Here is a 72,089-nt window from a genome sequence, read left to right as displayed (position 1 = left end):
ATCTTAGATCCATCTTAATTCTGGGTCTACCAAGTGCTCAGAGGGATAAATAGATTTCATCCCCTAAGAGTGGTAGATGTGGAGTTAAGATGGATATAGGTTGGTTTTTATGATAATGAAGATATTAAATAGACTTAGGAAATTATATTGTAAAAACATCTTAAGGTGAATGGTTAAAGCATAGACATTGGACAAGTATATTTGTATACTTCTATTTTAAATTGAAACAAATCCAGGGCTAAAAGGAATGGATTGATTGCATTAGTCATCCTTCTATAACTTTCCAACATATGCTGGAGTAAACATATTGTAATTTGGGTAGTTTTTCTAACTGCAAACAGGAACATACTTGTGTATTGGCAGGGTGGTTATGAGGTCCCTAGAAGTGACGAATTTGAATTTTTCTTGGTTTTATATATAGTATTGGGTTTTTTCTCATGCTTTCTGTGAATGACACGGGTGAATTTTATCCTACACCCACTAGGTTATCGATATGTAATTTCAGTATTTTTTATTTCAAAAGATATTTTAAAGAAATGCAATGATTTCATTTGTGTATTCAATAAAGACAATATTCTAATGGAATTCTGCATTTGTGGTTTACCTATATAGATTCCATGGAGAAGTGTTAGTGGTGTGACATCAATTGTCCTCAAGCAGAGGCTTTAGTTTTACTCTTTTTAGAAGCAAATACTTTCTTCCAACATTTTTGAGTTCCATGAAAAATTTGAATGTCCTAATAGTATTCAATTATGGGTTCAAGAGAGACATAGTATTCAATTATGGGTTAAAGAGATCCACACTGAATGATCTATCGGCCTTATCTTCACTTAGTTTAAGACTATTCAGTTGGAGAGCCTGCATGTGCCCCCACATCAAGAGCATAGTAAAGTCATGTAGAACTTAGAGAAGCTATCTTTAAGCTTTTAGTGAAGAATGGAAAAATGTCTGGGTTCAATAACAACCAGTCGAGCATTAAGCTTCCAATAATGCTAGATTTTAACCTGGAGCACTTTTGTGATTTGGAGGAGATGCCCCCTCGTATTTGTGACACATCTTCAATTGTGAATTGGACTATTACTAACTGTCATTTCCTTTGAAAGTTACTTGATGACTTGGGGAACCTCAACTCTTTAAGAATGTTAAGGAAGGAAAGAAAGTACATTATGCTAAGTTCTCTTATGCTTTTCAAGTTTTTCTTGGATATCTACAACGTTTCAGGTAGGAAAGTACATTCTGTTAATGAAAATTTGTCTTGATAGAAAGGCCCAATTTCAAATTCTAATGCTTTCAAAAAACATTGTATAACTGTAATGTTTCTAAAAGGAAAGCATATTTTTTCAATTTAAGAATCATGATCCCATATTCCAACTTATTTTTCAGTAACCCATTAGGCTTTGTAGCTTTGAATAAATCCATGTCTTTTGATAAGATCCTCTTCCAAATTAGAACACAGTTTCCTTTTGGCAATAACCACACACAATGTCTTGATTTTGTTATTGAGAAAATAGAGGTTGTGAAACAAGATTGTGCCATACAAGGACTTGATTCATTGATTATGTATCAATTATGGCTCTTGATGTAACAATGTCTTGATTTTGTTGCTTGAAAATAGAGGTTACGCTTTACTATTTCACAGAATTTCTTACAATCTTTCCATAAGTATTGATCTGTAATCTCAATCACTAAGGGATGACAGTAATGACAAAGGTAATATTCCATGGTTTGAAGTTACTCTCTTACTAAATATTTAAATATATCACCACAATTTAACTGTTAGTTAAAGGAATTGTATTTGATTTGTAAACAATTCATTGCTTGATTTATAGATTTTGATTTTTTCCCTTTTTTATTTTTTTCTCAGATTTGGTATGAGATATCTTCCAATATTTGGGTTCCCTAGTTTCCCCACCATAGCTATGAGGTTCAGATGCTATCATTAAATATTCTGAAAACGTTACAACTTTTATAGTAAGTGTACTTTGAAACATTGTTGTTGCTTTTCCATGGTGTTAATGCAAATAAGCACTACAACTAGTGCCATTATTTAGATTAAGTGCCGAAATCTAGGTGGTCTTGTAATGATGGAGTGATTGTTTTCTAGCTACTAAGGCAATATGCATTTTTATCTCTTATGTTGTCTTGAGATATTCAAATTCAGAATAAGAATTGAGGTCTCGTTTCCACTGTAGATTGCCGTCAATTTCTTGAACATAATATATAGTAGAATATATTTTACTAATCAACTGTGGATGTGATCCCTCGCAGGAAAGGAAATTCAAAGTGACTTTGATTTCACATTGATTTGTCAAAACATCCACACAGGAAAGGAGATTCAAAGTGACATTGATTTCACACTGATTTGTCAAAATGGAGGCAAGAGAAAAGGAAACTTTGTATCCAACAATGCTCTTAATTTCATATGTACATGCACAGACATATTAGTAGAAAATATTGAAGGGTTGCCTAAGTAATATTTTCCATTCCACTACATTTTTTACAGCTTCTAAATAAATAACTCGGAACAATTCATTACACTACTTGTTATTCTTTATTAATCAGTGGTTAAGATTTTGATATTGAACTGGCTAAGATTTTTCTTTCTTCTGTGAAATTTTGTGTTCTATAATGCTTCTTTTCCATTCACTATGTATAGCATATAAAGTGTGTCTAATGGAGTAGGAAGATTGGAAAGTCTTGTGATCCTTGAACTATGTTACAAGGCAGAAACACAACGGGGCAGGGTAGGTGCATCCCCATAAAGGGGTCACAAATACCAAAGTTGGTATTGGCTAGTGCCTTGAGCTAGAAAATTTCCTTTACCCTTGTATTAATAGTGAATCCAGAGAGGATTCTAATATTATCTTTATAAGATTTATATTAGTTAAGATTGATGAATGAAATTCATGACACATGAGCTAGGATGTCCTTGCAAGGTGGTTGTTGATTATTGGAAGCTATGATGGCCATTATGTCAGGCTAGGTGGTCACACTCCCTTGATCGTGAGCACGATTGTGATCAAGATGGAAGACTTCATATTCTGGATTGATTGTTTAGCAGTGATAATTAGTGGGCTCATTCACAAAAGCTTCTATTTCACTAATCCTTTTTATAGAGTTGTCAGATTCAATTTCCAAAGGTTTTAATTACACTATAGAGTTGACTTCTAAGAGAGTTGTGATTCATAGTGTCAAGTATAGTAGCTATGACACTTGAATGAAGACAAGCATAGTAGATGTATCAGACTCTATTATAATCTTACCTGCATATTATAAGGGACTTGGTTGGCTTTTTTATAATTTTATAAACAAGTTCTATTTCATGGAAATGTGAAAAAAACAGTGATATTGCCACCATGTAGCTCTTGTCATATATGGTTTTATACTTTTTCAAAAAATTCTCTAAGAGTTCACAATGCTAAGATTCACTAGGACCTTACAAAGTTTTATTATTTAGTGAAAGACTCACCAAGATCTTACAAGATTTTATAATTGAGTAAAATATTCACCATGCCTGGTGAGAGATTCGCCAAAAAATTATATATACATATTATATTATTGATAAAATCACCTTCCATTTTTCCTATATACCATGGAGATTCGCCCATTTATTATACATATAAATTTAGGGGGGGTTCTTAAAATTTTCCCTGAGAAACACTTGTAACTTCAAACATCATAGCTCATATGGTATACGCTACTTAGATGTATCTAACCTGTGTATGTACGCTCTTTTATCATAGTCAACCAGTGTATACATCTGTAAATATTCATTCATAATTTGCAGCTATTCCAAACTTGAGTTATACCCAGATCATAACATTTACAGAACATTACATGCGTCAATATACAGATCTAGACTAAACAAGATCAAACCATATAGAGATGATTCATTCCAAGCCATTAGATCCTGATCTATCCTTAGATCTTGTTCTCCATCAACCGTTGAGATTCCTCCTTAGCTTAGATCAAGCAATGCATCATGAACCCATAACCTGCATACTGGATCTCATACTTCATCAGATATTCAAGACTTTCTCAATGCCTTTGCCTAATGATCTTCTTCTCCTTTTATAGTCTTAGGCCTTACTCAATACCACAATAAAAAACCATTGAGAACCAATACTAGGGACCCAATACCTGGGATCAACACTTCAGACGCAATACCAAGGACCAAAACCATAGGTCTAAATATCGCGGACCCAAAAATAAGCTTTCCCACATGTACGCACGTTTCTGTGCATGAAAGTCCGTGCATACACATATGCGACTTTTGATCAACAATCCCGCGTGTATACGCATCTTTGTATATAGTAAACCTGCGTGTATAACTTACATCTATACCCTACTTGGTATATAGCGAACCTGCATATATACATGACTTGGTACATAGTGAACCTGCGTATAACCTGCATATGTACGCGACTTGGTATATAGTGAACCTGCGTATATACTCTTTGTTGGACAGGTAAATCCCCTCTGCGGACAGAGGCGATCCCACTAGTCTAAAGCAGAACTAGCCACAATCAAACCACGCTGCCACGCAAGTTCCTAGTTATGCATCAAAGGTGGATTAAAAAGACCAACCTGGAGTCCAACGCTATGTTTGAGGTAGAGCTGATATTCCCGCTCCCTCGCTCCAGCAGATTATAAACAAACACCTGCACATGCAAAGGGAGAGACAGATACCAACATAAAATCTACCAAAGCATAACTATATTTCAGTCAGAAAGGAAATAAATCAACACCATAATAGACACTGAGATTGGAACTATAATAGCAGTCGCTCATTAATTAATAATAAACAGGAAAAGTTACAACCATGGTTCTGGCGTTGAACCTCTCCTGGCTGGGCGAGTAACTATATGTGTCTTGCACTGCATCTCCTCTCCGGCAGCATAACCTCTCTAGCTCTCATTAGCATTCCTCCAAGAACTCAAGAACTCAACATCTAACACTCCATAACTCTGACTCTTAGCACTAGCGACTAGCTTGTCAAATGCATAAGGACAAGCTTATATAGATGAAGAAGGGAGGAGGATACGACGAACCGGGACACCTTTTGTGGATTAACATCTTTTCCCCGAAAGCCACTAAAGATGGAGATAGGATAGAGCTCGGCATAAGACTGATTTTTTATCTTCAAAAAGCTCCATGTAATGAAGGAAACAACAGTCGGACGTGCATTAAGGCAAAAAGCATGACCAAACTTGGTTGGCGCGACTGCTGCTCCAAGACAGAGCGCCAATGGTCGCGCCCTCTTTTGAGGATCTCCATGATTGGCACGGGTAAGATACTGTGGACTTGCGCCAATGGAAAAGGAGCACTTTTCAGGGGTAATCTGTAGGAGGTGTCTTCAGGGAACATGAAGTACATACTCAAGGGAACATAATGCAAGTGTTCTTAGACTTTGTCACTTCTTATAACTCCCGGGATGAGTCCTCCAAAGTACGACAAGAGGAGTAACAGGGATGGTGACAAATTACTGTGTAACAGATGCCCCCTAAAGCATGAAGTCCGAGAGGTGGAGAGGGGTGAAATGCTTTACAAGAACACACATAAGAACACATATAGTTACCGCCGCCGAGGATCTGTATTAAGAGACATGACTGATAGTTCAATTACATGATGCATGTGGCATGGTCGCAGCCATCCATAAGAGAGTACATAAATAATCTAGATCCATAGTATGGACGCAGCCATCTAGTTAGGATCAATGAATTGACTCAGGTATGGTCGCAGCCATCCAGTGAATGAGTCAAGTATCAAGAATCACGCCTGGATTACAACAGACACAATCCAGGGTCTTGCGCTCCATCTCGACCCGAACAAGAGTACAAGTTCAAGCATGTGAATATATGAGCTGATGTCGAACATGCATGAACATCATCTGATTACTAGTCAATAGTGGAAACTGTTAACAGACGCGAGAGGTACCACCAATAATGACGATGGCCCTCAAGGTACTATAGGTACAATCTACAGCGTGTGAATAAATGATCTGAAGTCGAACACCCGTAGAGTCATTCGATCAGAGGCCAATGATGAAAACCTCACGTCGAACACGAAGAACCTGCCATTGAGGCATGCAGGCTCCAAGGCACCGGAAGGGAGTCTCTAGATCAACTTCCTGGATAATGAGTTAAAGTCGACAGGGAGTGACCTTGATCGAAGGTGGGCCATAATGTTTCCCACATCATCAACACGAGACAGAGAGACAATATTGTGAATCAAGATTGTACAAACTATCAGAGGGATGTTGTTCCTTTGCAGAGGTCAACTTCTCTTGAACATATCGGCGGCACATTAACGGAATTGGCAGTATTTGACATCAATGTATCAAAGGTCATGATGACGAGGCAATGAGTGAATGAGAGGTCAAATCAGGTACCCATGTCCATGGAAGCAAGTGAAAGATGTGAGATGAGATATCCCCACCCTGGACATGAAAACAGAACAGTGCCATGTTCAAGAGCGACATACTGCCGTCATGGTAATAATGATGGGTCAAAAATTTTCTTTTCCCCCCCCGCCATTTCTGGCGAGTACCCCAATTATTTTTAACAAGCTTGATGGGGATAGCATGTGCTTGTGGTGTGACAAAATCCGATGTCATCAAGTTTTAACGAGTCTGACAAAGGAAGAACTCGGCGTCTTTTCATGTTTAGAGAGTTTGAAAAGACAGCAGAAAAGAAAACTCCAGGGGTGTCCTTTTTCATAAAGTTGTGTCTCTCGGGCCCGAAAAAGTATAAAATAATACCCGAAAGAACCGCCCGATCATTACGATCGAGGAGTACTTTTCATAATTAGTGATTTCGACCTGAAAAAGTAAAAAAGCGGTCAAAGCCACGTCGTTTCGGAACCATTAACGAGTTTGAAACGAAAAAAACCCGGTAATCTTTTTATGTTTTAACGGTCGACAAAAAGAACTTAAAACGACCGCCCCTTATTAACATTTAACGAGTCAAGAGGAGCGACTTGGCAATCTTTTCCTCTTTAAATGGTCAGAAAAGAGCTGAAAGCGGACCTCCATTTTTATTCTCTTTAACGAGTCAAAAAGGAAAAAATACTCGGCAATCTTTTCATCTTTTACGAGTCAGAAAAGAGCTTAAAAGGAGACTCGTCCTGGAGGAACGAGTGGTATAAAGGGTAGCAACTGGTTCCGGCAATGGTGGAACTGCTCAAAACATGTAATGGTCAGGAGGCTGGCTATTAAAACCACTCATCACTGCGGTTCCTCAGGAAAGGAGAAACAACCAAGTGAAAGCATATGATCGGCCAAAGAGATGGTGGCGATGGAATGAAACAACCAAGGCTCATCTAGCAGAATTTAGCAGATAAAAGGCAATCACGGGATGTAAATTAGGTATGGGTTCATTTTTACACAAGCTTGAACTATGGAGAACTCTGCTTGGATTCAATTTCATTTTTACGCAAGCTTGAAACGAAAAACTATGCTTATTAAATTTTTTGCATGCCCCCAGCATGATAATGAAAATCGAGGTACATGCCCCCCAAGCTTCATGGCATTCACGGAGTGGATGGAATGAAGGTTCACTCTCAAGATCTGTGAAAGACTCGACTTGTATTTTACGAGATCTTAATCAAAAGACTCGATTTGGAAAGGAGGAGATGTTTCATTTTTTAATGAGGTTGACACAGTAAAAGAACTATCCTCATAACCCTTATTTCATTTTTTAATGAGCTTGACACAAGATCAGGAACTATGCTCGGCTAGACCTAGTTTCATTTTTTAAGGAGCTTGACATAGGAAAACGAACTATGCTCCGCCACCTAATTTCATTTTTTAAGGAGCTTGACACAGGAAAACGAACTGTGCTCCGTGCAGACCTAGTTTCATTTTTTAAGGAGCTTGACATAGGAAAGGAACTATGCTCCGCCACCTAATTTCATTTTTTAAGGAGCTTGACACAGGAAAACGAACTGTGCTCCGCCCAAACTTCATCATAATGAACAGGAAGTCGGGGCTTCCAAGAGTGCCACTCCCGGTGGAAGGACAACATCTCAGAAGTCAAGACCCAATGCCCCCAGGACACTATGCACGACGGTGGCATCGCTGGATATAGGCACGGGATAGGTGGCCACGTAGTTGATCTGTGGTGGGGCAGATGCAACTGGTGGATAAACACCAGGAGGGGATGACGACTGCGCAGGGGGGACCCGTGGACTAACGAACGATAATTGATCGATAGTCATAATTCTTCCATTGTGTGGAAAGCAAACCACATGGAAAAGTGAAGAAATAAGGGCCCCCATGGCATAAACATAGTCACGACCAAGGAGAAGATTGAAATATAAAGCACCTTGGGTCACCGATACGTCTATATAGACGGTCTTGCCTCCCAAAGTAATAGGGAACTTTGGAAGGATCCCTAATGGTTGGCTAGTCCCTCCGTCAAAAGCAGTCAGATTCGATGCTACGGGCACAAGCTGTGGGGAACCCAAAGCTTGCCAAGTAGTGGCAGACATAAGACTAACAGATGCACCCTCATCCAAAACAGTGCCAGGTATTGCCTTGTTATAGGCGTGTACCGTGACCCAAAAAGGCACATGAGATGGGAGGCGGAAGGTAGTCAAACGTCTCCAGTCGAAGGAAGCGAATGAACTACTTGGTGGGGGAATCGTATGATTGCCCCCCTGCTCGGGGGAGAGCGCAGTAGGACTTTCAGATGTAGGGGTATTTCCAGATGTAGGAGAATTTGAGGAGACGAGAAGAACATGAGTTTGATGCTCTTCCGAAATAGAGTGGTCGGCGGGTGGTGAACTCGAGTCGACGCTCTTTCCGACCAATGGTTGGTCTGGAACAGGCTTGGCAGAGCCAGATTCAGGAAGAGGAGGCTGGACAAGAGAGGAATCTTGGTTGATTTCTTTGTCAACAGGGGAACGTTCTGCAATTGCAGAAAGACGTTGATAACCAGTAGGAAGTTGGGTTGAGGGAGCTGTAAGACTTTCCAATACAATAGAGGCTCTATCCATGAATGGACAAAGGTGAAGGGGATGATTTCCTTCACAAAGTTTACAAGGGATTCGAATCTTCTCTTTTCCCTTACCATTTCCAGGTGATAAGGTAACATTGCCATGATCTCCAGAGGACGATGCAGGGCGGTCCGGATCATGAGACCATACTTCTAACACCCTGGGAATGCCAGGACAATCGCGGAGAAGGTGGTCTTCCTTGCACAACTTACAAGGAAATTTGACCTTCCGCGGAGGAGCACAAGGTGGCTCGACTTGGGTTATACTTTTAACCTCTGGTTTAGGAGTCTTCTTCTTCTTTGTCTTCTTCTTCTTCTTCTTAGCCACCTGGTTACTGGAATCCAGAGGTTCACCAGGCGAAGTAGAAGATGAGGATGCAGCAGTAGGCGAAGAAGGGGAAGGGTCCACCTTGGAATCAGCAAGACGTTGTTCGGGTGGAGGAGGTGGTGGTGGACCCGAACTGAACGGGGGAGCCCTAGAGGGTATCTCAGGCTCCTTCCCGGTAGATGGTGGGTAATCTTTTGTTCGAGTACTGATATTGATGGGTATCATTCCAGCCATAAATACTTGAGAACCAACGGAAGAGGGAGGCTGAGATGGGTCAGCGACCATCTGAGGTTTTTGAGTTTGCTGTGAGGGAAAGGGTTCTTTAAGCACCGCAGGAGTTCCGGGAGTGCCTTTCAACAAACGACTAACTTCGGACTGCCTGGGGAAGTCCTTTGTATAGTGATCCTTATCACAGATAAGACAAGGATACTTGGGTTTGCGTTTAGTGCCATCCTCGGGTTGAGGTTTTGGGGCTTCCTGTTTGGGTTGATCTGGCTTATTCTTCGGTTTCCCTTTCTTCTTTGCGTTCGAGGCTTTGTTTGCCGTGGTGGTTTGGACGACATTGACCTCGGAAGTAACATTCGAAGTGGGTATTACCTGGGAGGTGGGTTCATTCGGAGCAGAAGTTATCACACTCGAGACCATCGAGTTTGAAAACAACCATACGGGCAAACCTATGGTTAACCCAGGCAAAGACAAAGTTGCGATATACTGAACACCGACATTTCCAACAGCAGGAAATGGACTAGGGTTTCCATCAGGGGGAACACCTTGGCCGGTGGGCACAGGGAAGGATGCCATTGAACGAGAAAGAATCCTACTCAAGCTAACGCAAACAAAATCTAATTGGGTAGATGTTATCGTGGCCAATAAATTTTAAGACACTGAACTTGACCTTTTCATATTTTAAGAGTTGAGAAAAGGACAAAAGATGACTCTAGTCTCCTTAGAATATTTAATGAGCACGAAGTGACAAGACGCTCACAGGCACCTTTTCTTTTAGGGAGTCCGAAAAGGATCAAAAGTGACTACTCTGGAGGCTCTAGGCAAGAAGGTTTACCAAACAATCCGTAAAACTGCTTATACACCTTGGCAATCAAATGAAAACCAAGGACTTCCCGTACTGCAGTCAATCTTTCCGAATGCTGTGTTCAGTGCATTACGGCTTGTAAGGTGGCAGACTCAGCTTCCTATGGATAAAGGATGATAGCCTAGTGGGGTCTCCCGATAGCCTAGTGGGAGCTTAGTCCGTATTGGCACCTATCGTTTCACCGTGGAGGAATCACCCAACCACTCGACGATAAACTACTAGGTTTAAAGACGCCAGAACACGTCTTCTAACCTAGACCTCTAGAGTATTTGCGTTATGTTCCAATGCGTTGTTATGTTCATTGAGTTTATTTTAAAGTTTATCTTCAATTATGTTTCAGTTTTTTGGTCCTACCATATGTGGTCTCTCCAAACTTCCTAAATGCAATCTATATGCCAAAAGTATATCATTTCATTCGATGAATTCTACCTACAGAAGAGTAGAGATATATTTTTTCACACGAACAAAATGATCATCAAGCAAGTAACAAAGATCCTAATGCAGCAAATAACAAGAAATAACAGCTTGTTCCTTTTCTTTTTAAAAGCGACAAATAACAATAGATGCTAACGAATATAATGCAAAAAAGCTCGTTTGTTTTTTGATTTTTAAGATAGCATAATGCATGTAAACAAACCTGAAGAGATATCCACAAGTACAAACACAACCACTCAAAGGATATAGAACCAATTCAGAAACATGAAGATGAACTATCAAAGCAAAGGAAAACACAAAGACGTTCAATGAACCAAATGAAGTCAAGCAAGAACCAAGCAAGCTAGAAGTGAATCACTAGATGAGTGCGGAAAACAATCAAGAAGCTGACTGGCTGATCAAACCACTACGTCCCACAGAAGGCTCGACATGCACAGCCACTAGGTACTCTAGGGCTGGAATACAAAATCGATAGAAATAAGCAAACAACTGAAGGATGAAAGTAACAACCAGTCACACAGAGGTCCAACACACTTCCAGAAGTAGGCAAAAGATATGGAAAACAAAAAATTTGAGTTTAAGGAGCTTTGAGCTATCAAACTGGAAAAATTCACAGAGATGGCGCGACTGTGAAACTGCAACTCGCGCTAACAATGAATTGGCGCGGGTGTCTATGGAGCAACATGCGCCAACTGGCGCGACTGTCGGATCAAAAAACGCACCAGCCGCGTTTACTAACTCAAAAAGAAAATATAACTTCCCAGGGTCTGACTGATAGTGCCTAGAAGAACCAAACAGCAGATAGCAATTTCAGAACTGACTCAGAAAGTTCATTAACTCAGGCAAGCGAGAGAAAAACAATCATGCAAGACAAACTCAATAGCTTATCCCCAGTGGAGTCGCCAAATTGTTGGACAGGTAAATCCCCTCTGCGGACAGAGGCGATCCCACTAGTCTAAAGTAGAACTAGCCACAATCAAACCACGCTGCCACGCAAGTTCCTAGTTATGCATCAAAGGTGGATTAAAAAGACCAACCTGGAGTCCAACGCTATGTTTGAGGTAGAGCTAATATTCCCGCTCCCTCGCTCCAGCAGATTATAAACGAACACCTGCACATGCAAAGGGAGAGACAGATACCAACATAAAATCTACCAAAGCATAACTATATTTCAGTAAAAAAGGAAATAAATCAACACCATAATAGACAATGAGATTGGAACTATAATAGCAGTCGCTCATTAATTAATAATAAACAGGAAAAGTTACAACCATGGTTCTGACGTTGAACCTCTCCTGGCTGGGCGAGTAACTATATGTGTCTTGCACTGCATCTCCTCTCTGGCAGCATAACCTCTCTAACTCTCATTAGCATTCCTCCAAGAACTCAAGAACTCAACATCTAACACTCCATAACTCTGACTCTTAGCACTAGCGACTAGCTTGTCAAATGCATAAGGACAAGCTTATATAGATGAAGAAGGGAGGAGGATACGACGAACCGGGACACCTTTTGTGGATTAACATCTTTTCCCCGAAAGCCACTAAAGATGGAGATAGGATAGAGCTCGGCATAAGACTGATTTTTTATCTTCAAAAAGCTCCATGTAATGAAGGAAACAACAGTCGGACGTGCATTAAGGCAAAAAGCATGACCAAACTTGGTTGGCGCGACTGCTGCTCTAAGACAGAGCGCCAATGGTCGCGCCCTCTTTTGAGGATCTCCATGATTGGCGCGGGTAAGATACTGTGGACTTGCGCCAATGGAAAAGGAGCACTTTTCAGGGGTAATCTGTAGGAGGTGTCTTCAGGGAACATGAAGTACATACTCAAGGGAACATAATGCAAGTGTTCTTAGACTTTGTCACTTCTTATAACTCCCGGGATGAGTCCTCCAAAGTACGACAAGAGGAGTAACAGGGATGGTGACAAATTACTGTGTAGCACTCTTCTTTCTTCATTCTTTGTAGTATGATCATCAACTCTTTGCTACTGACCTGCTGCACTATGATCTGTCATCTGAGTGAGTTGCCATCAAGGACAACACTTGTATCACAATGCCAACAATCTTGCCCTTTGGACTTGATGGCAAAGCTAACTTGTCGTACTGAGAACTGTCATCTGATTCCTTTGAGCTGTCCTGCATCCCATGTATTCTGTCACATCTGATATCTCTTATGTAGATTCATCTAGTTATATATAAGTGAGTTGTTCTTCTACGAGTGGGTTGCCATCAAGTATAACACATGCATCATAATGCCAACAATCTCCCCCTTTGGACTTGATGGCAACAACACCAAATCACTCTCCCCCTTTGACATCAAGGGCAAAGGGTGGACCAAGATATTCTCTTTCCTTGATAAACATTGCTCTGTCGATACTCCCCCTGAGTACCTGCTAAAATCTCTGAATGAGCTGCCCCTTTGTATATGCCAAGTCGTACCAATATATCAATGCTCCCTCTGAGTACATGCTGAAATCTCTGCTCTGCTGAAGAGTGCTGTTCATGCTCCCCCTAACTGTAAGTAAGGTCTGCGAAAAGATGTTCTACAAGAAGAACATGACTCTATCATAAATGACCTTCCTATCACCAAAGACTCATACATACATCCATCTCCCAACCAAGTGGGGATATACCAATATTGACTCATCCACCCAACCAAGTGGGGATACACCAGATACCAATTGTTTATACATGACTGAAATATTACATCATCTTTCCCATGCATAGTGGGGGTACAATTTACATCATATGACCAAAAGGGATTCATCAAATGGCTACAATAGATAGAGACAAACTATTACATCATGAGTCTTGATATGACCTTTACATGACATTTATAACAGAGACCAAACATCTAAATAAGACCATGATAGTCATCAGCAACTATCATACACAATGTAAGATCTGCTCCATAAGCATCTGTCAACAACATCTAGACCAGCAACTTGTATATGTCTATTAGTGTATAAGTCATCAGCCTATCATCATATAGGTAAGAACTTATCATCATCATGTCTCCAACAATGCAACTTTGAGTAATCATTCATGTATCTAGCACTATGTATCTTGAGCTCAAGATCATTTGTCAAGACTTCTTGATATCATCAACAACAACAATCCTCATCCACATGAGTGCCAAGAACTATAGGAATCCTGCATCATAACTGTATTATATGATCTTTATGCATATGATGACAGTAGCATATGAGTGACTCATCATCAAGTAATGAAGATGTGTATTCAAGCTTTGTACTTCTCCTTATCCTTATGAAGATCACCATGTAAGCACCATATATGCATCATCAGAGAATCAACCACAAATCTGATTTGAACATCAACTATGTAACCCTAAAGAATCATATGAGATTTTGTCATGGATAACTCATAACCATATCATCGCAAGATATATCATTTAGCCATATAAGCATCATTACCAAGGACTACTAACCATAATGCCAACAATGCATTATTAAAAGCATATGCTTCCCCTGAACCTGTGCCATCTATTCAATATCAGATCTGATCATGCATATATCAGCAAGAAGTATCAAGGCATCATCATCATTAATTTAGGATCAAAACACTTTAAAACATCTTACAAGTGTCAAGACATTTCCACACATCATTAGCAGATTGTAACCATTATCAAACAGAGCAAATAATGGACTGAATCATATCAGACCCTTTTTCTAAGCCTGTCCCTACTGCTTTTCCTCAAACTAACATATACACGACTGTGCAGTAACGAACTCGCGTATATATGCGACTTCCCTTTATGAAACTTGCGTATGAGATTTAGGATACTGAAATTTTACACTTTCAGCTCCCTCTGAGTCTATTATGTTTGTACATTGTGCTGTGCCACATTTTCCTAACTGTACTTCCTTCTTCTTCCATATCTTCAAGTGTGATGATGTTTTCTCCTTTCGGTATGGTGCCCGTACTTTTTTCTTGCATTCCTTAGCTATATGTCCAAGCTTGTTACATGCATAACATCTCATATATTTCATATTCCTTCTGTAGCAATCAACAGCTCTGTGACCAAACATATTGCAAGAAAAACAATATCCCTTAAAGTACCTGGAACATGATGATCTTTTTGTGTGATGGTCTTGAACCATTCTTCTTCTACATCTAGCTGCAACATGTCCAAGATTATGACATACATAACATTCAACATTATTCATCGGAGGAGTAAAAGATTTTCTTTGAAGAATTTCTTTCCTTGGCTGTTGATGGGGTTGTCCTCTCATCTCCTTGTTGATTATTTTAGATTTTACATTAGAGTTCCTTGCCTCTCCTTGTGAGCTAGATTCATCTTCAACAGATTCATAAAAACCAAGGCTAGTTTTGATAGCAGGAGACCTTTGACTACTAAGAATATCATCCAAGATCTTAGTACTATGTTGAAATCGTAAGAGCTTATCCTTTTCTTCTAAGTTATCTTTAAGAATATTTACCTCAACCTGATGTGGCTCCTCCTTTTCATGATATTGCTTCTTCATGTTTTCTTCAACTTTTCTTCCTTCTTCCAACTGATGTCTTAGTTCAAGAACTTCGTTTTCTTGTTTTTCATGAGCTTGGAGTAGTTCTTTATTCTTCTTATTTGATTCTTCAAGATCTTCTTTCAGTGAGAGGATCATAGCTTCAAGACTTTCATAGTAACTGGATCTATCTCTGAGTTTCTTGATTGTTGTGCTCCTTTCATTGACTTCATTTCTTAATGATGTTACTTTATCTTGCAACTTTTGACATTGATCTTCCTTGTCCTTAAATAACTTCCTTAACTTGTTTCTTTCCTCTAGTTGATCTTTTAGTTTGGTAGCTTCTTCTTTGAAGGCACATTCCCTTTTGTTCAATAGATCTTGTTGATCTCTAATTTTGTCTGTAAGCCTTTTAAATTTTGCCTATATTTGATATCTTTCTTTCTCACCCATAAGATAAAATTCAGTTGTTTTTCCATCACTTTCATCATCTTCAAATGGATGGATAAATGTATCACCAAAGTATAACAAATTCATACCTGCTAGTTCTTTTGCTTGTTCATCTTCATTCTGAAGTGATTCTGAATCTAAGGTGCTTCTTCCACATATTCCCCAATTGATTCTCCCACTGTCATAGCTCTTCTAAGATATCTTCTTCTTCTTAGGTGCTTTCTTCTTAAGCTTCTTTCCCATTGATCTATGGATCTCCTTCAAGCGATCAAGCATCTACAAAAGGACCTGCTCTGATTCCAATTGTTGGAAATAATACTGAGAGGGGGGGGGGGTGAATCAGTATTATTAAATCAATATAACGTTTTCATTTCCATATTAAGATTCATATACGCTACTTCAGTTAAGGCAAACCACATGTATACGCAATTGTGTGTAATGCAACAAGCGTATATCTAGTAAACTTATGATTCAGTGAGTTGATCCTTAATGAGTGCATCAGAATGTTATTAACCATACGAACAGTAAACAGGAGTAGTAAAATAGAATAGATCATCTCACACAAGAAGCACACATGAACACCATGATGTAAGGTGGAAACCCAATGTGGGTGAAAACCACCTGTTGCAAGTCATCTCAATCTTCTTTTTAATAAGAAACTTCTTTTACAATGGTTCTGTACTGGTGCAATCTTATACTAGTACGCAGGCTTCTACGTACAAAAGGCTACAACCTTCTCTCATTCTCCAGACTCTCCTGGAAGGGAGCTACAACCCCCTTAGCTCTTGTGCTAGCCGATCCATTTACTAGTACATAGGTGCCAGCCTACTGAAATGCTCCAACCTTTACTCGTTTTCCAGCTGCAACTAGAAGGGAGCTATCACCCCCTTAGCTCTTGTACTAGCTAATGTACTAGTACGTAGGTGTCGACCTATAGAAGGCTACAACCTTCTCTTTCTTCCTCTAGGTACCTCGTTTCATAAATTTTCAGACTGGATACCCATGGACCACAACATCATAATCTGAAGGCCACTTTTCATCTAATTTTCATACTGGACCCATCAATATCATTGAAGCACACAATAAATCAACACTAGCATCATCAATCTTTGAATCACCCAATACTGAATCACTGAAACCCTGTCAACAAAATGTAGTCATCGGAACATATAGCAGAACACTGAACAACATTAAGAACCAACTATATCATCAAAAATCATGCATTAGAGTGCATACGCTACTTGGAAGTGCTGAACCAGCGTGTATACACAACTTCACCAAGGCGAACCAGCGTATATGTCATTAATTACTTACTTATAACTTCGCTCCACTTCCTGACTTCAGACATACCCATATCATTACATATACAAAGATAATATGTATGTTAGCAACCAAATCTAGTTCATCAAATCACATAAAGATAAGTCATTCTGATCCTGATCCATTATAGATCTCATCGATTAATACTGAAGCTAAACATAATCAACCAATCTGAATATGTAGAATAGTGACACCAGTAAACAGTCATCAGAACTCATCAACAACTAGAAACACCTGTAACTTCAAACATCATAGCTCATATGGTATACGCTACTTAGATGTATCTAACCTGTGTATGTACGCTCTTTTATCATAGTCAACCAGCGTATACATCTGTAAATATTCATTCATGATTTGCAGCTATTCCAAACTTGAGTTATACCCAGATCATAACATTTATAGAACATTACATGCGTCAGTATACAGATCTAGACTAAACAAGATCAAACTGTATAGAGATGATTCATTCCAAGCCATTAGATCTCGATCTATCCTTAGATCTTGTTCTCCATCAACCGTTGAGATTCCTCCTTAGCTTAGATCAAGCAATGCATCATGAACCCATAACCTGCATACTGGATCTCATACTTCATCAGATATTCAAGACTTTCTCAATGCCTTTGCCTAATGATCTTCTTCTCCTTTTATAGTCTTAGGCCTTACTCAATACCATGGTCCAAAACCATTGAGAACCAATACTAGGGACCCAATACCTGGGTTCAACACTTCGGACGCAATACCAAGGACCAAAACCATAGGTCTAAATACCACGGACCCAAAAAAATCTTTCCCACATGTACGTGCTTTTCCGTGCATGAAAGTGCGTGCATACACATACGCGACTTTTGATCAGCAATCTTGCGTGTATATGCGTCTTTGTATATAGTGAACCTGTGTGTATAACCTGCATGTATACCCTACTTAGTATATAGCAAACCTACGTATATACATGACCTGGTACATAGTGAACGTGCGTATAACCTACATATGTACGTGACTTGGTATATAGTGAACCTGCGTATATACTCTTCTTTCTTCATTCTTTGTAGTCTGATCATCAACTCTTTGCTACTAACCTGCTGCACTATGATCTGTCATCTGAGTGAGTTGCCATCATGGACAACACTTGTATCATAATGCCAACAAGGTGACCACCAAATTCCCTAGAATGGGATTCATTAAGAAGTTATTCTACTTCAACAATGTTAAGACAACGTCAAAGAAATGAGTTAGCACCACGATGATATAAAGTATCGTCGAGCACTAAGTAGTGCTTAGCATGGTGGAGGATGCGACGACGACCATCTTACAATAGATTTGAGTGGAAACACTGTGTTTGGAGGTAGACAAGGATGTCTCCATACCATGGATCAATGGATTTGACCAAAAAAATAGATTCATATGGCATTGGGTTATGGGATACTACATTCGGATTGACTCTAGAAAAATATGATCATAACTTTTTGAAGACAAAGGATTTTTTTGCCATGGAAGTGATGAAGACCAAATCAAATTGTTGGAGGATCACAATCCACTTGGAATAATTTCCTCCAATAATTTGATGAGACAAAATGTGTCTCATGGGATTCTCCAGGTCAATGATGGTGTTTTAGCGCAATAGGATGTAATGTCAGAAGCAATTGTAAACAAAGACTACTAGCAAAGATAATTTCTACACATGTGAATACCATACTTTAGGCCCGACAAGAAATTTTGGGAGGTAGTAAACCACATGGTCACTGTGATTGTCATGTGTTTGAACCAAAACCATTCTTATGGAGGATGGCAAGATAGATAGGTATAATAGAAATCTGTGCATATAGTCTGGAGGACTCAGAAGGGGGGCTAAGGTTAGCATCTTTTTCAAGGCATCGAACAATCATTATGCTTGATCATCCCACAAGAAGGGTACTCCTTTCTTTAGTAAGCGCATCAATCCTTTCATTAAATCGGAATAGTTGATGATGAATCAACATAAGAAGTTTTCCTTCCATTGCAAACTTTAGAGTTGAATAGTGGATTTTGGTGTAGAAAATTGAGTAATTTCTTGAACCTTATTGGGATCAAACCGTATCAGATGTTTTGAGAAAATATATCGAGGTAGATGCCTAGACTCGAGAAATAATACACACTTATGTGGACTCAAATAGATTTTATAGAACCTACACCTAAGAAAAATAGCTCATAGATGAGTTAGGTGTTGGGCTTGTTTCTTGGAATGAGAGGGAAGGTCATATAAGTAAGCTCGAACAATGTGTCTGATACTGTGAATGGCATAGTCCATATCCATTTGAAATATTGCACCTTCATTCTTGAGATCGAAGGGGAGATTACAATATGTGAAGGTGCCCCAAGGATAGATGAAGGAAAATTTATGTTGGTCGGCTGGTTAGATTGTGATCTAGTTATATCTCGAGAAGCCATCCATGAAGGAAAATGATTCACAATAGCCATAATCATCGATAATTTAGTCAATGAATGGAGTAGGATAGTTGTATTTTAGACAAGAGAAGTTCAAATAATAGTATTCAATGCATACGTGGATGGTACCATGTTTTTTATCTATTGGAACTAAATTAGATATCCATTTTGTTAAGGGAATGAGATAGATGAAACCAACATGCAATAGATTTTCAACTTCAGCTTTGATGGTAGTTGTTTTGCAAGGGTGGACAAGTCGAATCCTTTACCGAATATGGTTTGCATTATCAAATATATTGATCTCATTCTCGAAAATAGATGGGTCTATGACAGACATTTCCTTGTAAGTCCAAGAAGAGATATCATGGAATGGTGAAGCTCGCAATTTCCTTAGGGCTGCAGTCAACTCAAATTTGAATACTTTCCACGATGCCTATTTTGACCAAGATATTGATGAGTAAAGTTTTGGAAAGGTTACCCAAGTTACCCTCTGAATCTAAAGTTTGGATAGTCGCATAATAGGAAGGCACAATCTCAGGTTGGTAAAAAGGCAGGATTTGTAAAGAGGTCATGTTCAAGTCAGATACTGAAGCATGATGGTAAAAATTATCCCACGGTTACTCATCTATAGACATGATTTCCTAGATAGCCTCATCAGAAATGAAGACTTCAATGAGGAGATGAATAGTGGAGGGGTGATGGTAGAGGAAGTGGTACCATCAGTCATGACCAAAGCAGTAAGAGAGTCAGATGCAGATTTAAAAACTTGATAAGCAATTTCAACTGGTGGTAATGGCATTTGTTCTCCATATGAATCAATGGAAAAAGGGGCCACGAGGACCCAAGGATTGGTAGGGTCATTAAAAATGATAGAAACCATTGAGATAATCTATGGAACCTCAGGTAGAGGGAAAGGAAAACATCCTAAAGCGAGGAACCCTTGAGAAGACTAGTACCAATACTGACATAGGAGTTAGGTATGCCACCCACTAAGGGCACATTGTTGCTAGGTAACATGGTATAATCTGGGGTATATAAGGATATCTTATCCACTCTGACTATTTTCTCATCCAAAGGAAAGAGGACGAGTTTGAAGACTAAAGAAACAATGACATTCATGGCATAAGTCTGACAGCATCCTAAGAGATGATTGTAGTCAAGATGGTGTTCTATGAATTTGATATCCACCATCACAGTTTTCCCACACAGAGTGATGGAGTAGCTAGAATGATATCCTTTGGGGATGAAAGTATGACCATCAAAAGCTTTAAGGGAATTCGATGGTGGTGAGAGATTGGGAGAACTCAAGACGAGCCAACAAGAAGCAAACATTACGCAAGTCGAAGCACCTTCGTCCATGACAATGTAATGAATGCCTTTGCATTTTTCCATGACCTACACTTGAAATGCAAGTTGATTGGAGAAGAAAGGGTTACCATTTTTCGTCTTGAATATTGCTAGATTGGAATCCTAAGGATCAATTCCATCAATGGCCAAAAGAAACTCTTTCTATTATGCTGGGTAGGATAGTAATACTTTGAGAGAAGACATAGTAGATGGTGCTTGCACTAGATCTTCGACAATGTTGTAGTTTTTGGCAACACATGTAGAGGTATTATGTGTCGTTCATTAATGTGTCCCGTTATGGGAGCAAATCACAAGTTTAGTGACAGGCCTTTCGATATGAAAATCACTAGGCAATGGTGAAGTAGAGCTCTAGGCAACATCTGAAGCATTAGCGACCAGATTTCCATAGTTCTTGGTTCGCATTTGTAAATCAATCATTTCAAAAGTTTGAATGGTTGATGATTGTTCTCTATAAGGAGGTGGATGTGAACCACCATTTCCCCCTTGCGAAGGTTTCAGTGGGTTCGATATAAGATGTTGATGTTGTTGAGGAGGAAAAGGGTTATTAAAGACCGTAGGGGTCTATCTAGTGTCCTTTTGTGCAAGAAGGTTTGTGCACTCTTAAAGATGTGGACATTTCTAGGTCATATGGTCCTCAACACATATCTATGAAGGGAAATTGACAATTTTTTCTTTTCCTTTTATTGGGATGGGGTCCCTTGGGTCAGCTTTGGGGTTAAAAACCCAAGTTTTGATGTAAATTTTGGTAAGATATGTAAGTCCCCCGATTTGTGGATATGGAGCGCGTAGATGGTTAGGAGTCAAACGAGTTTTAGCCCCTTGCTTATGTGAAATTCGGGTGGGTTTTGAGATCCATCCTTGGTCCACGGACCATGGGATTGTATGTAAAAATCTATAAATAGGCGTGTCTTAGAGAGTCTAAGGCATGTCTATGTCTAAGAAAGGTAATAGAGCAAGTAAGGAGCAACTACATAGAAGGAGAAACGCTTCACAGCTGAGTGTGCGGAGGCCTAAGGTAGAGTCTGTAGCTAAGTGCGCAGACAGCTGGAGTTGAGTACGCAAGGTAGCTTTGAGCCTGTAACACCATATTGAAGATCAATAAAGAAGATTTTTGAAGAATTCTTATGTTTATCTGTTTACTTTTGTCTATTACGATTGCGATATATGCTGTGAATGAATAATGTATTGATGAAATATTGATCTAATGATGCATCACTTTATGGAATAAGTCTTAATAACTATATGCATTGCATGTTAAGTACTTTCACGAAGATTATGATACAATCTATTATGTTTATTAAATACTTAAGTAGATCTGTGCGAGTTCAGATCTAGGGTTATTTTCTAATGCACGTAAGTGGATAAATCAATTGTTAAAGGTCTGCAAAAGCCAATCGTAGACCTTCGCGAAGGTCTAGAAGATGTTTAAAGGAAATTGTAGTATTGAGCCCTAAGGGGCTCATAAACCTGTGTGAGGCCAGATATAGGGCATTAAAAGTCATCACACTGATCTTTGGATGCGGAAATTTGGTTCCAATATACCCCCATATTGCTTCGGGTGAGACTTTAGGTTGCGCTACGCGAGTTGATGCTGAAAGGGCCAGTAGTGTAGGGTTTTTTTTGGAACATTTAACTGTGAACATGGGTCAGGAACCCCTAAGCCAACAAATGGTTCTGTTGCGGGGACCGGGATCTGCTTGAAGGAGATGTGTGATGCCGCATCACCAGAATCCGACCAAGGAGTAAATTGAGAAGTGGTTGGATAGGAAGATTCACAAATTCGTGATGCAAGAGAACATGAATCCGTGCCTATCAAAGGAGCAGTGGTTGGACATATATTTGTATACAGAAATACACAAAATTTTCTTATGCACCTTCTCGATCGAATTATACGAGTATATAACTAATTTGGCAGATGACCAAGGGAGGTGGGATATTTATGGTCCAATAGTGTGGACTCTAGAATTGATACAATGATTAGCAGCCTCTGAAGACAATATTTCGCATGCTATCGATGACCGGATCGATCGAATTATAGGAGGATTTGTTATAGAGTTCACAGTTGATACCTCAGTCAGCTACAACGAAGCAGAGCGATGCTTCTTCAAGGGACTGCGAGGTATGTATATGAGATCTCTAAATACCTCGATTAAGATGCTCTTGTGTGAAAAATAGGTTATGCCATTGCCTTGATGTTTGGAGCTACGCAAAGTGGAAACTCTTCAGAGATCGAGAGAAAGAAGGTCTTGAATATAGCCTGTTGTTTCGACCTCCTTCCAGCGACGGTGAGGAAACAATAAAAGCCTCATCGCGGAGTGCTATCCAACTGATAAGGCAGGGTTTTCTGTGGATACATCATCCACCCACTCCACCTCCACCTCCACCTCCACCTCCATAGCATACACTTTCGTCCACACCTCTGCCACCACCACTGCCATTCAACATGCCGAACACAATGATGTTACCAATTTTCAAGGGTATAGGGAGTGAAGATACAAATCAGTTATAGTTTGTTGCGAATGTTTTGTGGACCACGCAATAGATTACTAATGAAAAAATGAAGAAGGCACAGTTAGTTACTACGTTGTAGGATCATACGCTGACATGGTATATTAAGTATTATTCTAACCATCATGTGGCAACACTAGTAGAGACTAAGGTTGCTTTTAACAAATAATTTAGTAAACCTAAGTCTGACTCGCAGTCAGTATTAGGGTTTAAAGAGATCACAATGAGGGTTGATGAAACACATTGGGAGTTAGATCAAAGGTTGAAGTGTGTGATTCGTGAAGTTAATATGTAGCTCACAAATGGTCAGCACCGTGAATGGTTTATATCCCCACTTCTACCCCACCTGAGGATTGCTCTATCGTAGCAGAAGATTGGAACTAAGGAAAAAGCCTCGGAAATCATTATGAGGTTGCATATGATGCCTATGCATGATGTGACCTTGGGGGTACAAAAAATTCACTCCTAGATGCAGAACCTCTGCTTGGAATTCGAGAGATTGAAGAAAGAGAAGGAGACTAAGCCAGACATGTGCAAGGAAGATTGGTGCCTGAAATGTAAAAGCCAACGGCATGATAAAGACCACTATCCCGTATTTTTGAACTATATCATAGGAGTGGGACCAATTTCCCTAAGGAAAGAATCTCCAATAGGACCAAGTATGGGGTCTGCGCTATGGTGCGCTGTTTGTCAGGTGGCTAGAAAACAGGTAACGAATAATTGTCATTTGCTTCAAAAGTTTGTTCAGATACCACAATAGTTCTTCTACAACTTCTTCAAATTAGTGGGCCACGATGGTGCCACTATCGAAGCTATGAACTAATGATGGAAAGAATGCCCACATACTAGATGCAAGCGGAAACTCGGCCTCCAGATCAAGGTGCAGGAGGAGTGTGTGGGGGTTATCCAGGACGAGGGCAGGGATAAGGAGGAGGAGGACCTAGTAGAGGTTGCAGACAAGTTATTTTCTATAACTGTGGAACACTAGGGCACTACACGTAGAGTGTGAGAATCAAACATGCCCATCATGTTAATACTGTAGCCAATTTGACCACACTATTGAAGAATGCCCTATGTTGATAACTAAGATGCAGGAGAAGAAGGTGCAACCTTAACAACCTATGCAGAAATTACAAATGATGAGAGTTGAGCCCCATGAAGAAGATCCAAATGTGAATACCATGTTGAGAAGTAGGATAACAATTGGGGATGATAAGGGAAAACAACCTGAAGAGGATGGATGGGTTCGTAAGGCCCCAGAGAAGGAAGTTGGTTTTGATTTGGAGCATGCGAAGGAAACGTTTATGGAGGCCAAGAAAAGCTTTGCTAAGGCATCCACCTCAAGAAGCCAGAACAAAGTACTAGAAACTAGTGCGACTAGAGAGGTTGATCCCTCTATGGTTAGTATGTTCTTGGAGACCTGCATGAAACTATTGTGCGATAGCAAAGCTATGAAATGCCTGCAGGAGATGAGGCTCACTGCACAGATAAGGGAATATGATATGGACCAAGTCATTCTAGATCTGAGGTCAGATGCTAATATTTTTCCTAAATAGACATGGGAGAGAATGGGGAGACATACACTATAGTGGTCTCCGATCCAGCTCAGAATGGAAAACCAGCAGAAGATCATCCCTATGGGACGAGTACATGGAGTAACAGTGGATATAGAAGGGGCGAGCACCCTGGCTAATTTTGAAGTAAAAAATATCTTTGATGACAGTAATCTATACCCCACCCTCCTTAGGATTAACTGGGCCATTTACATGAATGGGGTGATCAACTTGAAGAAGCAGAAAATTTCATTTGATAGGAAATCGCTTCGAGTTGTAGTATGTTTAGAACCTGCCGAAGGACTGCGCTATACTGAACTGGTCTGCGACTATGAAGAAAGTGAAGATGATTTAGACTAGATATACAAAATAAAAATGCGAGATCAAGAGTTGATTAACATAATGGCAGATGGAAGGATTTCATGGGATCGGGAAAGTTCTTGTACCTCGAATTTAGATGAAGAGTTGAAGCACTTGTAGAAGAGGTTGCATGAAGTATCTACGCTGCGCTACAACATGATGACTAAATCACTACAGTGCGTTTCATTGGAGGTAAGAAATTTACCTTATTATGATGGTTTAACTCATGTGGATAAGTTTTTGGATGCATTTGAGCATGAATTCCCTAAGCATCATCGCTTCCCAACGCTAGATCTGGCACTATGCGCTACGTCTGCATGATGGTGGGGTACACATAAGGATAAATTTGAAGGATGGCAGGATTATAGAAGAATGATGAGATTGCATTTTGGTCAACCTACCCTTCGATTGACTGAGAAATATGATGGGAAGGATGATCCGCATGATCGCCTTGCAAAGTGGACTAAAGCGTATGGAACAGAGACATAGCCAGAGTGGGTACAATGTTTCTGCCATACTTTGGAAACCATCCCCATGAACTAGTATTTCGAGAGACAACTCCGCCATGGCACCGCGGAATGGGATATATTGAGGGAAGGATTCTTAATTACCTTCAACTTCGAAGATGGGTTTGACAGAATTGATGAAGCCCTGTAGGTGGTTAAGGTAGTAATCTTCAGAATACCACAGGAACCTCTGGAATGGGTCCAACCAGACTGGAGCACCTAGCTGTGCCTAGAACTAGAATGTTATAATGTGACAGCTGAAGGGAAGGATGATGATCCAAGAAATATTAATATTCCAAAAGCCGGAGGAAATCATGAAGTCAAGGGCCCACAGATAGAGAACCCAGACATCACCGCACTATTGAAAACCAAGCAAGTGAGCATCGGGACTGAAGCAGAACCAAAGTTTTAAAAAATTGGGGATTATTCAGATGACGCGACCATGGATAAGGTCTTGAGTTACTCCACGAATATTAGGCTTTGTTCCCCACTCAGTTTTCAGACTTGAAGGGTATAATAAGAGACTTGAGGTTATGAAAATCACTTTGAAGCCTGACGTGAAGCTCGTTAAGTAGAGGCCGTATTGCTTGAATCTTAAGTATAGGGAAAATGTTTTCTTGGAGTTGGACAAGATGCTAGCAGCAGGCATGATAGAACGAGTGGAGGAGTCTGATTGTGTGAGCCCCATGGTGGTTCAGGAGAAGAAACATAAAGATGAAATTAGGATTTGTGTAGATCTGAGGAAGCTCAATGATTCCTATGTCCATGACCCATTCCCAACGCCATTTACAGAAGAAGTACTAGACAATGTGGGAGGGCAAGATGCCTACTCATTCACTGATGGGTTTTCGGGTTACCATCAGATGAAGATCACGACAGAGGATAGGAGAAAAACAACCTGCGCAACATAATGGGTTTGTTTTCAATACATTGTGGTGCCATTTGGGCTCAAGAATGTGCTTGCGATATTTTCTGGCGTGGTCAACGTGACGTTTAAGGAGTTTATTCATAAGTCATTGGAAGTGCACTTTGATGACTGGATAGTATTGGGTTAGTGAAGTGCCATATATCAATCTTATGCCTGATGTTGGATACATGTCGTAGGTACCAGATCGTGTTGAAGCTAAAGACGTGTTTATTATGTGTCCCCTTTGGGATTTTGCTAGGCCACATGGTATGCAAGAAAGGATTGATGGTGGACCTTGCAAAGATTGCATTGATAGTAAATTTGGAGGCCCCAAGGAGCATTAAGTAGTTGCGCATGACGTTGGGACATACATGATATTACAGGAAGTTCTTCAAGGCTTATGCCCATATTACCACACCTATGGAGAAACTGTTGAAGAAGGATGCTACATTATGTTGGGATGAAACATGTCAACACAGTTTAGATCTATTGAAAGAGAAGATAGCCACCGCATCGATCTTGGTCTTCCTAGATTGGAAGAAAGAATTCCATGTACATGTTGATGACTCGTGTATTGCTTTGGGAGTAGTGCTGACACAGGGCGATGAAGGAGAGATGGATGACCCTATAGCCTTCGCAAGCAGAAAATTATCGAAGGCCGAGAAGAATTACTCAATGACAGAGTGCGAAGGGTTGGCCATGGTGTACGCATTGCAGAAGTTAAGACACTATTTGTTGGGCGGACACTTCAATATGTACGTATATCATTCTGCCTTGAAATACCTAGTCTATAAGCCTATGTTGGGGGGGGGGGGGGGGGAGATTTGTAGATGACTGCTGCTATTTCAGGAATATGACTTTGAGGTGATTGTGAAGTCAGGGAGGCTGAATGTAGGACCTGACCATTTGTCGCAGATCTAAATAGGAGAGGAACATACTAATTTGGAGGAAGGGTTTTCAAATGCACAACTCTTCACAGTGCAGGTAACAGATAATAATTTTGCAGATATTATTCATTTCTTGACTATGGGGATGGCTTCAGAAGGGTACACTAGTTAGCAAAAGAAGAAGCTAGTAGTATGTGCGATGAAATTTTCAGTGATTGCAGGACATTTGTATAAGATGGGTGTGGATGAGATATTGCGAAGATATGTGCTAGATTTTGAGAGGACTAGAATTCTCGCTGAATCCCATGGAGGGGCTGTGGGAGGAAATTATGCAGGAAAGGTGACTGCGCATAAGATTTTGCGAATTGGTCTATGGTGGCCCACGCTCCATAAATATTCCAAAGCATATTGTAGGGGATGTGATGCATGTCAAAGAATTGGCAGACCATCGCAGAGGGGCGAGTTGCCACTGAATCCTCAAGTATCATTATAGCCATTTGAAAAACGGGTGATTGATTTCATTAGGCCAATTCAGTCCCTAGTGAAGAAGACTGGTGCGTGCTGCATCATCATCAAGATGTAATATCTAACCATATGGGTAGAGGCACAACTAGTTAAGGATTGTACAGGGGCTACAATAGTTAAGTTCTTGTTTGAGTATGTGTTAACCAAATTTGTCTTCCCGAAGGTATTTATGAGTGATCGAGGTACACACTTCCAAAATGAGAAAATCAACGCGTTGACTAAGGAGTTCCAAGTCTATCATCAAAACAACAGACCGTATCATCCTCTGGTTAAAGAGACAGTTGAGGCTTTTAATAAGATTTTGGAGAATGCGCTGACAAAGATTTGTGAGGCGCAACAGAATGAGTAGGATGTGCGCATACTTGCAGTGCTATGGGATTACAGGACTACTTGTAAAAAGATGACAGGGAAGACATGTTTTATATTGGTCTATGGTGTAGAAGCTATGATGCCAATGGAATATATTGTGCCTATTCTGCACATAACAACTCTCACAGGGATGACATATCATGAAGCTGTGGAGGAACGGCTCGCACAGCTGATGCAGCTTGAAGAGGACCAATTCTTGTATGGATTCCATCAACAACTACAAAAGGAACATGAAAAAGCATAGCATGATTGACACATCAAGTTGCGCACGCTCAAGCTAAATGATCTGCTATTGTTAAATGATAGTATGTTCACTAAGTTTCTGGGGAAATTTCAGATGCACTAGCTTGGGACATATGTTATCATAGAGATTATAGATGGATGTGAAGTTCAGCTCGCAAAGCTGAATGGAGATCCTTTTCTGGGAAGAGTGAATGGAAGCTAACTGAAGCTTTATATAGGGGATCTTGCGCAATTATTATATGGCGATAGGACAGTCTTAGTGCTGACTGCAAGGGAGCACGGGACTATAAAATACATTGCTAGGTTCAGAGGACTACACAGTAGGTGGGCTGCACTGAAAATGGTGAAGTTGCAGTATATGGATTTGTGCATAGAGAGCTGCGCCATGAAGGGAGATGCCACACAACACAATAGGAAAGTGACCATTGGAGTCACTCTTCATGACGTGACAACTAGAATATGGTTAAGAGGAGTGAGCTGGTGGCATTTAAGGCCAAAATATTTGAAGATCTGCCACCAAAACAACATTAATGATCAAAATTTGGGGGAACGATCGGATTTGAATTCAAAAACTCCTATAAATTAGGTGTTTCAGTCCAACAGAGAACACTTTGAACCCTTAAAGTTTCTATTGAGCTATGTTATTTGTTGCCTATGAACCACTCATATTTGGAGGATTTGGTTGTGAGCCCTGCATTTGCCAAGTTGTTTGAGTTGAATCAGGAAATCATTCTTGAGAAAATGTTAGGACCAAGCTCTGCAGAGATCGTGAGTACTGGTGGGGATGTCGCATTTGAAGGAGCTGCTCCAGAGTAGTGAGAATGGAAGCTCCATCTCCCGTGCCTACGTCACTGAGGTTGCCTTGGCTAAAGCCTACCCCTACTACAGATACACAGAAAATGAAGAAGAATAAACAGAAGAAGCTGGTGCCAGTACTCGAATCTGCTAGAAAACACTTTGTAGCTCAAAAAAAGAAAGAAAGACAAGTAGCCTGAGAAGGTCATCGATTTGGAGGCAGAGGAAGGTTAGGGCATGAAGGGCATAGATGCTGAGGGAATGGAGCGCATTACAAAGTTTCCTAACTATATCCCTCTGCAGAAGGGGAAGGCAAAGCTCACTAAGGACCCAGACTCATACAAATTCTCTATCTCTATGCTCCTGCTACCTGAGTAGGTTCCCTTCAAAGGTCTGTGGCTTGCAGATATCCCCTTACTGAAGATGGAAGATTGGGACCTTGCAGATCATGATAGGTTCCCTAATTTAGCAACAACTAACTATATGAAGTGCATCTACTACGTAGACTAGTGTGTTAGAGTGCCAGAGATAGTGAATGGATCTATGAAGTGGAGAATTTAGGATCGCTGAACATGTTGTGGTTGCCCCATTATCATTGCACTCTTATCAACATAGCCTGTGTGCACCAGATACTTAGTATGATCCACGATGGGTGCTTATGGCTAGGAGGGCCCATACCCATCACTGATATGTTCATCCACAGGATTACGCACCTGCTATATGAGGGATTGAATCTGGCTAAGGAGTTTGGTGGAAAGGCAAGATAAAAGGATTTCACAGAAAGGATGAGCATGGATTTTTCCCTTGTGAAAAAGGCGCATGGATACTCAATCACCTCCATAAATGACCCCGTGGTGCAAATCTTAGCAGGGAAAGTAATGAGGAAGTGTCACACAAATGAAGTTCCAGTGCCTGTGGTCTCCCTAGCTGCACAATGTGTGAAGGGTGTGTAGTTCAACTAGTCCAAGTACCAGTGCTAGTAATTCCTCACAAATTGTTGCGAGGTCCAAGATGAGACCAAGCCCTTCCATTATGCTTTGTTTCTTTTCACCATTATCTTGGTTTCATCGGAGCTACCAGAGGATAGCCAGTTTCCTCCGCTGGAAGAAGGATTGCCAGAGGTAGCATAGTTCACCTCCCTGTGGGCTATAGAGGACCTCACATGAGTCATAGAAACAAAACTCTTCTGGGTTTTGATGGAAGAAAGCCTCCACATGGAAATCAACTAGAGCCAAACATTGTCCCCAACTTTGTACACTTAGTTTTTAGCCTATGCCACATTCAAGGTTGACTTCCACCAAGTTTGCATTCAGGTGCAGAAGGATCCACAATAGAAATGGAATGACTTGCTATATTTGGTCATAGATATAGTAAATGATGGCTAGCAGAGTGGTATGCCCCCTCAGACTTGGACGTCAGCACCAATAACGATGCGGGAAGCTTGACCACACAGAATAGAGAGGAGGCAGCCAAGTAGGTTGCATAAACCTTGGTTGTGCAAAGAAAGAAGGAAGCTGTTGAGAATGCTCGAATGGAGAAAGAATGTGTTTCTAAGGAGAAAGCTGAGCAAGAAAAACGTGAGTCAGAAAGAAGCAGCAAATTCGCTTCGCCAAAGATCGAGGAGGAAGAATAGTCTAAACAGGGTGACAGAGGATATGAGGGGTAAAGCACCCCATTTCGGCTAAAGAATCATGGACAGGAGTAGCGGGAATGTCCCTAAAAAATGTAGAAATTAGACAAGTCACAGGGTGATCCCATGGTATTGATGGAGGGCTATCTTGATGAGGTCAGCAAAAATGTACGAGACACTACAACTGAAGTGTTGTAACAGTTTGAGTAACAGTATATGAAAAGGCTAGGGAGCATCAAGAAGGATCTGCACGAGTTGCAGAACTAGGCTAATAGGATATAGGTGGGTGTAGGTCAAGCGAGCAAGCACAAGTGAGCCCCTAGCACCAGGGATGAGTCAGGTTGCATAATTGGTAAGGACACTAGACCTTCGCACTGTTACTTTACCAGAAGGGTCCCTACGTGTAGAGTCAGTCGATGACTGCATCATCTTAAGCATCCTTAAGAACATCAGGCTAAACATCGTAGTGCTCCCAAATGAGCTTCTTCACGCGCTATAGGTACGGGTGACGGAGGAATTGAGAGCTTGGGAGCAACATGCCCTCAATATGATCAGTTAATATAGGGTGAACAACGAACAGATGTTCACTAAGAAAATAAAGGCCTTGAAAGAAAAGGAAATGCTGCAAGCATAGAGTTCCCAACTGGAGTCCGTAGTTGCAGAGGCATGCAAAATAGTGTTCGAGCTTCACATTCTCGAAGACGCATAGCCGGAAACTAAGATTAGGAAGTTAGTTGCTGGAGTGCACGAGGCAAGGGCAGAGGTTAGACAAGTTCAATTTGAACTCAACATGAAAATAACTGAGTTGCAGCTAAAGTTGCAGCCTACAATTCTGCCTGGAGTCAGCGAGTAGCGCGGAGCCACCATAAAAGAAGGGATGGTCACTTTGGATGTCGTAGTTGCTGACTACTTGACCGTAGTTGCGCAGGCAATGGAATTAGTGATGACTCTGCAAGAAGACCCAAACTTGTAGATACTAAATACAGAGATTTGAGAGCTGCAGAAACAATATGATGAAGTCCAAGCAATGTTGTGTTCCATTGCCCCAGCACAATGCCTCACCAAATTGTTTGAAGGGAAGTAGCTCCTCGCACAAGTCAAAGAAGCACAGAATAATGAGGCCTTGCTTAAGGCTAGATTGGGGCCCTGGTTAGACAAAGCTTACAAGGTCTTGACCAACATTCAAGAAACTCTCACTGACTTGCAGCAGACACAAAAAATGATGAAGCTGGCTGCAGAAGGACCTGTTACAGAATAGGTAGTGGAAGAAGTCAAGCACGCAGCTACACAGAGCATTACTGAGGTTGTAGTAGTACAAGTGGAGCCAGGGGATCTTCGTAGTAAAATCACAGCGCCAACTGAGTGACTCGAGGGCGAGTCACGACCTTTATGTTGGGGGCCTATTAGGATGGGGTCCCTTGGTAATTTTTGGGGTTAAAAACCCAAGTTTTGATGTAAATTTTGGTTAAATATGTAAAGTCTCCAAAATTTGTGGATGTGGAGCACATAGATGGTTAGGAGTCAAAGGGGTTTTAGCGCCTTGTTTATGTGAAATTCGAGTGGGTTTTGAGATCCATTCTTGGTCCGTAGAGCATGGGATTGTATGTAAACATCTATAAATAGGAGTGTCTTAGAGAGTCTAAGGCATGTCTATGTTTGAGAAAGGAAATAGGGCAAGTAAGGAGCAAGTACATAGAAGGAGAAAGGCTCTGTAGCTGAGTGCACAGAGGCCTAAAGTATAGTCGTCATCTGAGTGCGCGGACACCTATAACTGAGTGCGTTGGGTATTTTTGAGTCTGTAACACCATATTGAAGATCAATAAAGAAGATTGTTGAAGAATTCCTATGTTTATCTATTTACTTATGTCTATTTATGATTGCGATATATGTTGTGAATGAATAATGTATTGATGAAATATTGATCTAATGATGCACGACTTTATGGAATAAGTCTTAATAACTGTACGCATTGCATGTTAAGTACTTTCACGAAGATTATGATACAATCTATTATGATTATCAAATACTTAAGTAGATATGTGCGATTTTAGATATAGGGTTTTTTTTTAATGTGCGTAAGTGGATAAATCAACTCATAAAGGTCCCCAAAGCCAATTATAGATCTTGGTGAAGGTCTAGAAGCTGTTTAAAGGGAGTTGCAGTACTGAGCCCTAAGGGGCTCATATACCTAAGTGAGGACAAATCTAGGGCATAAAATACATCACACTGATCTCTGGATGTGGAAACTTGGTTCCAACATCCCCCCATACTGCTTCTGGTGAGACTTTAGCTTGCGCTACGTGGGTTGATGCCGAAAGGGCCAGTAGTGTTGGGTTTTGTTTGGCACATTTAACTGTGAACCTGGGTTAGGACCCCTTAAGCCAACACCTTTTTCAGATTTAGTAGCAACTTTCTAATTGGGAATTTTCTGGGTAGTGTGTTTCTCTTTAGAAGGAGTGGTATTTTTCTTATTATTCTTGTTCTTACTATTGGGATTTTGTGTAGATTTCATAGAGTTGATCGAAATCCTTGGAGAAGTAGAAAATTGGGTAGTAGGAGTGGTAACGGAAATAACCAATAACTAGGAATCTTTCCTGCTCAATTATTTTTACAACAGGCCCAGAGGTAGCACCGACGATTCCATTAGTGTGTGCGTCAGGTTGGTGAGTAGCAGGAGCATTGGAAGTTTGGGGGGAATTAGGGAGAAAATAATAAAGCATGCGAGATTGCGAATATATTAAATGTAAATGTTGGGCATGACAAATATATTGCTTTTCCATAACCACATCAACCATGAAAACATCCTTGGTAGTGGGGGAAGAAGAGACTTGTAGAACTAGTCTACTAAGAGGTAATCTAGAATGGGTGCCTTGACAAGCATCTCCCTACGTCTCCATTCATGGATGTGATCACATATGTGGGTGGAAGCTTCTTGGCATAAGTTATTAAGGAGTTTCATTTCAGTTTCCTAGAGGATGGGAAGCTAGAAGTGCTTTAGAAATTCCATTCCCAAGGAACCAAGAGTATTGACTTATGCACATGGTAACTTAATGTACCACTTGGCAACATTGTGAGTAAGGGTGTAGGGGAAGAGTTTGTGCGAGATACTGTCGCCAATCACGGAGTTTGATACATGACATACATGGTAATTAGTGACGTGTGTAGTTGGGCCATCTCTCCGTTTTCCTTCATACTTCAAGGTATCTATAGGAATATTATGCGTGATCAGAGGGAAAAGTAAGTTATGATTGATGGGGTCATTAGTTAACTTGTGTAGATCTGGGGTGTCTAAATTTTTCAAGAAACTCAAAGGCATAGCTACCCCCGAATCCAACCAGGGTGGTGCAAGATGACTTGAAGGACTAGGAGGTTCCCCCGTCAAATGGTTTCTAGAAGGATACATTGTATGCAGTGGATAATATTTTCCTAGGGGTGGTGGTTTGTTCATATAAGGTGATCGACCATATGGGATACTACGCTAGGTGACAAAAGACTGGTTTCCCCAGAGATAAAAATCCCCCCCCCCCCCCTGACTCAATGGTTGTTGAGGAGAGGGTGCCAAAATACATACAATAGGAACAGGTTAAGGGATACTGCTGGCCAGATAAGTTACAATAGGTGCAAGAACCACATTGAAAGAGTGTCCACCAGGATGAAACAGGTCTATCAGAGAAGGACTAGGTTGTCTTATAAATGGCACAGGAATAAGTATGCCCCCGATAGGTATGTGCATTCTGGAAGCATTGCCCTGAGGCATTGATGCCTAAGGGTTATAACTTAGCAAGGGATTCCAACCAAATGAACTATTGAAGGTGGTTGTGCTAACAATACCACTAGGGTGATCGCTGTAGGCCCAAGAGTTGACACAAAAGGGGCAGAAATAGGAAGGTAATGAACTCCACTAATAACAGGTGTAGTTAGGTTTCCCGTACTAAGGATAGTCTAATTAGTAGGGTGACAAATCACTAGTGTGGGAATGATAGTAGGCGGGGGACGTGATGGTGGAGAAAAAATACTAACAATATACCATGAACCATTAGTTTCCATTGGAACATTGGATGTGGAGATTGATGAATACATAACAGGCACAGGAGCTACCTCAACCAAAGTAGGTCCAAGATGAATGGTGAGTGGAGGATTCAAGTGAGGTATGACACCTTCGGTAAAGAAATCCTTAAGAAACAAAGTCTCTTGGGAAGTGTTATTTGATTTAGTGTTTGAGACTAGAAACTACTCTCCTTACGAGGAAGGAGAATATGATTAATTGAAGCTCGACAATTCCTCTAGAGTCAGTGGAGCAAGACCTTTTTGTCATCTAGATAGATGAAGAGGGTCAAATGTAGCCACGGTGAAAGATATTTTTTATCAAAAAATTTAAATGTGATATATGTTATAGTCTCAATGTCAAAAATAAGGAACCTAAAAATAAAAAATACTATAAATAATATCAACAAGGAGTTAGGGAACATAACTATGTCTAATGTCCACAACTAGCTGGAGATGAAACCCCATATTGAAGGGGCTAAAAAAGAGAGTCGACCAAATGTACAGTTATGATTACTCATAATATTCACCCGAACCTTGGTAATAAGGGGCCAAGTACTCTCATTAAGATGAGAACCCTCCTAGAAAACCAAAGATAGAGTAGGTTTGTCTGTTTAGGTAACAAGGAAGCCCACCCTGGTCACCTCATTTTCATCCATAAAAGTTTGGCTACTAAGGTTACCTCAAATCACATACACCACTAGGGGGTCATAGTCGTCAAACATATGCTGTGTGGGAAGGAAACTTGAGTCCCTGACTTAGCTCTGATATCCTTGAGGGGATTCCTAGTACATAAAATACCCACTGAAATGCAATCGAAGGTGGGCTACCTTATCTAAAACTCCAATGTTTTCTAGTGCTTAACTCCCTTATAAGAGGAGCGGTCTTAAATGATATGAGTGCAGAAGGATTTTACTCTCATTAATGATAATAGTTTAAGTTTCAAAGTCTTGGGAAGTTTAATCACAATAACCTATTCTAAGAATCTAGCTTAAACTAATCAATGTGTATGCTAGAAAAAAAGTTGTTGATTACTTTTATTAAGATGTTGATAATTATGTGTTGACGATGCTGGATCCACCAACATTCAAGGGATCACCCCAGTATGAAGTCCCAGCTAGACCTCACACCATTTGGTGTGGGAGTCCCATCCGTACGATGGCTCGGTTGCCATTATCTTAAGGATTTGCCTCAACTCTTGCTTGTCAGCACAAGAGAGTGGTCTTCTTTGTCTTCAAGAAGTAAGGTTCGTGTGCCTGGTGAGTGTAAGTGTCACTTGTGGGAATGGTTCTTTCACCATAGAGGGAGAGGGTGGGAGTGAGTTCCAAGTCAGTTGGGAGAAGTCCCAACTTTGTTAGGAACACACAACACAATAGGACATGCGTAGCTTTCGGTGGAACAGTACACATAGATGGGGCAGTCACAATACAGAAGGGAAGATAACATGTATAACACTCAGTGGATTAGTTCGCACGAGTAGAATGGTTGCTATAGCAAGTTCTATGTGAAAGGTCTATCTGATGTCCAGGGGAGTAGTCTACATGGGCGAGACATCATTAATAACATATACAACACATTTCAATTAATAGATTATGTATTACAACAAGTGAAGTAGTTTAAATCTAGAACACAGGTTAAAGAAACATGCATCACAAGTGTTAAAGATTAGTCTTACAACAATTACAATACATGTGCAAAAATGTGTTGGCCTGTTAGTAGGCTTCTGAATTAAGTGAAAGTTCCAAGACATATCGTTACACCATACATCACTAACCATGTGTGAGAGGCATTAGAGCCACTACTTACTCCTGAAAGGAAAGATTATAGACTCTCTTGGCTATGTGGGAGGAGCTGAGGTGAAAATGCCTTTGCATGTACAAATGAGGGGGTATTTATAGCCAAGGGTGAAACTGACCCTTGTGGTTGTTTGAGTACCCTCATGACTATTTGACTTCCATGACTTTTCGACTTTACGTGACTCTTTGTACAACAAATGGGTCTCTTGGACTTCCACGTTACATTCCATTGATTAAAAACATGGCCCACAATAAAGATGTGGATGACATGACTCATGACACGACTCGACATGATAGTGTTGGTACATTCATGCTACTACTAGAGGGCATGTCGAGTTGCAGTGATGCTGGGTGATGGATGTCTTCATGGTGTGTCACAGCTTCACCTCCACATGGCAAGGTGCGTGAAGTCTTCGATGGTAATTGGTTCCCTTTATGTTGCTTTGGCACGTTACTCCTTGCTTGTATGTTGGTAGGCTTGACAGGATTCTCTGATCATGAAAGGTGCATGTTCGTCCATTCATTCATTTGTGAGCAAATCTTGCATGTTTTCTTGTACGTCCATCCATGAACACATCTTTGCATGATCATCCATTCACAAGCACATCACTTTGCATGCATCGTTTGTTCATCTGTTGGTGAACCTGTCCTTCTGCATGTTCTCCCTTTGCTCATCCCATTCGTCATCGTGCCATGTTTGTTAGTGTACCTGTACCTACATTCACTCATGATGAGATGACATCAAATCTAAAAACCTCCTAGTCTAGCATGACACATGATCATTTCGGATGCGGGTTACTAGGAGAGCCAGCAAGGTTGTGAGGCGGGATGATGGCTCTGGGCACTGCTGATGAAAACTGTGCAATAGTCACTGGTTGATGGAGATGGACAATCTGAGTTGACAGTGATTGTACGCAAGGTGTGGCTCAACTGGAAGAAAAAAATTCACAAATTTTGGGAGGGATAGTCCGAGTAGTAGGAAGGAAAGGCAGACAAAACTTATGCATTTTCTGGAACGAGCAGGCAGCAAGGGCTTGACAGTAAAATTTCAGAAATTTTCTGGAGGAGAAGGTTGGCCTGCATGGAGGATCAGCAGGCATAAATTGTGCATTTTTTTGGAGGAACTCGTTGGGAGTCTGATAGCCAAAACTGTGCAATTCCTCGAGGGAAATGGTAGTATAAGATCTGTAATCTCCAAGGGGAATTGACAGTCAGCTGTCGGGAGCTTGGCAGTAGAAACTATGCAACTCGTGGAGGGAATAGTTACTTTGACGCTGGGAGTTGTTGGGGAGAGAAATTGTGCTGAGGCTGGGAGGCCGGCCCACTGATCATCTCTGCACAATATCTGAGTTCAGTGGACTATTGGGCAGCAGAGGGCTTTCTCATGAAAATTACGCAATTTTTTGGATGAGCAGCAGGTCGATTGTCGGGAAGACTGACTGGGAAAACTACACAATTTTCTAAGGGAGACAGGGATGGGCACTAGTTGTTTGTCCATCCTTTCTATGTATTTTCCTTAGTCAGCAGAGCGGGTAAGGTTAACAGCCTCTGTGCAATTTTTGATGGGAGTAAGTCCCCAGGTGGCTGCCTGGTCCAACTCTTTGGGTGGACAGCATGAAGGTTGATTTAATTGCTTGGAGGTAGCGCAACTTGAAAAGACTTTCTTCGTGCTTCTGCATTGTTCTAGGTGACAGTTGATCGAGTCGATGGTGGGTTGATGGTCCAGCTGTTAGAGGGAAGTTCGCTCATCAAAACTTCAGCAAAATGAGTAAGTGTGTGAATGAGTGAAAGAGGCAAATGTGATCTTACAAACACACACCAACATGACTTGACGATGAGACAAATCAAACCAACCCGACACACATGTTCAACATGACTGACCAACAATGCGAGCGACAAGAGTGACACTCATGATTGATCATTGATCGACCATGACGACGCTTGTGCAACAGTGGATGTGACTCCATGTGTGAGTGTGACAGATGCTTTCATAGAGAACACAACAAGTACACATCAACCGAGGACTTTGGGCATAACCAGAACATGGTTGCAAGCATGAATTTGACATCAACATGTAAGAATTAGTGAAATGAAGAAGCAAGGTGAATGCTAATACTCACACGAGTTCATGGAGTGAACCCAAGTGTGTGTAATCATCAAGTGAAACTCTCAAGGGAGGCTCCAAAATTAGGTGCAGGCCAAAATTTTGGAGGGTGGTTGGAGCCACTACAACACTTGGTGACACACCGGTATTGCTCCGACTTCTCTATTTTGGTTCATTGCTAGCACAAGGCCTTGGTATTTTGGGGAGTATTAAATTGCTGTGTGGGTTACTTTGGCTTCCCTACTTACCCCATCGACATACATGGTTCACATTTTGCAAACTCAATCAAACATAATCAAAATTTTAGCTTCATCACAATGTTTCAAATCCGGGAAGGGTATTTTAGCTCACGAGTTGAAGATTTCCAGAGTATAAGTTTTCATCTCTAATGTTGGTCTGCTGCCAATAGGCCTGGATAGTACCCTGGCAGAGTCACCTAGGAACACACACATTGCTCCATTGCCAGTGAGGCTGGTGAGTACCCTAGTGGAGTTGCATGCTTCACCTCCTTGCCCAGGAAGCCTTTCTCTTCTTTTTCCTTTGTATTTTTTAAAAAGGATTGTGCATCAAGAATTATTTATTTTTGAGGTGGAAGAGGGATCCCGACTTATTGAGAGAAGAAGAGGTTGTTCCTTCAGAGAAGCATGTAAGACCTCTGACATAGGTTTTCTCCTTTATATTTTCCCCTTCTCTATTTATACTAGTTCGATGAGCTTAAACACATAGAGTAGAAGGTTGTGTGCAGGCATGGGGCTTCCCAGTGTGGACATAGGTTCATGGTTCGACCAAAACTTCCCTCGCAAACGGTTCGTATTTTCTATTGAGACTTCATCGACTGAAGGTTTTAACCAAGCATAGAGAAGACGGACACAGGACTAGCCAAGTGCTATAGTGTCACTAGTTTCTTCAAATCTTAGCCACATACTCTATTCAAAAGCCAGAACGTAGTAGTTGGCAGCACTTATTTTTGGAAACAAAAATAGTAAGGTATTAAGAAACTCAAACAAATGAAAACAAAAATAGTAAGTGAGGCAACCGAATCCAAAATGGAAGCAGAAGTAAAAGCAAAAACAAAGCGAGTAAGAAAACACACAAGCAAGCAAATAAACAAACATGCAAAGAAAGAAATCAAACAAGCATGCAAGCAAGAAAATTGAAAGAAACACTACTCCTACTCCTAAGCTAACGGTGCATGGGCCTGATCACATGAAGTGATATTTCTAATGCAGCCACTGGCACATTAGTTGACCCATGTTGGTGAAGGTTTGGTTAGAGGGCAACCCAGTTGTCTGAACCAGCAAATGTGAAAGATACAACAATGAAAACAGACACACTCCAAGCTTACAAGCATCCACAAAACAAAAATGAGTGAAAGCACATGACATGCACTCTGTAGACTTGCCATGGTGTTGTGATACACTATGTGTAGATGTTGAGTGTAATCATTCCCTTGACAGTGATATGCAAGCAAACATGAGAAAGGTATACCACTTACGTTGCATAAGTGTGATTGCTGTGTAAGATTCATCCAATGCATGAGCGATGGGATCGTGTAGTTCGAGTGGAGGAAGTAAAATCACAGTGTTAGATTGATATTGAGTATATACAGATGAGTGATGAGGATCCTTGATTGTTTGAACAATTTCCTGATCAGAAGTGAAACCAACCTCAAGACTGGGAGGGCTTGACATAACCATCAACTCGGGCTGAAGTGCCTCGATAGTCTATGGGTTTCAACTTCGTTAACAAATGGATCTTCATAGACCAATGGCTTAGAAGGATTAACAACGAGTGAATCAACATCGTGATCGGAAGATGAGGTGAAGAGATCACGACAACCAAGATCATAAAATTTAGGATATTGGTTGGCATCCTCATGGTTTGATGAATCACATAGAGGGGTAGATGACAAGTAAGGATGTTCACCCTCTATGTTTCCGAAAAGAGCAGATGAAAGATCAAGTGGATTTTCAATGAATTATTGGTCCTCTCTGTTGTTGAATGATGCACTGACATACAACGTGTCCTGCGAAATATCAACAATGGGTGCATCAGTGGATGGAGATACACATGAAAAATCAAGGATGAAAGGATCAACAAGGATTCCATGAAAAAATGGAGGAGGTACGGAGAAACAAGGATGGTCCCCTGCTGCCGGTGGATGTTTAAGCTCACAATCATGCTCTTCATGAATGCTAGTGCATGTTGGTTTCACAACACCAACTACGTTGATAGATCGATCCTCATTCAAAACAAGTGTAGGATTCAGAATGGAAGAACACAAGGCTGTGTCATCAAGGGGATGATCAGAATATGAAGACAGAGGTTGAGGCATAAAATAAATGTGAAGAGGTATGGGACTCACAACAAAGTCTACGTGAAAATCAGAAGGAGCGATGTCAGGAGGGCGTCACGATTCAACAAGTGTGTGTTCATCCTCTCAAAAATCATTCTGTAATGGTGGAGCTGTTTGATGGGAGGATGACAGACAGTCACTTGCGCAGCAACTGAGTCCATCTGTAATTGCACAAATCCATCACTGAATAATGCTAAGCAGGGTTTGAGATTGAAATTATTCTTAGGATGAGAAGATTTGTTAAGACAATACTTGAATCGGTCCCAAAGATAGAAAAATTTCAACTGGCTCTTCAAAGCTTGAAACTGCAAATCACGGAAGCACTGACAAAAATCCATAGGTGATTCATGCGGAGCCTTTCATTTTTTTTTGCAGTTTTTGGTCAAGATATTTTAGATCAAAATGATAGAAAGTGTCTTCAATGATATCACAGAAGTGCTTAAGTGAGTGCACGCTATTAGTCAGTAGGTTGCATATGCATCGATGTGGAGATTCGTGAAGTGTGTATGCAAGCAGTAAGATGGCCTATTCATCAGAACATCCATCTTCCTCATGAAGCATGGAAAGAAAGTCATGTAAGAACTTAGGCCAGGCCACTTCGCCTTAACCATCATACGTGTAAGTGGACAAGTGATCGAAAATCTCCCTCGTGATGGTGGCATCTTCGTGATTCCAAAAACATCACGGAGGGAGAAGAGTGCAAGAATCCATGATAAATATGTAAAGGTTCAAAACAGGAGGAGACGACACAACTTTTCATATAGCCCTCCTTCTAACACCAGATATTTTGACGGTGTTGGATCCACCACCATTAAGGGGATCACCCTAGTATGAAGTCCCAACTAGACCTCACACCATTTGGTGTGGAGTCCCATACGGTACGATGGCCAGTTGCCATCATCTTAAGGATTGGCCTCAACTCTTGCTTGTTAGCACAGGAAAGTGGTCTACTTTGTCTTTGAGAAGTGAGGTTTGCATGCCTAGTGAGTGTAAGTGTCACTTATATCAATGGTTCCTTCACTGTAGAGGGAGAGGGTGGGAGTGAGTCCCAAGTCAGTTGGGAGAAGTTCGAAATATGCTAGGAACACACAACACAATAGGACATGTGTAGCTTCCGGCAGAACAGTCCACACGGATGCGGCAGTCACAACACACAAGGGAAGATAACACGTATAACACTTAGTGGATTAGTCCATGCAAGTACAATGGTTTTTATAGCAAGTTCTACATGAAAGGTCTGTTTGATTTTCGGGAGAGTAGTCTACACAAGCGAGACAACATTAACATCATATAAAACACATTTCCATTAATAGATTATGTATTACAACAAGTGAAGTAGTTCAAATGCAGAACACATGTTAAAGCAACATGCATCACAATTGTTAAAGATTAGTCTTATAACAGTTTCAGTACATGTGTAAAATGTGCTAGCCTGTTAGCAGGTTTTTGAATTAAACTAAAGTTCCAAGACACATCGTTACACCATACATCACTAACCCCGTGTGAGGGACATTGGAGTCACTACTTACTCCTCAAAGGAAAGATTACAGAATATCTTGGCTATGCGGGAGGAGCTACGGTGAAACATCCTTTTCATGTACAAATGAGGGGATATTTATAGCCAAGGGTTAAACTGACCCTTGTGACTGTTCGACTACCCTCATGATTTTTTGACTTCCATGAGTTTTCGACTTTACATGACTCTTTGTATAATAAGTAGGTCTCGTGGACTTCCATGTTACATTCCATTCATTGACAACATGGCCCACAGTAGAGATGTGGACGACATGACTATTGACACGACTTGACGTGAGAGTTCTAGTACATTTGTTTTGCTGCTGGAGTGCATGTCGAGTTGCAGTGCTGCTAGGTGATGGATGTCTTCATGGTGTGTCACAGCTTCACCTCTGCATTGCAAATTCCGCGAAGCCTTCAATGTTTGTTGGATCGCTTGATTTTGCTTTGGCATGTTGCTCCTTGCTTATATGTTGGAACGCTTGACAGGATCATTTGTTCACGAAAGGTGCATGTTCGTCTGTTCGTCCTTCTGTGAGCACAAGTTGCATATTTTCTCATCCATCCATCCGCGAACACATCTTTGCATGATCATCCATTTGCGAGCACATCTCTTCACATGCATCATTCGTTCGTCTGTTGGTGAACCTTTCCTTCTGCATGTGCTCCCTTCGTTCATCCCATTCGTCGTCGCACCATGTTTGTTAGTGTACATGTACCTGCATCCACTCATGACCAGACAACATCAAATCCAAAAACCTCCTGGTCTACCATGACACATGACCATTTCGAGTGCGGGTGACCGGGAGAGGCAGCAAGGTTGCGAGGCGGTATGATGGATTTGGGAACTACTAATGAAAACTTTGCAATAGTCATTGGGTGATGGAGATGGGCAATCCTTGTCAACAATGACTATCTGCAAGGTTTGGCTCAACTGGAAGGAAAAACTGCATAAATTTTGGGAGGGACAGTCCAGGATGCATGAAGGAAAAGCATAAAGAATTAGCACATTTTCTGGAATAAGTGTGTAGTAAGGGATTGACAACAAAAGTTGTGCAATTTTATGGAGGAACATGTCGAGCTCCATGGAGGATCAGCATGCAAAAATTACACAGTTTTTGGAAGGAATTGGCTGGCAGCCACGGAGCCAAAACTACACAATTCCTTGAGGGAACTGGAAGCTGGCTGCTGGGTCACTAGCAGCAGAAACTGGCCAATTTCTAAGGGGAACTGGCAATCAGCTGCCGGGAGCTTGGCAGCAGAAACTGTGCAATTCCTGGAGGGAATTGTCAGTCTACTGCTGGGAGTTGTTGGCAAGAGAAACTGCACTGAGGCTAGGAGGTCGATCTGTTGATCATCCCTGTGCAATTTTTGAGTTGAGCGGATTGTTGGGCAGCAGAGGGTCTGCTCATGAAAACTGTGTAAGTTTTTGGATGAGCAGCTGATCGACTATTGGGAGGACTGATTGGAAAAATTGCGCAATTTTCTGAGGGAGATAGGTACGAGCACTAGGTTTCTGTCGAGCCTGTCTGCACAATTTCATCAGTCAGTAGAGTGGGCAAGGTTAGCAACCTCTACGCAATTTTTGAGGGGAGTCAGTCCCCGGGTAGCTATCGTGTCCAAATCTCCAGGTGGCCATCATGAATGTTGATTGAATTGCTTGGAGCAAAACAGCTTGAAAAGACTTGCTTGATGCTTCTATGCTATTATGGGTGACAATCGATCGAGTCAATGGTGGGGTGATAGTTAGGTTGTTAGAGGGAAGTCTCATCATCAGAACTTCAGAAAAATGACTAAGTGTGTGAACGAGTGAAAGATGAAAATGTGATCTTATAAAATCACACAAACATGACTCAACGACGAGACGACTCAAACCAACCTGACACACATGTTCAACATCACTGACTGATGATGCAAGTGAAAAGTGCTACACTCATGATTGATCGTTGATCGACCATGATGACAATTGTGCGACAGTGGATGTGACTCTGTGTGTGAGTGTGGTAGATGCTTTCATAGCAAACACAACAAGTACACACGAAGCGAGGACTTTGGGCATAATGTCGCAAGCATGAATTTGACATCAACATGCAAGACTTGATGAAATGAACAAGCAAGGTGAATGCTAAGACTGACATGAGTTCATGAAGTGAACCTGAGTGTGTGCAGTCATCAAGTGAAACTCTCAAGGGAGGCTCCGAAATTGGGTGGAGGCCAAAATTTTGGAGGGTGGTTGTCCGCTACAACATTATGTGAACTTGATTGATGTCTCTAGAGGGTGTTTTGACATATGGAGTTCAGTGAGACTCTGACTCAAACCATCAAAGAGAAATTCTTTTAGATTTCCATTCAGGGAATAAGAGTTCTTATAGGGAGAGACTAACTATACACCATTTCGGAAACCACAAATTCTAATGAAGTCAAAACACAAGAAAATAAATGTAGACATGTAATCCTCTTACAAAAAACCAAATATAACAGAATATCCAGCTAAAAAATGATAGAAAGATAATAAAAAAAATCAATTTTCTTTTCTCCAAAATTAGATGCAATTAAGCTATTCTTCAAAAAGAAAAATGACCATGTAAGGAATCAACTAGAAAAATTTAATAGTAGCAGATCCCAAGATTATACCTCAGACAAACCTATACAATAGTAGAATCCACAGAAATAGGTGGATGTCAAGATTTTGGGTTGATAACATGGTCCCAAAAGTCATATAGGGTGTTAGTAGAAAGGCTAACGTATTGTACAAAAGGCTGGAAAGCATTATAACGCTCTGGAAATCACTTAAAGGGTGTGCTACAGAAGATTGGCTTGTAGAAATGGTCAAATTAGGGTCTAAACAGAGACTGTGAACATTGATGTTGATTTGGAAGAGTACAAAGTGATCAAAATTCATATCAGGAAGCACACAAATAAGTGGAGAGAAATAGAGATCTAAGAACTAGGAGATCAAATCTGGGAGCTAAGAGCGTCCCCAATAGAGTCTCCAATTTTGCTGTAGGGATTAATGCATGGGTGATGGTGGAAAGAAAACCCTATCATTTCTCCCAGTTACTAAGGAAAACAAAATGAAGTGACCGGCAATTGTTAATATATACATGAAAATAATCATGTTAATCTAGGAATTGACAAAGTAGTAAAAAAGGATTACCTGCTAGTCCTTAGCACAAATCCACTAGAGTTTTCAGTGTGATAGAGAAAAGATCCTCGGTCAGCTATCAGATTAGAACTTACACATAGAAAATACACGAAGCAACCAAACTTTAACAATCCAATACATCAAAATATATCAACATATAGAGTTAACATGCATTAATAATAAAAATTAGTCTCGTCATTGAATCAACATATACAGAAAGAAGGTATCAATATCATCACATAGACAAAACAAGAGGATATATATATTATCAGATGTGAGAATAATGATTATAACCATGATTTCTGAGTCAAGTCTTCCCTTAGCTCCTACCTCTTCTCTCTATCTCTCGATCAGCTTCTCGACAACATAACAATGCATAAATTCTGATCCCAATTACTGTGCCCTAACCTCCAATTTATAAGGGATGGGAGGCTCAATCCTTTCCAACTTACTAACGAGTTTCGTTTCTAAAAAGGATATATCTTTCCTTTGCTTTATTTCTCTTTCCTTCTTCATTTGATTTAATTAGGATTAAAAATTTTCTTTGATAGGTCTGAGCCGAATGTTTCCGCCTTTCTGGAGTCAAGATTGAGTGTAAGATGGAGTGTCAGTCAGTCAACTCATGTTTTGACCTTCAGAAGCTCTTGAAAATCCAGTAACGCACCTTGTTGGGTAATAGACCGCATTAACACGCTGTGTGTCTGTTTTTAGGGTGTGTTACCCTAGAAAAATAGGCATGTAACTTAGATTTTCTTCCAGTGAAAAGTGTTCTTCTCCTCTGAGTTGATGAGGAGGTCATTTTTTGTATAACCATTATGAGTTATAAACTTCTTGTTTAAAATTGATATGATAGTACTTTTAATAAGGAATGAGAATTGTATACCTACGATGAAAATTAAAATATTTAGGTTCATAGATTATGCTGAGTAGTGGTGTTCATAAAGTTAATGAACCAAGGAAAAGAGAAGCATAGGCACATATTTCAAAAATGATGAGAGTATAGCCTCTTAGTAACATGAGAAATAAAGATTCAAGGAAACAAAACTTCAAATTGACATTTAGTCCTCAAATCATTAGATTAATAAGAACATCTTGATTGTTCTTGTACAACTCAAAATAATATAGGTTTGCATGTGCCAATAACAAGGTAATAATGTTATAAAATCGGTAACTAAGTAAATAAATTCTAGTTCATAATCCATAGTTAAAATTCATGGCCATCCATACTTCTATCTAATCACATAACCTCTAGAATAAAATTTTTACTAATCCTATATGGGAAATCCAAACCTCAAATCCGTGAGGATCTCAAACTAAACACAAATATGACAACAAAATCTATTTGTGTTGCAATAAGAAGAACTCAGAAGGAGACTCGATAACATTTCATGCATAGGAAAAGCATGATGTAGAAGGATGACCTGGGGCACGAGAAATAAAAAAGTTAAGTGTTGAACTTAAAATTTTCACTAACGTATTTTCCATATACATGACACATGCTTCAGGGTATACTTTTGTGGTTGAAAGCCATACCTAAAATAACCAATGAGACCATGGCGAGGAGAATGCTGAGACATAAATTCAACTTCAGGAGATAAATTTTAAACTGAAAGTCCATACCTGAAAGAAGATGTAACCAGTACTTTTCCTTAAAGAGCTACATAATGGAAAAGGATGAATTTGGTAAGATAATTGAATTAAAAACATTTCCCCTCTGTGGTGAGAATATCTGCATTCAACAAAATGGATTATCGAGGGGGAACCCTCAAAACTGAAATTCGAAGGCGGATATAAAAAAATTTCCACAAATATAAAAGAAATAAAATTAATCAACAAATGAACTTTGAGGAGTGGGAAAATTAATGTAAAATGAAGGTCAGGGATGAAACAACCTTGTCAGGTCTCCCAGGAAAATAACTATGATTGTATCCATAGATAAGGACACTCGCATAGGGAACAAACCATGTTGGAAGGTTGTCCTCTCTTTAGAACTTCAATCAACAAAAGAACAAAAAAAAACTCACTGTAGTGGGTAAGTTTCCAGAGAAAACTACCTGGTAACTTCTATAATCCAAGTAGGGAAGCTGGAACTGAATTCTGAGTCGGGATCACCTAGAATCGCCTAGAAGAGGAGCCATAAGAAATAAATACAACAAACACATAATCAAGGTAAGAGATTTCTGTCTCGTGAAAATAGCTCAAGGAAAAACAAGCAATTGAGCGTGAACTGAGTGAAGAGCTGCAGGAACGAATCGCCGAAAAGAAATTGATTCCTCTCTATACTATGGAAGGAAAGAATCTACATGGAGAGAATTGATAAAAAAAAATTGTATTGTAGAGACCAATTGGTACTTAGCTCAGAGTAATTTAAAAGATATACTTGATTGAAACTCTCGTAAGGGTGGTCTTGACAGGTGGAGTGCCATTGCATAGGAGGCTACCAACATAACCTTTTTCTCACCAGGTAGCATCACACACCAATAAGGAACCACAGCGCCAATAATCAAAGTTGTTAGAAGCAAGTTTTGAATATATACTTGAGAACCTTAACCCACTATCACCATTTGATCCTTCCAAAAAAAATCCAAACCGTAGAAAGTGTGCAGTGAGAGGACCATGTCATAATCACATGGAGGCACCTGAAGTGGCACAAGGATAAGTTTCACATAAGATGTAGGGACTAGGTACCAATGTTTCACCATGTTTGAGGTTAAATGAATAAATGGAATAATAATTCATTCCAACTAAGGACTATAAGATATAATTCAATTTACACTGCATACCCTTATGGAAAGGTGACAACCTCCATTTGAATTGATTTATCTGGATGTCTGTTTAGCCAACACTTTAGGAAATGAGAATAACCTCTGGAAATGAATACATAGGTCATGTTAAGTCATGTTAAGTCAGATTAAGTCACACCCTTTAGGTAAATAATAAATTCAAACGTATATAAAGGATAAGTGAGGGTAGAACCATTATGACGGGGGTAAAATGTGTAAGGGTGGGTGTTGGGTCCCTATAATACTAGTGATTACCCCATTACTATTGTAGTTATACCCCTTATTTATATTGTTGTGCCCCTATTACCCCCATGTTGTTATTTTTGTGCCCCATAGAATCCCTCTATTGTTATTTTTGTGGCTTTATATTATTATTGTTAGGTCGGCTGGATTATATTGTGACTCCTTAGACTCCTATATATAGAAAGGAGGTTTTGGCATTTGTATCATCCAAGAATTGTTCATTTATGTAATGTAAAGGAGGTTTCCCCCTCGAAGAGGCTAAATTCTAAGGCGTTGATCTATCTTTTCTATCTTTTCTTGAGCTGGTTTCATAACATTTGGTATCAGAGCTTTGGATTCTAGGGTTTCGCTGCTCCAAACAGGTCATCGTGGCATTTTCACTATACCTTTTTTTCTGTGACATTTTAGAAGTTTAAAAAAAAACACATTTGAGAAGAAATCGTGCTGAACCTTGGGTCTGAATTTCAGAGCTTTTCGCGTGATCTTTGCGGAGATATGATCTGAGGAAGTTAGTCTTTTTGCAGACTCCTGAATTACATTCAAAACAGGTGACCTGGGGAAAATCATCATAACCTTCTCTCTAGGGATTGGATTGAAATTTCGTAAGAAGGTACAGAAAGAGGATGGACTGTAGTTTCTTGTATGCATGTTTCAGATCCAAAGGTTGAAACAGTGACTCATGGCACGTCGTACAAGTTCACTCTACTGAACTAGTCTAAAAGCAAGTCACTGTGGGAGATTTCACATAACTCTTCCTTGGAGAATCCATTTTGGGTTAGACTTGTGGCATTGGAAAGAGGACACAGAAGGCTACTACAGATTGCAATTTTAGAACTAGATGATCCAAAATTATAGAGATACATCAGATTCAATATCAGGCTTCTATAAAGTGAAAAAAGGTGTGTAGTTTTTTTAAAATTTTTGTGTAAGCTTGGTTTAACGGAATTCAAAGGGCATAGTAAAGCATTATTATCGGTAACTGATGCCCCGAGGAAAGAAAATGCAAACACCTAGTAAGGAACCTGAAAGCTCTAGCAAGACTCATGAAGAAGAGGACGAAATGTTACATGATATATCAAAATTACAAGAACAAGTGCAACAAATGTCACGCTCACAAAAGCTAACAGAAGCTAAGATAAATGGCGTGGAATATAAGATAAAGGGCATCGAAGCTAAGATGGATGATTCGAAGACATATTTGAAGAGAGACATGGCAGATTTGAAGACAGATTTGAAGACAGACATGGTAGATTTGAAGATAGATTTGACAAATTTTCTACAAGAAATACTTACTAATGGTGAAAAGGTTGTAAAGGAAACTCATGATGTGAACAAAAGTAATGTTAATCATGATTCCATAGACTCTAATGTTGGATCGAAGACCCACCATATTCCAAAAATTGATATGAGGAAGTTTGATGTCAAGGATTTCGCCACATGGATATTACAGATGGAGCAGTTCTTCGATCTCAATAATGTGCAAAACACACAAAAGGTACGTATGGCAACTGTATATTTGGAACCAAATCAGTTTGTATGGTATCAATGGCTTTGCTCTCGTAAACAATTTATCACTTGGGCAATTTTTACGGAAGAATTGATAGCACATTATGAAGATACAAAAAGCAACACTTTTTTTAGCCAATTGATAAGTCTCAAACAAAAGGGTTCAGTAATGGAGCACATTGAGGAGTTCCAAAAATTGAACATAAGGGTAAAAGATATTCCAGAGGAGCATAGGATTGATGTGTTCATAGGGTCTTTAAAGGATAATAGCCAACATGATGTTCGCCTTTGGGAACCTGATTCATTAGAGAAGGCATTTAGGTTAGCAAGAAAAATGGAAAGCAAAATTATGGCAACCAGGAAGCATACCACTCACAACTATAAAGACGGAAGTGTTGTTGCCCCTAGTCTTCCACAACCTATAAGGTTGAGACCACAACAATTGGAAGAAAAAAGAGCAAAAGGGCTTTGTTACAGTTGTGATAGCAAATACACTAAAGGTCATAAGTGTGCTGAGAAGAAATTATTCTACATAGATTGTGAAGAGGAAGAAGAAAAGGAGCAAGAAAGGTCAAAAGAAGAAGATATACTCCAGGAACAAAGCCTAGATGAAGAACAAATAAATCTGACCATATCTTGTAATGCATTGGCAGGAATTACCACTCCTCAAACCATCAAGATAGAAGGACAAATTAAGAAGAAAACGGTAATAGTGTTGATTGACTCAGAAAGCACCCACAATTTTATTCATTGTAGGGTAGCAAAAGAATTGAATTGCTTCCTATATCTAGCACTAGAGTGTCAAGTGATGATTGCAAATGGAGGAACAATAAATTGCTCTAGAAGGTGCCATAATATCAAGCTATCCATGGGAGAATATGTATTGACTAGCCCAATGCTTTCCATTCCAATGGGAGGTGCTGATGTTGTATTAGGAGTCCAATGGCTACAATCCTTGGGTACAATAGCTTTTAATTTTCAAGAACTTTTCATCAAATTTTCTACGGAAGGAAAGGAAGTTGAATTAAGGGGTATTGCAGGGAAACCAGGAAAGATAATCAGCTCTAATGGTATGACAAAGATTCTAAAAAAGGAGCAAAGAGGTGTAATTGCACAATTATGTTCGCTAGATGTTTCCACATCGGAATCATCTATTTGTCCAGATCTCCAAAAAGTCCTGGACAATCAGTCCAAGGTATTTGAGACTCCCAAAGGTCTCCCACCTATGCGTGATCATGATCATGCTATTCATCTGATTCCAGGAAGTGTTCCTCCAAACATCAGGCCGTATAGATATCCCTATGTCCAAAAAAGTGAAATTGAACATATGGTTGCAGAAATGCTAGAGGCTGGTATAATTCAACCAAGTCAAAGTTCTTTCTCTGCTCCAGTAGTATTGGTGCACAAGAAGGATGGATCATGGTGCATGTGTCCGGATTATAGGGAGCTCAACAAGCTCACTATTAAAGATAAGTTCCCCATTCTTGTCATTGATGAATTACTGTATGAATTGCATGGATCAATTTACTTCACCAAGTTGGATCTTCGTTCGAGATATCATCAAATTAGAATGAAGATTGAAGACATTCTAAAAACGGCATTTAGAACTCATGAGGGTCATTATGAATTTTTGGTCATGCCCTTTGGCCTTACTAATGCACCTTCAACATTTCAAGGTTTGATGAATTCAATTTTCAAACCATTCCTTAGAAAATTTGTGTTAGTATTTTTTGATGATATACTAATCTACAACAAGTCTTGGAAGGATCATGTCGAACATGTTGACAGGGTGCTACAACTATTGGAGGAGAAACAATTATATGCAAAAAGATCCAAATGTTTCTTTGGAGTCCAGGAGGTGGAATATTTGGGTTGTTGGAAATAATACTGAGAGGGGGGGGGTGAATCAGTATTATCTAGCAATTTAATAAATCTTCCTTATTTGATCTTTGAATTATTTTAGCATGTCAGTACCATAAAATAATGAGCATGAAAAACAGATAGTCACACCAAAGAACACAAGATGTAAGGTGGAAACCCAATGTGGGTGAAAACCACCTGCTGCAATATGTCTCTATCTTCTTTCAATTTAGAAACTTCTTTTACAATGATTTTGTACTGGTGCAGTCCTTTACCAGTACGCAGGCTGCAACCTGCAGAGAGCTACAACTCTCTCTCTCTCTCTCGTTTTCCAGTCTACTCCTAGAAGGGAGCTACAACCCCCTACTTCTTTTCATAAAGCATCAGATAATCAACAAGTACATAACAGATATAGATCACTACAGATATCAGATCAGCAACAACAGAACTAACCCAGAACACCTTATCAATAGAGAAATTCAATCAACAGAACATCTTAAAACAGAGACAGTTTTTCTTTCTGTGGCCTGCGACCAGACGCCGTTAACCTTCTGCTACTCTGCGTCCACACGCAGATATCCTTCTGCTCCGCTGCGTGCCCACGCACTGTTCCTTTGACTGCTCTGCGTTTTGTTCCTTCAGGGACGCACCCAAAGATACTATCGCGCCGCGTCTTTCGCTACAGAGACGCACCTGAAAACACTATCGCGCCGTGTCCTTCTGCTTCAGAGACGCACCTGAACCTTGATCGCCCTGCGTCCCCACGCAGGTCTCTCTCTACTGTGCTGCGTCTCGGCGCACTTGCCCTTTACAGTACCTGCGTCCCGGCGCACTTTTCTTCCACTGAACCTGCGTCCCTTCAGATATAAATGATATGAAGACTTCAAGACTAACCCAAACAGTCAGATCTACAGATCTGATCATGCGCCATAGAGATCACAGTCCATTAGAAGATTCGCCCTCTTAGATCTGGACTAGATCTCACCAAATAAGATATTCAACCAAAGACAATGCTCAATCCAAATGAACTCCTTTGCTTTATATAGGCAAGCTCCTCCCCAAAACATGGAACAATACCACGAGCCGACACCATAGAAACACAAAACCGTCGGCTAGATACCACACAAGAAACCCCCACATGCTTTTTCTCTGCCTTGAAATGTGTCCACTAGGTGGACGCACCCCCTGAACGGCTGGCCAGCGTCTCTAGACGCGGACCCTGCATGGTGTACCTACGGGTACGCACCTCCTGAACTGGTTTCCTGCGTCCTTCTTAATTTTCAACAAACTGAGAGCCTTGCCACTGGAGTTGCCATCAAGTACAACATCTGTAACATACAGTCATACCAGAAAACATAATGCCAACAATCTCCCCCTTTGGACTTGATGGCAACCTTACAAACTTACCTTACAAACTTCAGCTTCATTCTCCCCCTTTGACATCAAGGGCAAAGGGTATGCTCCCCCTAAGCTCATGCTCCTCCAGATCTGCAACAAATAACCAGAGATCCACCATGAAAGAGATAGAGACATATTGCAGCTATTTCCAAGATCTCCTTCTCCATAATGCCAACAATGCATTATGTGCTCCCCCTGAGCCTGTACCACCAATAAGAAGATGTTCAACAATAAGATGATGCATCAACAACCCCCAGCTTTTGCCTGAGGTATTCAAACGTGTCCCTAGGCAATGGTTTGGTGAGAATATCAGCAACTTGTTCCTTGGAAGGAACATACTCCAACTTGACTTTCTGTTCAAGCACTTGTTCCCGGAGAAAATGGTACTTGATTGGTATGTGCTTGGTTTTTGAATGCATAACAGGGTTCTTTGAGATGCTGATTGCACTTGTATTATCACATAAGATGGGGATTGGTGGTGTACAAGTGATTTGAAAATCCTGCAAAGTCTGCATCATCCAAAGAAGTTGGGTGCAACAAGATGCAGCAGCAACATATTCCGCTTCAGCTGTAGACAAGGCGATCGAACTCTGTTTCTTGCTGAACCAAGATACCAATCTGGAACCCATAAAGAACGCACCACCACTTGTGCTTTTCCTGTCATCCACGCTTCCGGCCCAATCTGCATCTGTATAAGCATGAAGAGAAAGATCTGTATCTCTAGGATACCATAAGCCATAATTTTGAGTCCCTTGAAGATATTTGAAGATTCTCTTTACTGCCTGAAGATGAGTCTCCTTCGGATTTGCCTGAAATCTTCCAACTATTCCAACTGCATGCATGATGTCCGGTCGGGTACCTGTCAAATATAGTAAACTTCCAATCATAGATCTGTAGGTTGGTTGATGTATTGTTGCAGATTCATCATTTGCACTGAGACTACATCCTGTGACCATGGGTGTACATACTGGTTTTGCATCTTCCATGCCATATTTCTTCAAAATCTGTTTGAGATACTTGGTTTGAGATAAAAAGATTCCTCCTTCCTTTTGTTGGATTTGCAAACCAAGGAAATATGTCATTTCTCCTAGCAAGGACATTTCAAATTCTTTCTGCATGACCGAGGCAAAACTTTGACTCATAGCTTCTTCATTGTTGCCAAAAATAATGTCATCTACATACACAACAAGTATTAGTAATTTGTCATTTTCAAATTTTATATACAAATTGCTATTTGCTGAACCTTTTGAAAAACCTTGTTGATGAAGATATTTGTCCAACCGGTAGTACCAAGCCCTTGGAGCTTGTTTGAGACCATAGAGAGCCTTTTTCAATCGGCATACAAGATTTGGATCATTTCCAAGAATGAACCCATCTGGCTGTTCAACGTACACTTCTTCTTCCAAGTCTCCATTCAGAAAGGCTGATTTCACGTCCATTTGAAATACTTTGAAGTTTTGAAAACTTGAGAGAGCAAGGAACATTCGGATGGCCTCAAGTCTTGCAACAGGAGCAAAAGTTTCTTCAAAGTCTATTCCTTCTTGCTACACATACCCTTTACAAACAACTCTGGCTTTGTTTCTAATTACTTCTCCATTTTCATTCAATTTATTTTTGAAGACCCATTTTGTTCCGATAACATTCTTATCCTTTGGTCTAGGAACCAGCTCCCAAGTGTTGTTCTTTTCGATTTGCTCAAGTTCTTCATCCATTGCTTTTACCCAACATTCATCTTTGCATGCTTCTTTCACATTTTGTGGTTCAGTAGAGGATAGTAATGCCAAATAGCTTGAGGCTTCTGCAACTGTTCTTCTTGTTTGTACACCTACTTCTTTCTGCCCCACAATCTGAGATTCTGGATGATTCTTCTGAACATATCTGGATGGAGTTTTCTCTTCTATTCTTGTCTGCTCCTCTGGTTCTTCTTGAGGTTCTTCTTCTTCATCATTCTGTCTTTGAGGGTAGCCTTCATCTTCTTCGATATCTTCCCGATGTACTTGCCTAGGAATGTATCCCTTCTCATCAACCACCACATCAATGCTGTCAACAATTCTGCCAAGTCTTTTATTGTAGCACTTGTATGCTTTGCTATGTGGAGAGTAACCAAGAAGAATGCCTTCATCTGCTCTAGGTTCAAGTTTGCCAAGCTGCTCATCAGTATTCTTGATATAGCATTTGCTCCCAAAGATTTTGAAGTGCTTTACCGAAGGAGTTTTACCACTCCAGAGCTCATGAGGAGTTTGAGTGCTGTTTACCCGGACATTTGTCTTGTTGAGAATAATAACCGCAGCATGTGCAGCTTCACCCCAGAAAGTTGCGGGAGTTCCTGATTCATCAAGCATAGCACGAGCCATTTGTTGGATTGTTCTGTTCATTCTTTCAACAACTCCATTTTGCTGAGGAGTTCTAGCTGTAGAGAATTCTCTCCTTATGCCATGTTCATCACAGAAATCGAAAAATTCATTTGAAGTAAATTCCCCACCTCTGTCGGATCTGAGGCACTTAATTTTGTGACCTGATTCATTTTCAACCAAGGCTTTGAAGGATTTGAATTTTTCGAAAGCTTCATCTTTGTGCTTCATAAGTCCTAACCAGACAAACCTGGAGAAATCGTCAATACATAATATCAAGTATTCCTCTCCTCTAGGTGTTCTTTTCCTGAATGGACCACATGTATCTATATGTACTAGCTCAAGAGGCATGCTAGCTGATCCTTCCTTCTCTGGAAAGTTAGTCCTGGTTTGTTTTCCAAACTGACATGATCTGCATATGGTGTTGTCAGGAATTTTGATATCTAGAAGATCGCGAACTGCCTGATATTTGCATGCTTTCCTTATTTGTGAGAAGCTTAGATGTCCCAACCTTCGATGCCATAACCAGTGCTCTTCATCCTTGCTCAGATAGCATTGTTGTTGTCCTTCTTCAAATATGTACAGATTATTTGGAGTTCTTTTGCCTTTGAGTACTGTTTTACCTGTATCAAGATCACGAACAAGACATCCATTCGATCTGAAAATAACCTCGGTCCTTTGATCACACATCTGGCTGACACTTAGGAGATTATGCTTCAATCCATCAACATACAAAACATTTCCAGCCTTGACCTTTCCTTTTAACTGAGCAATGCCTTTTCCTTTTATAATTGCAGGAGTATCGTTTCCAAAAGAGACTTTCTTTCCTTTTTCTAGAACAGAATAAGATTCAAGTTTTTCTTTATCACCTGTCATATGCTTCGAACATCCACTGTCAATGTACCATAGATTTTCCTGTCCCTCTGCATAAAATGCTATTCCACATCTTTCTGTTTGAGGTTCCTTTATTCTCCATGTTTTGGTGCTTGAGGCTTGCTCCTTTTTCTGCTGAAACCTACTCCTGCATTCAGATTCTTCATGACCAAAGTTATTGCAAATAGAACATTCGACTTCATTTTCAAGAACCGAAAAGTTGTTATAGGTCCTTTTTGTTATCCCTGTCATACTTCTTTGTTTTTGAGCTTCCCTAGTCATGATTGTTTTATATGCAACACATTGAGCTGCTTTGTGACCAAAATTATGGCAAGAAAAGCATTGTCCATTGAAGAAGCTTCTGTGGTTATTGAATCTACCTGCCAACTGATTGTAATTTCTATTTTCATCTATTCTTGAACCAAACTGAGAAGATTTTACCTGTGGCTGGTTGTAGCTTTTGTTCACCCTTAAGATGGATTGCCCCTGATAGTTTCTGTTTGTATTTTGTCCCTGCTTTACCTGATTATCTTCATTGTTCTTCTACTCATTTCTTCTTGCCGCATCAAGATAACTTTTTGAGGTGGATGCTTGAGAGGTTTCTCCATTGTAACCCAAACCTGTCTTGTTTAGAGGAGACCGCTGCACATTGATAATCTCATCCAAAGTTTCAGATCCTTTGACAAACTTAAGATTAATAGCTTTTGTTTTCTCAATTTCTTTTCTGAGACCAACAATTTCACCTTCTAGTTTTTCAAGATGTTTTTCTTTTTCATCAATTTGAAATTGTAGAGTATCAATGATCACATTCTTTTCTTCTATACATCTCTTGAGTCTAGTAATTTCATCATAGAGGTTATTCACATCTACAACATCCTCATAATCATCATCTTCAAATGCCATTAACAACTTATATTTATTACCTTGTTCATCTTCATCACTGTTTGATAAACCATCACTATCTTCATGGGTGTAGTAGCTTTTCTTATTTGCACTTTGTTTCTTGTTCCATCTAGCAGGTTCCTTTCCTTTATCCTTATAAGGACATTTTGCAGCATAATGACCTACTCTTCCACAAGCAAAGCATTTGAAAGGTAGCTTACCTCTGAACCTTCCAGAACCCCTTTGAAGATTTCTGACAAAATTTGATTCTTCTTCCTCTTCTTCTGGAACATGGCTTGCTTCATAGTAATCTTCTTTGCCTGATGCCTTAAAAGAAGCTTCCCTTCTGTCTGATGGACCTCCCTTTCTCATTTCATAAGCAGTTAGAATTCCATGTAGCTGAGACATAGTGAGAACACGGATATTTTCCTTTTCTTCTATTGCAGATACTTTAGATTCAAACTTGGGGGATAATGACCTTAGAATCTTTTGAACTACTATAGCCTCTTTTATTTCTTCACCCAAATTTTTCATACAATTAACAATCTCATCTACCCGAAGAAAATAATTAGCAACACTTTCATCATTATACATCTTGAGAGTCTCATATTGAATCCTGAGAGTTTGAAGTTTAGCTTGTTTTACCTGTTCATCTCCTTCATAGCTCGTGACCATTTTGTCCCATATCTCTTTTGCTGATTTGAAGTGCATTACCTTCATGAATTCTGTTTGGGATATACTTCCTAATAGAGTACTGACTGCTTTTGCATTTGTTTCATACTTCTTTTTCTCAGCTGGATCTGTAGGAGTAGCTGAAGGAAAAGCATAGCCTGTTTCTACAATGTCCCAAACTTCTGTACCAAGAGATTGAAGATATGCAGTAACTCTTACCTTCCAATAATTGAAGTTTGTCCCATCAAAAATCGGTGGCCTGATTGATGCTTCTCTCTCGTAGTTGCTCATGATGAACGATCTACCTTCAAGCGATCAAGCTTCTCTGAAGGACCTGCTCTGATACCAATTGTTGGAAATAATACTGAGAGGGGGGGGTGAATCAATATTATCTAGCAATTTAATAAATCTTCCTTATTTGATCTTTGAATTATTTTAGCATGTCAGTACCATAAAATAATGAGCATGAAAAACAGATAGTCACACCAAAGAACACAAGATGTAAGGTGGAAACCCAATGTGGGTGAAAACCACCTGCTGCAATATGTCTCTATCTTCTTTCAATTTAGAAACCTCTTTTACAATGATTTTGTACTGGTGCAGTCCTTTACCAGTACGCAGGCTACAACCTGCAGAGAGCTACAACTCTCTCTCTCTCTCTCTCGTTTTCCAGTCTACTCCTGGAAGGGAGCTACAACCCCCTACTTCTTTTCATAAAGCATCAGATAATCAACAAGTACATAACAGATATAGATCACTACAGATATCAGATCAGCAACAACAGAACTAACCCAGAACACCTTATCAATAGAGAAATTCAATCAACAGAACATCTTAAAACAGAGACGCAGTTTTTTTTTCTGTGGCCTGCGACCAGACGCCGTTAACCTTCTGCTACTCTGCGTCCACACGCAGATATCCTTCTGCTCCGCTGCGTGCCCACGCACTGTTCCTTTGACTGCTCTGCGTTCTGTTGCTTCAGGGACGCACCCAAAGATACTATCGCGCCGCGTCTTTCGCTACAGAGACGCACCTGAAAACACTATCGCGCCGCGTCCTTCTGCTTCAGAGACGCACCTGAACCTTGATCGCCCTGCGTCCCCACGCAGGTCTCTCTCTACTGTGCTGCGTCTCGGCGCACTTGCCCTTTACAGTACCTGCGTCCCGGCGCACTTTTCTTCCACTGAACCTGCGTCCCTTCAGATATAAATGATATGAAGACTTCAAGACTAACCCAAATAGTCAGATCTACAGATCTGATCATGCGCCATAGAGATCACAGTCCATTAGAAGATTCGCCCTCTTAGATCTGGACTAGATCTCACCAAATAAGATATTCAACCAAAGACAATGCTCAATCCAAATGAACTCCTTTGCTTTATATAGGCAAGCTCCTCCCCAAAACATGGAACAATACCACGAGCCGACACCATAGAAACACAAAACCGTCGGCTAGATACCACACAAGAAACCCCCACATGCTTTTTCTCTGCCTTGAAATGTGTGCACTGGGTGGACGCACCCCCTGAACGGCTGGCCAGCGTCTCTGGACGCGGACCCTGCATGGTGTACCTGCGGGTACGCACCTCCTGAACTGGTTTCCTGCATCCTTCTTAATTTTCAACAAACTAAGAGCCTTGCCACTGGAGTTGCCATCAAGTACAACATCTGTAACATACAGTCATACCAGAAAACATAATGCCAACAATATTGTATCTCATGAAGGAGTTAAGGTAGACCTTAGCAAAATTAAAGCCATTAAGGAATGGAAAATCCCCACATCCATAAAGCATCTGTGAGGATTTCTTGGGTTTACAAGGTATTATCGCAAGTTTGTTAAGAATTACGGGAGAATAGCAGCACCTCTAACAACATTATTGAAGACAGATGCATTTTCATGGACTTCAGAAGCAACAAAGGCCTTTGAACATATTAAAGAGGCAATGTGCCAAGCACCGGTCTTAACTACACCAGACTTCACAAAAACCTTTGTTACACAAAAATATCGTCACCATGATTATTTGCAGTCAGTATGGGTCTATCGTCACTTGTACTGTCCTCCTAAGCAAGTCTTAGACCTCAGCTCTTCAAGTCAAGCTTTGAAAATGAGAGAAAGACATTGAAAATCAATAAAAGCTCTGGTTCCGCACTTTCTCTCACTGTCACCTGCGGTCCCGCACCTTCTGTTTACAAAAACTGCGGACCTGCCCGCTCTGTCCCTAAAGGAGTAGGTGCGAACCCCTGTGAAAGTCAAAAGGCGCAAGTTTTATCTTAAAAAACTCACTTTGGGTTAATTCTAGAGGATTCTAGAAGGAATTTTGACGTGGATTGTTCGCTCTGAGGTGGTTCATGCATCCCAAAAGAGAAGGAGCTAATCCCTTGATGAGAGGAGCTATCCCTTTGAAGGAGGACTTTATCCCTTTGAAGGAGGACCTAGTAACTTCCCTCCATTGCACTATAAATTGAGGCATTGGGGTGAGCACTAGAGAGGTTAGAAGCTGAACATTTTGAGGGTAAATGTTGGTGAAATTAGGACTTCTTAGTTGAGCTTGAGAGGAGAGATCACATACCTCTTTGTTCCATTTGGAAGTGAGTGAAGCTTGTCAAAGTAGAGGAGACTTCTTGCTGGACCCTGGAAGGAGCTTGTACAGCGTCAAGGCACAGGTTGTAAAGTTCTTCTTCTTTTGAATTAATACAATCAAACTCTTCAACAAGTATCTCATGTTATTTGTTTCATGAACTCCTTGACTTTCATATTAAATATGTTTTATGATATTGGCTCTTCAGGTGCTATTTAATTTGTTTGCCTTGTTTGTGTTTGCAGATTCGCGACAAAGGAGCTCATTTGGATCAATGGAGCGAGGGCATCCACAAACTTGCGTTGGACCTAAGGTAGGCCCTAAAAACACTTGTTTGCCTTTGTTTATTAAAGCATATTTAGAGAAAGATGGTGTCTGGTTGGTTTGCTTGTCATTAGGTCTTCTTTAGATTCTAGGAAGGTCTATCTTGTCCACAAGATCGACTCATTCCGTGTGACAAAATGGCGACTCCGTTGGGGACTTGATTGTTTTCCTTGTTTGTACTTTGACCTAAGAAACTGTGTTTTTGTTTCTGTTTTTGGCTTATTGTGTGTAAAATTGGGTAGAGTTTGTAGATCCAGGGTTATTTTTCGTTTTTCATAACTTTGGGAGAGGACCGCACCCTATCCTTTTGACACAGTGCGTACTTATCCGCACTCTGGCTTTTAGCACAGAGCAGTACCGCACCTGTGTCAACTGTGGGCCTGCGGACCCTGTCAAAATTTTGACAAACCTAAGATTTCCTCTGTTAGTCAGCTTAGTTTTTATTTAGATGTTATTATCCACTGCCCAGACCTGCATATAACCTATCAGAAGCTTTCCTTAGGTTGATTTCATTAGTGTTAGGGTTTTAGGTGAAATTCCTAGGAGTTTTGCTTGTTGGGCTTGTTTTTTCATTTTGGTTGTGTAGTGGCTCTAAGCTTAGAAGCTGTAGGGACTTCAGATCACCTTGGTGTCTACCAGCCTTCTTATGAGTCTGACCATTTATGAAATCTCCCCTTGTTGAGGAATCTGCTTTGAGTTTTCTCATTACAAAACTTCGAAAAGCTTGTGTTTAAAAGTTTGGATTTTCATTTTTAAGAAAAGAAAACAAAATTGGTTGTTCTTGACTGATTTGTGATTCTGCATAAATTAGTCCTTAGCTCACATTTAGCTAAGTAAAGCATCCTCAAAAAGACACTTTGTGAGCTTTGACTTCAAATAGGTTTTTATAGTTTATAGATCTCAAAGTTAGTCATTTTCATAGTTTTGAGTGTTTTATAAAAAATATAAAAAATCTCTTTTGGAAAAAGTTTGTTTTTGTAGTGGTTGAGTGCTTTGAAAGGAAAAAGGGAAATTTTGGTGAAATAACTAGTTGTCTCGTTTTGAGTGCATTCGAAAGGACAAAAGCTCTTCTTTTAATTTGTTTATTAAGAAAGATTTATGTTTACAAAGTATTTGCATTCTCAAACTCTTTCTTAGTTAGAAGTTCATCGAAGAGAAAAAGATTGTTTAAATCATCTTAGGTGCATTTTTAGTGATTTTGAGTCGAGTCTTCATACCACGAGTTTCATCTCCGCACCTTTTGACTTAAACAAAAAACCAATAAAAATAACGCTTAAAGTAAAATTCATCTAGTAACATTTTTATTTCTAGGGCTCTGATACACCAACATAGCTTAGGCTAGTGTCTTGGAGTAGGAGAGTAATTAACTCTCCAAGACAGTGAAAACAAACAAGTAGCTGTATCTTGTGGTAGGGAACAAATCCAATTGTTGCATTTATGCTCTGGGAAAGCTCCTCTTAAAGGAGAAGCACGAGATCGTGTCCGAACCAGTGTGGGAATCAATCCTTCCTCATTACGAACGATGCCAGATATTCACGTATTAAAAACGGTAATCCTCGGATTAACCATTGTCGAGGAGCCTGGGGTCACTTGTTGGTAAACCTTGGATTATGTCAAGGAGCCTTCAAGGGGATTGAGCTTGCTACTCTGCCCTTGCATGCATATCGGATCGTAGACTGTTACCCCAGGTATATTTGTTTCAGTTGGTAACCTTAGTGGCCATATTCTTTAGGATTCTTCGTAAGGTGATAGTGGTGGGAAGATCCCACTGTACATGGAGCAGACGTCGGTTAGACTCACTTGGATTTTCTGGGGGGTTCTCTTCACTCGAGACGGTTAAGTGGAGGAACTTTTGCCAGTCTATTCATTAAGCAGGTTGCCGGGGTAACTGTTCCAACCGCCATTTCTGTATTGAACTCTGTGACGTTGGATTTCATCACCAACTAGTGTTTTCAGTACGGAAAGTTACTGTTTGTGTGTGTTTGATCTCCTAGATTCTTTAGGCGTGTGATTCAAATTTGCTTGGTTCTTTAGAGACTTTAGGTTTTTTTCATTGAGATTTTACTTTGTTTGCGTGTGAAGTAGTTAAAAGTTTTTAACCGTGGCTGAATTACTAAGGTAGTCCCGTAGACTTTGGGGCCAATCTCCTGAGTTTTTAACCATGGCTGATTTACTGAGGAAGTCCCGTAGACTTCGGGGCCAACCTCCTAAAGAAGTCCCGAGCCAGCTTGAAGGCTTGAAAGTCCTCTTAACTCCTAGAGACAGTAGAGTTGGGTCACCTGAAGAAGGAGAAACTTCTTTGATAGTACATCCTGATTTTCAAACGTTAGTGGCAGATTATAATCCACAGTTAGTGTCTGTTTCTGAAGTTACTGGTAGCTTTTCATCTACTAGTGATATAGGTGAGGAACCTGAAATATCCGAGCCTGAAAGTGAATTTGCTGCTACTCCGACATCGGGGTTTGTTTCTCCAGCTTCTAGTGGTCCTGGTTCACCTAGGGTAGAAAGAGTAATCACCCAAGATCTTCCTTCTGGACTTATTGCTATTGAAGAACTTGCTACTCTGGAAGAAGAAGTCGGCATCCCTATCCCTGGAAATCAACCTGTTATTGAGCTAAGGGAGCGTGAATCAATTTTTTACAGTCCACCTAGGAGCAGTACTTGGTATCTTTCTTTGACTAATTTCTTAGAAAACCCAGGGTTAAGTTTTTCACCACCTCGCGCTCCTTATCACCCAACATCTAGAGGTTATTATCCTCCGTTAAATATGTCAAGACAGTCGTCCATGTTTACTCAATCGCCCGAATCCTTTTTGTACGGCGGTTCTTCTGTTCCCTCTGGGTATCAGTCACTTTCTGGTACTTTTTCGGGAGCATCTCCTCAACCCATTGAGCAAGGGTTATTAACTGGAAGCAATGGTACTAAGCCGTTGAGCATATAAGACATTCTCATGATGTCAGGTTCTATTCCCAATCCTCAACCTCAAGGTGGCCAGTTACTGCCTGGGGGGCAGCCTCAATTATCGCCTAGGGGGCAACCTCAAGGTACCCAATTTGTGCCTGGGGGGCAACCTCAAGGACAGTACATACCTACGGGACAGTACGTTCCTCAAGGTCAACCCCAGACTCAATATGTACCCCAAGGTCAACCCCAGTATCAGTTTATACCTCAAGGTCAACCCCAGTATCAGTACGTGCCTCAAGGGTATCAACCCCAAGGTCAGTACTCGAACCAAGGTTTCCAACCACCCTCCAGTCAAACGTATGTTCAAGGAACAAGAAATGTACCTTTAAATTATCAATCCTACCCTCAACCCGGTTATGGTCCTCAATATTCTCAACCTATTATGGGTTAGTACCCCGGAATGAACATAGTGTGGAATCCATCGCAAACTCAACAGGTGTTGCAGCCAAATGTACAGTTGTCATCTCAAACTGGACAACCCTTAGTTTCTGGTACACCCCAGCAACCAGTCCAGTCTAATATTCAAACTTCTGTACCTTCGGTAGTTTCTCAGCCTGGGCCTAGTACCCCTTGTACTCCGCCTCAAATGACTGCTGCAACTGCCGCAACATCTGGTCAATCTACCCCACCTACTTCTGGAGTATCCACAGCTCCGGTTTCTACTGTTCCTGTATCTACTCCTCAGACATCTTTACCACCGTCTGGATCTACGATTCAAACTTCGGTTCAGATGCCTGTAGGACAACCTGGTTCAAGTACGATTGTCACAAGTCAACCACAATTTACTTATCAACCATACCAGGGACAGTACCAATTCGGTCCTGCTGTGCAGCAGCCAGTCTATCAGTATCAACCGTACCCTGGGTACACTTATCAACAACCTCCACAACCCCAGTATGGTCCGATTAATCCTAGTTTTCCGGGAGGATACAATATCCCAAATGCAATTCCTATTCCTAGTTATCCTGGATATCCTCCTCCAGGGGCTGGTCTCATGACCCAGAGTTTTAGGGATCCTAATCGTCAGTTACTGTTTATCGCAACTTTGGACTTGCCTGACTTGTCGCGCCTAACGAACGATCCCATTAATTATCTTCCGTTTTGGCCGCCAATGCCGAATAAGTTGCCCAGTGACATTCCTAAGTTTGAAGGTAAATCAGGAGAGGACCCGTCGAACCATGTGATGACTTACCACCTCTGGTGTGCGTCTAACTCCATTTCAGATGATTCAATCCGTCTTAGACTTTTCCAGCGCACTCTAATTGGTCTCGCGGCCAAGTGGTACATTGAGTTACCGTGAGGCACTTTTTATAATTTTAGTCAGTTAGCTACCTCGTTTTTAACTCATTTTCAGTTGCCAGTCTGATATGACAATGGCACGGAATTGTTAACTTCGTTAAAACAATCGACATCCACTTACATTTCAGATCATATTCATGAGTGGAGACGTCGATGACATTTAGTGAAGGTTTTTATTCCGGATCAGATCTTGGCTGAGTGGTTTGTAAAATCTTTGTTGCCAAAGATCACTGAAGATGTAGCTAAAGTCGGAGTTGTTATTGAGGAGAAAGTAATTGCTCAAGCACAGTACCTTGACTTGGTCTATACTCAATCAGATACGTTACACGAGAAAATCCCCGATCTTCCCAAGCAAAATCAAATCGCTGCAGCTCCTTCGGGATCTCATGCCGCCGATGGTATGATTGGTACGATTAACACCAAAAGTAAGAAGAAGTCTTCCAAGAATTCTTCTCCTATCATAACCTTGCCTGATTCCCCGACAAGAGATTCTTCTGTGGAGATTTCCGCCGATATTCACATTGTAGAGTCATCTACAACCAAATCAAAATCCGGTGGGAAGAAGAAAGGAAAGAAGAAGAATAAAACTGACAAAAATTCAAAGGAGAAACCTGAAAAATCGGAATCCAATGATGAAAAATGCAAACCTCGTTATCCTTGTCTCATTTGTGACGAAGAACATTTTACAAGAGACTGCCCTCATCGTGCAGAGGTTGCAAAGATTGTCAAAGGTTCCCAAACTCCTGCTGTTTTGAAGGATCCTTTTCCAGTGCAAGACAGTAAGATGATAGGTTCGTCCTTGAGTGCCAATGAAGAACCCATATTGATGATGTCCCATGTTAGGATTGCGACTCGATCGCAAGATTATGGTAGTAAAAGTCCTGTTGATGGTAAAGAAGCAGAATCTTCTCATTCTAATCCATCAACCTCAGCTCCCGGTTCCGATCCACTACAGATTGAGAAACCTAATCCAGACTTAGTAATCAAACCGCCCACCAAGGGTATACTTCGAAAGTCAGCTTTCAATCCACATGCGAGAGCGGCTCAGAACTATAACATTGTTGAGGATTTAGCTGTTTCACCCTCAGCAATGTCGGCTTTGGAGGTGCTGCAATCATGCCCAACACAGCGTAAATTACTTTTGTCGGCTATAGGAGCTGTTGACGTTCAGGACCCGAACCTAATAATTTTCGATCTAGAAAATAGTACACCACGTTTACCTCATCAAATGGCTTTCTAGATTCCAGTGATAGTCAAAAACATGCCTATTCATCGGACTGTAATTGATGAGGGAGCGTCAACGTGTATTATGTCGATACAGTGTTGGAGATCGCTTGGTTCTCCTTCGCTAAATCAATCCCCGACGATTCTTAAGGCCTTTGATGGCCGTGGGTTTCATCCTTTTGGCATTCTACAGGAGTTGCCTATAGGGGTTGAAGGAAAAACCATTAATCTAGATGTGGAGGTGGTTGATGCCCCTCTAGATTACAACCTTCTCTTGGGTCGAAGTTGGTCTTACGCTATGACAGCTGTCGTTTCATCGGTCTTTCAAGTTATAAAGTTTCCTCATAATGGAAAGATCGTAACAATAGATCAGCTGGCTTACATTTCATCCGACCCAGCCTCTGCTGAAAATATTCAGCATGTCGGTAAAACGACTATCCCATATAAGGATGTTGGAGTAGGACTAGTTAAAGATGCCAGTTTACTGGGAACTTTTCCTTTTCCTCTGATCAACGCATCGTCTTCATTTGCAACCATTCATATGATTACATCAGACACCATTGTTTATGATGATCCTTGGATCATTCCTTCTGAATCTGAGATAGACTCATTTGGTGATGTCATGCCTTTGAGTCCATATGAAATTGCGTATGAGGCCGTGCAATCGTTTACCGACCCATTTTCAACCGAAATCGACTTAATGAATGTGGTACATGAGGAATCACTTTTCACATCAAACTCAAATTCAACAACGTTTTCCGAACTTGTTCACTCTGATGATCAAATTCGTGAAATCCTATGTGTAGATGATTTACCATGGGAAGATCTCCATCAAAGATCTTCATTTTTACCCGAGAATGATCGTTTTGAAAATGATTTCTCATCAATTTTTACAACTTAATACGTCAAGGAACCTCAGAATCCAAGGAAACATCCTGATTCAGAGTTAAATTTGGGAAACATCTCTCGAACTATTCCTATTGACATTTCAGTTAAGCCCGGAATTGTTGAGAACATTCATATAGGTGCCTTGTGTATAGATGACGAAATTCAAATATATAAGGCCCTATTTCAAGAATTCCGCGACGTGTTTGCCTGGTCATATGAGGAAATGCCAGGAATTGATCCCGCGATTGTTGTTCATGAGATCAAGACTTACTTGGACGCTAAACCCGTCCGACAACGTTTGCATCAGATTCACCCAAGAAAAGCTGCTGCAATTAAAGCAAAAGTTGAAAAATTTCTCAAAGCAGGTTTCATTTATCCGATCCTGTTAACGGATTGGGTATCAAATATTGTTCCGGTTAACAAAAAGCAGGGAACAATAAGAATATGTATCGATTGTAGGGACATTAATCGAGCCTGTCCAAAGGACAATTACCCAACTCCCTATATTGATCAAATCATTGATGATTGTGCCGGCAGCGAAATATTCTCCTTCATGGATGGTTTTTCCGGATACAATCAAATCAATATTCTACCTGCCGATTAACCAAAAACGGCTTTCATTTGTCCATGGGGGACATTTGCTTATTGCAAGTTATCTTTTGGGCTCAAGAATGCCAGAGCAACTTTTCAAAGGGCCATGTCTTATGCGTTTCATGACATCAAGCACATTGTGCAACCGTATCTCGATGATTTTCCTGCTCATTCATTACATCGAGCTGATCACCTCGTCCATTTACGAGCAATCTTTATGAGGTGTAGGCATTATCAGATTCAGTTGAATCCACACAAATGTGTCTTCTGTATAGAAACGGCTCGATTGCTGGGGTTTGTAGTTTCGAAAACCGGCATTCGCGTCGATCCCTTGAAGGTCGAAGCTATTGTCAAATTGCCTCCTCCTTCGAGTCTTCGCCAACTCCAAAGTTTGCAAGGGAAAGCAAACTTTTTACGACGATTCATTCCTAACTACGCCGAGGTTACAAAGGGTTTTACACGGTTGTTGAAACAGAATACTCCATTCTATTGGGATGAGATAGCTCAGAAATCTTTTGATGCACTCAAAGACGCGTTGACCCATGCACCGTTATTGCATCCTCCCAACTACAACTAGGATTACTTCTTGTATCTCGCCGCCTCTCATTCCACCATTGGAATGGTCTTAGTTCAGGAAGATGAATTCGGAACTGAACATGTGATATATTACCTTAGTCGAACTTTAAATCCAACTGAGTTAAAATACTCACATGTGGAGAAATTGGCATTGGCGGCTGTTCAAGCTGTCCAACGTTTTCGTCACTACATTTTACTACGTAAAATTACAGTAATTTCGGATTGCAACCCTATGATCTACATTTTGACCAAGTAATTGCTAGGGGGCAAGTACTCTAAATGGATTGTTATCCTGCAGGAGTTTGACTTGGAATTTGAGAAATCCAAGTCTAAGAAATCTTTAGTTTTTGCGGAGTTAATGTGTGACTTCCCGCGTGCTGACACGGAAACTGTGGTGGAGGAGCCCATTACGGACGAATCCTTGTTTCTAATCAGCACTTTAGATCTGTGGTATGGGGATATCATTGTTTATCTCCAGACCCAATCCTTTCGGCCAGAAATTTCAAGGTCAGAACGTCCGAAAATTCGATTCCAGTCACAACAATACAGAATTATTGGAGATATTCTTTATCGCCGTGGGGCGGACTCTATTTTTCGACGTTGCTTAACTCACGAGGAAGCTGAAAGGGTTCTAAATGAATGTCACTCTAGAGCATGTGGCGGTCATATGTCTGGGTATGCCACAACCCAAAAGATATTGCGCGCTAGCTACTTTTGGCCGTTGTTGTTTAAAGATTGTATTACTGCGGTCCGAAAATGCCACAACTGCCAAATATTTGATCGAAAGATGTGCGCTCCACCTGCTCCTCTCCACCCTATAATTGCCGTTGGTCCTTTTTCCAAATGGGGTATCGATTTTATTACATGTAACCCTCACTCGGCCGGGGGCATGCGTATATCATCCTTGCGGTAGATTATTTTACCAAGTGGGCCGAGGCGATGCCTACATTTGAGGCAGACGGCAAAACAGCTGCAATTTTCATGTTCAATCATATAATTTCTAGGTTTGGTGTCCCACAAGCGATAATCACTGATCATGGGCGTCATTTTCGAAACGTTATGATGACCGAACTTACAGGCCAGCTTGGTTTGCGTCATGATAGTTCAACCCCTTATTATCCACAAGCTAATGGTCTGGTTGAATCCATCAACAAAGTTTTAGTTATCATGATCCGACGAATCATTGGGATTCATCGGTCGAATTGGCATAACATGCTATTTTCAGTGCTTTGGGCATACCAAACTTCAGTAAAAACATCAACAGGGTTCACTCCTTTCCAACTAGTCTATGGTCTGGAAGCTGTGTTGCCCATTGAATACGAAATCCCGTCACTGCAAATGGCCATTGAGTTACTTCCAGCCACTTCCGAAGAGGAAAAGCGTTTGTTATACTTGGTTCAATTAGATGAGAATCGACGTGATGCTGCATTGGCGATTGAGACTCACGCAAAACGCATGAAAGCTCAGTATGATCGAAATGTGACCCCTCGAAATTTTTCGGAAGGAGATCTAGTCTTAGTTTATGATCAAGCTAATGATAAATTAGGCGCTGGAAAATTCATTCCTATGTGGCATGGTCCCTATATTGTCAAGCGAAAGCTAGAAAAAGGGGCCTATGAATTGGTAGACTTTGACGGGGACTCTTTAGGTAAACCCAGAAATGGTCTTTACCTGAAGAGGTATTATGCTTAAAAGATGGGTTTGGAGATTTTTAGTTAGGATAGTTTTTCTTTCTAGCTGGTGTGTTTTAGTTTAAATAGTGTGCTTAGCTTAGAGAGTGTTTTTTCATCATTATTCCTGCTTATCTTGGTTTTACTCTTGATATTGCAGATGTCGATGCCTCTCCAAACATACATTGGTTTCGCTGATGGTGCTTGTTGTAATACACAGAACATTTCTTCCGCAGCTTGGGTTATCTATTCGCCCTCTGACGAGTTAGTATCTATGCATGGGGTAAGCCTCGGTCAAACAACGAACAACATTACTGAGTATAGTGCAGTGATTGAGTTATTATCTGAATCTATTTCATTTGGGATTCGGAGTTTCATAGTGAGGTTAGATTCTGAACTCGTTGTATTACAGCTTAATAGAGTGTATGCCATTAGAAATCCAGTGTTATTAAGATTATTTTTGAGAGTGCGTCTCTTGGAACGTGAATTTTATTATATTGAATATCAGCATATTCCAAGATCTTTAAATACATTAGCAGATGCAATTGCTTCTCGAATGTTAAATAGACATTTGCAATAATCATACATGCAAATTTAAAACCATTCCATAACATGATTTACAAGATAAGCCGGTAATAGTGATATATATATATAGGAGTGTGTCAAAAAATACATCGTCCTCGATCATAGGTTGAAAAACACCTTATGATCAGCAAAAATGATAAGTACAAAAAACAAAAATGTCATATGTGCCCACAATAGGCGATCATCCTATCACTGGTGATGATCTCGATAAGAAACCACTGCACGGGCCACCTTGCATAGGAACCTCCTAAAAGGTCCTGGGACCCCAATCACATAGCGCTGAAGTCGACGAGGAATGTCATCTATAGTGGTCTCCAGAATATCTCCTATCAAGCGCTCGAGATGACCCTCCAACTCGACCAAAACCTCTGCTGATTCGTCTTGTGGGGCTGGCACGGCTGCAACTGGTTGTTTCCTCTCGTAAGGCCGGAGAGCGGCTGGTTGCTGTGGACCCACATCTGCTTTTTGAAACTTTTGCTATCAGTTTTGGGATGATGAAAAATAATAAAAAATTAAAATAGGAAAAAATGTTGAAAATGATTTTACCTGAGTCATCCCACTGTTCTCTTGGTGGAAGAGCCATGTCTGGGTCACCACGAAAATCTACCCCAGCATAAGGGAAGTCCTGAATAGAAAAGACCTGGTTTTCCAACCATTGGAAATACTCAGGTTTGAATCGAGCA

This window comes from Pinus tabuliformis, chromosome J (genome assembly GCF_031772625.1).
Source record: "Pinus tabuliformis cultivar Carrire ecotype Pingquan chromosome J, CPIR1, whole genome shotgun sequence".
Lineage (NCBI taxonomy): Eukaryota > Viridiplantae > Streptophyta > Pinopsida > Pinales > Pinaceae > Pinus > Pinus tabuliformis.
This window is presented reverse-complemented; position numbering follows the sequence as displayed.